Source organism: Hydractinia symbiolongicarpus, chromosome 12 (assembly GCF_029227915.1).
Source record: "Hydractinia symbiolongicarpus strain clone_291-10 chromosome 12, HSymV2.1, whole genome shotgun sequence".
NCBI lineage: Eukaryota > Metazoa > Cnidaria > Hydrozoa > Anthoathecata > Hydractiniidae > Hydractinia > Hydractinia symbiolongicarpus.
Window position 1 is genome coordinate 17,727,666 of NC_079886.1, and position 59,745 is coordinate 17,787,410.

General features: G+C 34.5%; 5 protein-coding genes across 6 annotated transcripts; 3 read left to right on the forward strand and 2 right to left on the reverse strand.

Moving 5' to 3' along the window:
* The first annotated feature begins 13,460 nt into the window (after positions 1–13,460).
* On the forward strand, positions 13,461–15,933 carry LOC130621335 (papilin-like). Its single transcript, XM_057436630.1, has 5 exons — positions 13,461–13,617; positions 13,714–13,963; positions 14,267–14,370; positions 15,106–15,156; positions 15,236–15,933. The coding sequence occupies exons 1-5, from the start codon at positions 13,461–13,463 to the stop codon at positions 15,931–15,933; spliced, it is 1,260 nt and encodes a 419-aa protein (XP_057292613.1).
* A 5,649-nt stretch (positions 15,934–21,582) lies between these two features.
* On the reverse strand, positions 21,583–28,833 carry LOC130622588 (major facilitator superfamily domain-containing protein 12-like). The gene is made up of 10 exons (XM_057438062.1): positions 28,703–28,833; positions 27,883–28,396; positions 27,304–27,412; positions 26,620–26,710; positions 26,360–26,442; positions 25,384–25,476; positions 24,889–24,981; positions 23,700–23,873; positions 23,194–23,297; positions 21,583–22,153 (listed from the first exon to the last, which is right to left on the reverse strand). Exons 1-10 carry the CDS (start codon positions 28,755–28,757, stop codon positions 22,024–22,026), a joined length of 1,446 nt encoding a protein of 481 aa, XP_057294045.1. The 5' UTR covers positions 28,758–28,833; the 3' UTR covers positions 21,583–22,023.
* Positions 28,834–30,960: 2,127 nt separating this feature from the next.
* LOC130622584 (uncharacterized) lies at positions 30,961–45,070 on the forward strand. The gene is made up of 11 exons (XM_057438059.1): positions 30,961–31,364; positions 35,047–35,083; positions 35,346–35,438; positions 35,992–36,024; positions 36,230–36,340; positions 36,451–36,491; positions 36,845–37,038; positions 37,881–38,101; positions 38,764–39,561; positions 40,006–42,654; positions 43,990–45,070. Exons 2-11 carry the CDS (start codon positions 35,060–35,062, stop codon positions 44,014–44,016), a joined length of 4,191 nt encoding a protein of 1,396 aa, XP_057294042.1. The 5' UTR covers positions 30,961–31,364; positions 35,047–35,059; the 3' UTR covers positions 44,017–45,070.
* A 1,449-nt stretch (positions 45,071–46,519) lies between these two features.
* On the reverse strand, positions 46,520–58,674 carry LOC130622589 (carbonic anhydrase 2-like). Of its 2 annotated transcripts, none has more exons than XM_057438063.1 (7): positions 58,183–58,674; positions 54,947–55,149; positions 54,347–54,487; positions 48,852–48,941; positions 48,296–48,362; positions 47,881–48,038; positions 46,520–46,776 (listed from the first exon to the last, which is right to left on the reverse strand). In XM_057438063.1, exons 1-7 carry the CDS (start codon positions 58,322–58,324, stop codon positions 46,654–46,656), a joined length of 924 nt encoding a protein of 307 aa, XP_057294046.1. In that variant the 5' UTR covers positions 58,325–58,674; the 3' UTR covers positions 46,520–46,653. The 2 variants fall into 2 exon arrangements, with proteins under 2 accessions (XP_057294046.1, XP_057294047.1); XM_057438064.1 differs by having other exon boundaries at positions 56,042–58,322.
* Positions 50,413–53,045, forward strand: LOC130622587 (uncharacterized). The gene is made up of 2 exons (XM_057438061.1): positions 50,413–50,891; positions 51,027–53,045. Exons 1-2 carry the CDS (start codon positions 50,732–50,734, stop codon positions 53,024–53,026), a joined length of 2,160 nt encoding a protein of 719 aa, XP_057294044.1. The 5' UTR covers positions 50,413–50,731; the 3' UTR covers positions 53,027–53,045.
* Positions 58,675–59,745: the final 1,071 nt, after the last annotated feature.

The window sequence follows — 59,745 nt, forward strand, 5'->3', positions numbered from 1 at the left end:
TCGTCAAAAGCGCACAGTCCTTTCTATGCACTTCTTGATTTTTGTTTCCAGCTACAGGTTCATTTACTTTTGACGAACGGTTAGAAACATACTAGAGTTTAAAGGTTTTATGATGACGTCAACAACCCGGCTGTTTTAAAATGAGTTGATTAAATCCATATCTAGAGAATTGGTACAGGTGGTCTCAAGTTACCTGTGCAATTAAAAAAAACTGATGTCACCACCTCGTTTTCAAGTTATTTGGCTTTAATACTAGGGCTTTTACTAATCTTATTAAACACACTGACGTCAGTCTAAAATGTATTGGCGTCCTGTTGTAACTTCACAGAAGTGAGCAAATGAGACACCAAATTTAAGGCTACGTCAAAGAAAAATTAATATGCCCACTATGCCTGTCACAGTCGCACCAAAACAGTTTTCTTAAATTTATTGTGCATATCACAAAACGGTTTGTTCTTAATTTTATTACATAGAATGTAAATAAAAAAATAATAAATAAAAAAGGCCTATTTTAGGCATATGTGATGTCATTTTTTATCCTAAAGATGTTATCAAATTAATTTTTTACTTGTTTGATTTAAGGCTACCTACAATGTGCCAATATTTATCAGTTAGGCAAAGTTTATTTTAGCTTTATTGTCTTGGGGCACCTTACCACCTCCTCCTGGTGCTACACCAAACCAAAAAGGCTGGTGTTAGTATGGTGAATTGCCCATGACTTTCTTCGTACATTAATTAGTAACAAGGTTTGCCTGCTGTTTTAAAACTTGTTATGGGAAAACTTTTAAGTAATGAAATTCTTTTCTTTTATCGCACGATTTGATCCAGCTGAAAGTATAAACAAAAAAATACAAAACATAGTTTTTGACACATGACAGACACGTCCGTCCGTCCGTCCGTCCGCATGATTCAAGACATAAAACTACAGAATTGCTTTCGTTTTGTTTGTGACGGACGGACGTTTTGCATAATTTTACAACTGTCATCAATTGTTGTATAAGTTACATCAAGTTACATTTTGCTTGTACATAATTATCATCTGCGGTACTAAGCGCATGATTCAAGACTAAATACTACAGAATTGCTTTCGTTTTGTTTGTGAAATTCAAAATTAAACAAAAAATCACATTTCAAAACAAACAAGAAAATTTTTTAACAAAAGGCTCACTTGTTCACCATTGAAAATAAATCCAAAAAGAAGAAGTACTCTTCCATTTTAGGGGACATACCTTCTGGCGTGTGTCTTGCTGTATCTACTGCGTCGCCATTTATATTCAAAAAACCTTGCACGAACAAGTACCCTTATATCTGTGAATATGATCCGGCACAAATAGGTTTGTTATAATTTCTTTTATTGCAGTTCTTACCTTCGTGACGTATTCTTATTTGAGCCTCCTGTTAAATATTTATTTTGAAGTTTAATAAGTAAATGATAATAATAATTTAAATATTAATGATGCACATTCCAATCTATTTTAAATTTCACATGTCCAAAGAGCATTTTTAAGCCTCACTAATGTATGTTGCTATTTCTGAGCCATAATGTCAGGCTTTAAATATGCCTAAAATATGCAACCCTGAGGCTAACGATGCTTACAAAAGTTTTACGTTTATAAACATATACTGTGTTTACCTTTTTATAGTTCTATTTGATTATATATTGCTGACTATATTGCTGATAAATAGAAGCAAAACACCAACAAGAGAATTGTGACAAAGCCTTTTATCTTTCAGTTCAAAATTATACTGAATGGACGAGTTGGTCAGAATGTGTTAATTCGACACAAAACCGAACACAAGCATGTACATCCACTGTTTCTGGTAGTTGTACAAATACAGAAACACAAGCTTGCAATGAAACAACCAACACCAGTACTCTATCTACCACTCCCTATAACATTATCAATTCCTTGCAGACCACAGGTAGACATACTACTGCTACTGACAGCAGTTTAGATACTTCGATGATGAATGCTTCCACTACCAGTCGTACTACTACTGATGGCCACAGTTTAGATACTTCGACAATGCATGCTTCCACTACACGTCATACTACCATTGATGGCTACAGTTCATATGCTTCAACCGTACATTCTTCCATGACCACTCATACTGTTGCCCATAGCAAAATTGCTAAAAGTAAAAGTGTAGACGTGCACAACAGCAACACACCAAATAGGATAGCAATCAAAGGTAATTTCAAATTGTTCTTATTTGCAGACTTAGCTTGCTTTATTAAAATGCCCCTGGCATACGCATCATTTTTTACAAGGATACTTGTTTTGGTGGATAAATAATTGATTTTTGCCAATTTGAAATGTAGTTGATGTTTCAGGAAAAGACATAGATGGATAATTTTTTATAATGTAGGGTAGCTTAACTTGTCCTCTTTCTAAAACATAGAGGGTAGCTAATTTTCTTAACAACTAGCCCTTAGCAGTTATAGTTTCAAACAGTGTGGCTTAATTTTTGTATTCTGATAGATTGTATACAATGTGAAACGATTCAACTTTGTAACATTTTTGCAAAAGATGTTGATAAAATTGAAGGGAGACATTCTAGTGTACAACATGTCAAGATTATGGACATTTTCTTTAAAAGTACGTCAAATTGACCAAGTGTTTTTAACTTCATTTCAGTCAATATTTTGGAAAGTTTTTTTCTTACCGAAAAGAGTCTCGACGAAAAAAGGGTATTTTAAAACCTGCTAAAAATTTAGCAGAATTTATAAAATATACCTTAGTCAGCGCTGATTAAAAATAAATTGATGATCGAGTCACATTACAGTGGTCGTTGAGGTGCTAATTGTGTTGGGCATTTCTTTAGTCGCTTGGCTAGAGACCCAAAAGCCAATTTAATAGTATTACTTTTCTCTTCATAGCCGTTACTCGAAATGACGCATTTGCAATGCTTTCGAAACGAGTTTCTTTTGGACGATACCCAGATCATTGTCCTATATATAAAGTGAAAAATGTTAATTTGAGCGAATGTTATGCCAAGTGTTTTCAAGAAGAGTGCAAGTCGTTCACATTTTCGGCTACTGGAGACTGTATCATCAATTGGTGTGTTTATGAAGAAAATTCAAATGGTCATCCTGGTGGAAAAGAAAGAATTGTATATTTTGAGCGCGTCTAAAAAGCTGTGAACTGTTTGTTTTATTTGACAAAAATAAAGAGAGTGGACTTGAAAGGGTTTTATTGCTTATTAAAACGTTAGAAACATGAACGAAAGCTAGTTGAGTTGTAACAACGTTGTCCATAGACTTTCATTTATTTTATTATTGTTATTATTATCATTCCGAATATTTATACAACACAACCTTTTTAGTGTTGAAAACACTGTTATCAATGTGGGTCCTGTGTTCTCAATGTATACAACAGGTATTTAGTGGCGCGTGGCCTTGTGGTAATGGAGTTCGTTTCGCAATCGCAAGGTCTGTGGTTCGGTCCACAGCGTGGCTATGTTTAGCAAGTGCCTTTACCACAGCTACGGGTCAACCCATGCCATGTGAGGGAAATTGGGTAGGTATCACCGGTGTATACTTAATGTATACATTCAGAACACAGGACCCACATTGATAATAGTGTTTCCAACACCGAAGTGGCTATATCCTGTATAAATATTCGGAATGATAATAATAATAACGCTGCATTGCCTACACAATGTCCCTTTCCCTTACAGGGCCTTTTACCCAACTTGTGATGCAATGCATGTAAAAAGACTCTCCAAATGACCCACATTCTAGCTCCACGTTTACATACTCCCTTAATCGAGGTAGAATGAAAACGTTTTTTATTAATTTTTAAAAATGTACTTGTCTAAAACCAATGCGCGTGTTAAAACAGTGCTGAGTTTTTGAGATAAATTCAAGTTCAAGTGGGATATGGTTTCATTATATAGAATTTAAACTCAAAATTATTAACACCAAGAAACACATGAATCGAAACGAATAAAATCTTTTGCAGATACCAGTTATTCTGAACCAGTACTGGGGGAGGTCATATTTGAATAAACTTTTCTTCTAAACAATTTAAAAGTTTTATCTTAATAGAAATGTTCCAGTTATCTGCAACCATTCTCTCGATGGTGGTTTTTACAGCATTTCAATGATATATAATATAGCTCTTTCAGATACCCAAAATTACAATTTCAAAGAGCGAAAATCTCATTATACTAGTTCCAATGATATAGTTACTTAGTGTGATATGCGGTTCAATAAGTCCTACAATGTATTTGAACGATTCGTAGTTCTTATCATTTCCTAGTAAGTCATTGTTTGTTCAACCAACATCTCTTGGACGTCGCAATGCGGTATAAAAAGGACGGGCGAACCCGTGGATTTTCCACGGGCTAACGACTAGTACTTAATATTATACCTATAATAAGATACTAGTTGGGTCCACCTGTCCTTTATTAACCGCATTTCGTGCATCTCGCTACTGTGGTATCATTTTGCGTGACAGACAGACGTATACAGGTATTATAATATAGATTCAATGATCACATATAATATTGCACACAAAAAGTTAAACTTTTTTTCCAATCAGCTTTGGTTTATAAAATTGTGTGTTTAAATCTGACTGGTTGATAAATTTCCAATCGCCGTGGTAGTTGAGCTTATTCCAACTGCTGCGACGAATTTTGGCGATTTAGAGAAAATTATGTACTATGCTAAAATAATGCGCATGTGTAGATGCATGGTCGCTTATTCGTGCAGCCACTGCGAAACTATATGCACATATTAAAAATTTATACACCTTAAAATTTATACACCTTAAACATTTTAAAACCATGAAGAGCATTTATTTATTTCGAATTAAGAATTTGTCACGAGGTTTTAAAAAGAACAGTTAAATATAAATATGAACCTCGATTCAGTTTTTCATGTCAATAAAAACTGCTAATACTTTCAACTTAGTGAATTTCACATTCAAATTACTTTTTAAACTAGAATTAAGAGAAGTAAAAATTTTTTTCTCCCAGTTATTGTCAAACACGGTGAAAATAATTCTAAAGCAGTCGTATATTAAATAAAATATATTAAAGTTCTGATATACCTTATGTTTCTGTTCATGTGGCTAGAGTTACGAATAATAAATTGATAGATCAAAGTTTCCTTCGGTTGTGGAGTAGTAAGTATCATTTGACAATCTATTTATTTATTTATTTATTTATTTACTCAATGGCATCCTTCTATATCCACGTAATAATGTGTCTCAATTTTCAAGGGTTGTTGAAATAACAAAAAGATTTTGCCCATAAGGTCGCCTTAAAACAATGATGACTTAATTTAGGTAATATATTACCATTTTGCAATTTTTCAATTTAAATCCAATGTTAGTTACAATTAATTCATTTAACAAAAGAACGCGCATTTAATCGATTCTAACACACGCCATTTTTAATATCCATATTTTGGTTATTCCGAAGCGAGGCGTTTAATATTTTATTCACCTGTTTAAACCTGCTTTTACTGTTTTAAGGCTTAAGCTTCGCCGTTTTTACTAACGAGGCTAGTGAAGCAAAAAAGGGTACCAGCTAGTGTAGCGGTACGTAAATTATAATATTATAAGTGTTGATAACAGAACTACCCAGTTGAATGATACGAAAGTTACAAAGATAAAGTATTTTTACAAATAACTCATTTTGCATTATTATTTAATGTTCAGTTGGTTTCGTCAGTGCCAAGTTACAACAGTTGTTTCTTATCTTTTTTGTGATCTGTAATTTTGTAAACCTAGATTTTTATTCGCTCACAAGGGGTTTCAACAGGCTAAAATTCTTTTAAAAAAATAAATAAATCAAAAATAGTTGCGTTTATTGATTTTTACGTTCCATTAAGGTTTCATAAATAAAGTATTTACAAACTTAAACTCATTTTTCTACTTTTATATTTCGTTTTTGTCTTTTCTTTTGTCAATAAAAAATAACTAATTCTCAATAACGTAAGCACTTTTTCCGCGCAATTGGAGAACTAAAGCAAATACGTCGTAGAACTTCCTGCCGGCTGGTTTATTGGTAATAGTTTCTTGATAACAAATTGTACTTTGCAAGACAACTTTTCTCCAAAAGTTAGTAATGGCGACAAAACTTGAAACATAAACTTTGAAATAAGTAACAATTTTTGCAAGTGATTCAAATATGTAAAACTGCTTGAATACCGCATGAATAAATATGAGATCGGAACATTATAATGAGCATAATTATGATTGCCCTTAAGGGCTAACACTATGTGCGCTACTTATTTAGTGCACATTGCTCGGTGTACTTATAAATTTCGCGCTATTCACCAATAGCGTCAAGAGCGTGCACTCAACCCTGCACACCACACAGGATGGAGGTAACATCGAACGAATCCACCGACAGTATTAACATCGAAGAAGTTATAGACAATCTTGAAAAGAATCCAATGGACTTCACTGAACAAAGTATGTCACCCACTTTAGTTAATACAGCAAATTTCATCAGCTCGACTGACAAAGTAATTAACAAAAAGTTGTTGGAATCAGAAAAACGAGAACTGAAGCTTGAAATTTACCATAAACGGAAGGAATGAAGTTCTTATTGATCAGCTATTGAAGGAAATTCAATTTCTGAGGGAGCAGTTGAGTTCTAAGGACGAAATCCTGCGTTTGTTCTTAAAAGATACTGATGAAAATTATATCACAAAAAATGCACAGACGCCTTCACAGAATAATATTACTATGGCAACGGAGTCGAATTCAAATGATCAATTAACTCGAAAGAAAAATCAAAAAAATGTTAACGACGTCAAAAAAAGTACACACGACGAACACAAAAACCTTGATTTGATTGATTTATTCATTTAATTTATTTACCGTCGGTTATCATACACAACTAGTCGTTAACCTGTGGAACAATCCTACAAAACAAAACAGTCCTTTATATATCGAATTTCGTGTTTTCGTAACAGGACGCGCCTTTCGCGGACACACAGACAGACGGCGGCTATTATTAAAGAGATAGTCGTTAACCCGTAGAAAAATCCACGGGGTCGCCCGTCCTTTATATACCCCATTTCGTATGTCTCGCTACTTGAGGTGCCATCTTGCGCAGAGACAGACAGATACAGCTATTATTATAGAGATAGCTGGAAAAACCCGGCGTCGAATCGCTGGGGTAAGCCACAAGTCAAGGTGTGACACGGCGTTAAATACTCTGTGGAGCGCTTAATAAGAGCCGTAAACTGTGTCACACGATTAGGTAGAGCGCTTTAGTAAAGGTATACATTATGTCGTAAATCACGTGAAGCGCATACACCATTATAGCGTTGCGATTGTAACATATTTTTCAAATAACTTTTCCGCAACGATAGCTAAAATAAAAACAGAGTTTACAAACCATTCTTACCCAATCATAGCAAAAACAATCGGTCACTATTATTTTATTTTGCGGAATCAGATTTTGTGAAAGTTAAAAAATTAATCGTGACACCAGGCTTAGCGCTTAGTGCAATTAAACGGTGTCATAGAGGCCATAGGGATAATACCCTTTTAAAAAACACTTCATTGCAGCGTCTGTTTAAATAAAAACACAAGAAACAGTCCATTGTTAACACATGGCTGATCGGTTAGTACAGTTAAACAGACTTGAACGGGCATATAGGCATAATACCCTTTTCCAAAAACAAATTATCGCAGCTGCGGTTGAAATAAAAACACAGCAAAGAATTTGTCGTTATCCCGTCTAGTTAAAATATCACTCAAGCATTTAATTTGGCAGAATAAGTTTTCATGACAGTAATAAAAGGTGTAGCTACCTAACTGCATTTAGCATAAGAATTTTGTTGTAGCTAGCTAAAAACTTCATTTGGCTACTTTCACTCTTTAGCCAGAGATAGCTATGAAGAGTTAGCCACAACCAAAACATAAAAATAAATATTGATATCCCAAACTGAATAAAAACATCAAAAGAATGGGAATAAATAAGGCTAGCTACCTATAGCTCCCTAGCAGAATGCTGCCTTGAAATCTACGCTCGTAGCTAGAGTCTGAAAATTGGTTTGTTTAAGATTTATACTTGCTAGAGAACGTGACAATCTCAACATGTGAAAACATCAAAATAAATATTCCTATAGATACAAAGTATTTGAAAGAGAAAAAGGTCAAAAGGAGATTTACAAGCCAGACAACATCATTTTCAAAACAAAATGGCCTTCGAGCATGTTTCCGTTGTTTATCCGGTTCTGGCGTAATTCCGAAATTATTCCGAAATTAAGCTGCGTCCAACCGAAAAACGGAGGTCCGTAAATATCGGGCTCCGCGATAATTTTCCGAAAAAAGCTGCGCGCAACCATTTTGAGCTCACAGAATACGGCTATTATTATAGAGATAATTTTTTAAAAAAATGAAATTTTGCAAAAAACTAATCAAAACCGACCAAATATTTTTATATATTTACAATTTAGATGAAAACTATAATAAATAAATAATGAATAAATAATAAATAAAAAGATAAACATTCCCCCTCTCCCATTTTCGTATTGATTAACAAGTTATGGAATCAATTGCGGACACTCTGTGCATGAGCAGTGAGAGCCATTCCATTTTTTGATAATTTGATTAAATTTAACTAGATCTTCACAACTTTTCGCTTGAAAAGGAAGTTTATTCCAAACTTTTGGGGCTAAACATCGCAAACTGTATAGACCAAAGGTGCTTATTCTTACACTGATGGTTTTTAGGTTGTTCATGTTTTGACTTCTTACTGGCCTATCAGTTTCCTCAAAAAGGAAAATATCTTTCATGAAGGAAGGACTGATGTTTCTCAGAATTTTAAATATTTCTATACATAAATGTCTGTGACTTTGTAATTCCATATAATGTTTATGTGGGAAGCAATCAACTGGTCTTGGGTGATCATGAATAAAACTTAAAGCCCTATTGTAGAGTTTTTCAATTTTCAAAAGAGATTTCGAAGCTTTGTGCTGAACGAGATCTTATTTGCAAAGACAATACATTTTTAAATCTAAATAATGCATTCAACTGGGCTGAGGCTTTTCGACAAAGATTACTAATATGCAAGTTGAAATTTAATTTATCATCAATTGTTACTCCTAAAAGTTTTACGGACCTTTCTGATTGTATGACTCTATCGCCAATGTTTATTTCAAGCTTCGAGTTATCAATTTTGGCTCTTGATAAAAGGATTGAATGAAATTTGTTTGGATTTGCTATCATTTTGCCACTATTTAAACAAAAAAGGGCTATTTCGGATTCCCTTTCTTAATGAGATTTTTAATAGTGTTTAAATAAGTTGATATCGTAATGCCGTCTCCTTATTTATGTAGGTCACTATTTACAATAAAATCAAATAAATCATTCATAAATATACTAAAAATAATTGGGCCCAACACAGAACCCTAAGGCAAACCTGAAAAAATTATTTCAAGTACACTATACTTCGCATTTACTCGTGTGGGTTGTTCTCTGTTTGTAAGATACGATAGAATATACTCAAAAGATTTTACAAAACCGTAAGCATGAACTTTGGCTATAAATAGATCGTGGGGAAAACAGTCAAAAGCTTTTGATAAGTCCATTAATATTGAACCAACCACATAATTCAGATTCAGTTTTTTTTCCAATCCTTTAATAGGCGTATCAATACGTGATTGGTGCTGTAGTTTTTCCTGTAAGCAGATAAGTACACAGAAAGATTTTTTTCATGAAAGACATTATTTGCTCTTTGATTATTACTTCATAAAACTTAGAGAAAAAATTTAGTACACTAATAGGTATAAAATTATTGGGACTGTACTTTTCCTTGCTTCCCTTGTCAATTGGTGTATCAACCGCACGCTTAGCTTTAGTTGGGAAAAAACTGGCACGGATGCTACTATTTAAGGCAGTTTTGAGGGGCAATATTAAGTGCTCATTAGCTAGTTTTGCAAGTTTTGGCGGTATCTTATCTTCGCCAGCAGACGCTTTAGTGTTTATTTCTTTAAATACTTTTTTGATTTCTTCATCAGCTATTTCCTTAAATTGAAAATTTTCAGACACATTTTCAATATTTTCTTTTATCTTTAGGATACTTGGATGATTTTTATAGGTTTTTAAAATTTTCTCAATCAACTTTTTCTTATCTGCAAATGATTTAAAATCAATAGCGGTAGGTAGAGGTAGGGGTAGTAGAGGTAGGTTTAATACCACTGCTATTTTCAACAATATTTATGAAGTGGCTATACGCCACTTCATTTTCATCTGTAATTAAATTATTGTTTTGGATTATCGTAATATTTGCATTACTTAAGGAATTTTTATTGGTTACAAAATGTTTCATAACTTTAAAAAAATCTTTTATTTTCAACCGCTCCGGCCTGTGTTATTTTTTTAAAACATTTCTTAACCGCTATATTTCGAAGTTTTACGCATTTGTTTCCTTGTCTTTTATAATTGGCATTGTTTTCCTCAGTTTTGTCATTGTTATATTTATTTTTAAACCTTGACCTAGCGTATATAGCCTTTATTCTTTATTCATGAAGGGAGCATCGTTTCCACGCAATGTTTTCTGCTTCAAAGGGGCATGTTTATCTACTATATTTCTAAAAATTACTTGAAGATTTTCTTAGTTCAAATCAGGATCGGCAGTGTGACAACAAAAGTCAGCACAGCTTTCACATCAGCCAAAAACGTCTTTCATCGAAATTTTTATAGTTTCTATAGAATATTTTCTTTGGCTGTAAACGGGCTAGATGCATTTTAAAAAATGTAGTTATCATTAAATGATGGTCACTTAACCCTGTTTCAAACGCTGAACTATTTTGAAAAGACCTATATCTGTTTGTCAATAAGACATCAATTGAACAGCTTTCTGCTCCTGCAAAGCATGTTTTATCTTTAATCAGGTTTTTGAGATTGAAAATATCAATAAGTGACTGCATCTGCTCATAGCCACTATCAATTGGATTATAAAAATCTATTTTAATATCACCCAGAACAATAACATTGTCACATTTAGAAAGAGCATTGTTTAGAATTTTTTTCCAATTCATAGAAAAATTGTCTTATGTTCAAATATGTTAAAACATCAAACGAAAGGAAAAATATTATTGTGGTAGGTGATTCAATCGTAAAACATATACGACCATACGGAGTATCAAAGACAGACTCTGTTAGAATTTGTTGTCAGCCTCGTGCTGCAACTGAAGATACTGTCGATCATGTTAAGCCATACTCACGAAAACTTCCGGCTGCAAACATTATTCACTCCGGAACTAATAACATTACGAACGGATTTAGCACAGTAAGAAAGCTGAGAAATGTTATCCACACAATTCGCGAAATCGATAAAAATAAGAAAATAGAAATCCTTATTTCTGGAATCGTAAATAGATATGATGGCAACTATAATAAACAAATTAGTGACACAAATCAAAGAATTGAAAGTCTATGTCAATCGAAAAACTTAGTATTTATTGATAACAGCAATATGAAACAAGACTGTCTCAACCAAGGTAAACTTCACTTGAATAGTAAGGGTTTGGCCCGTTTGGCTTTAAATTTTGTTGATGGTCTAAACAGAATCTGATTTTTACCCTCGTTAAACATTTCAAATGAAATTGAAAAAGAAGTTTTTGAAAATGGGGATGAAAATCAAATTACAAAATTTTTACACAATGATCAGAGTAACGATAGTGATGTATCCTCACGGTGTTCTGATATTTGCGAACAAAGTCATAACAACTCTAAGCCAGCACAGTGTTTTGCAAGTTCTGATTCTATTCCCTGCGAGTTAAACGCTCATACGAGATTAAAAACTTGCGCATTAAAAACCTTCATAAAGTAGCTATTGGACATATAAATATCAACTCAATAAGAAAAAAAATTGAGATGCTTTCTGCTACTGTAGATGGTAATCATGACATCTTGATGGTCTTAGAGTCTAAAATCGACAACTCCTTTCCCACAGCGCATTTTTTTATCAATGGCTATACCAAACCATACAGGCTAGACCGAGACTGTTTCGGTGACGGTATTCTGCTGTATGTACGGCAAGATATTCTATCTCGAACCACTACCTGTAAATTTCAAAATCATGCAGAATACTTATTAGTGGAACTAAATCTGCGGAAACTAAAGTTGCTCCTCTGTTGCGTATATAACCCTCATAAACAAAATTTAAAAAAAATTTTGCAATATATTGAAGAGGAACTTCCTGAACAATCTGCTACTTATGACAATCTTCTTGTCATCGGTGATTTCAATGCTGATTTTGCAAAAATGTATGGTTTGCCTAACATTGAGCCTACTTGTTTTAAAAGCCAATGCAACCCAACTTGCATCGACTTGATCCTTACTAACAAATCATCAAGCTTTCAACACACTAATGTTGTGGAAACAGGCTTATCTGACTTCCACAAGATGACTAAATTTAAAAAAGGGTAAACCGAACATACAACAATATAGGGACTACAAAAAATTTGACCATGAAACTTTCCGGGGTGACCTTTTTAAATCGTTAAATGAAACAGATTTCTTAGGTATTGATCTTGAAGGATCTTTAAACAAAGTCATGAACACTCTTAATATACATGCTCCAAAGAAAACGAAATATTTGAGAACCAACCAAGCACCTTTTATGAATAAAGAGTTAAATAAGGCAATCATGGCTAGATCGAGATTAAGAAATAAATAATTAAAAAACAAAAGCGATGAAAATGAAACTGCTTTTAAAAAACAAAGAAATAAATGTGTCAAACTATTACGAAAAAGTAAAGAAATCTACTATAACAATTTAGAGATTAAAAGTGTTACAGATAATAAAAAAATCCGGAACACAGTTAAGCCTTGCTTTCATGAGAAAGTCAAAAACAAAGAGCTGATAAAATTAGTTAAAAATGAAAAAACTATCACTGATGATCTTGAAATAGCATCGATTTTCAATGATTATTTTTGCAACCGTGTTCCCAATCTTAGAATCGAGCTAAATGAACATCCACAAAATGATAATATTTTTAATGATAAATCTATTGAGACCTTGTTAACGAAATTTGCTAATCATCCAGGTGTTGTCAAAATCAAACAGTTCTATGACGAGTATGATAAAAAGCTTTCTTTTAGACGAGTCAGCCTATCTGATGTTACAAAAAAAATTAAAGATTTGGATAGCTAAAAATAAAACTACACAGCAGTCTGACATTCCAACGAAAATAATGCAGGGAAATTCTGACATTTTTGGAAATGTTTTGTGCAATAGCATAAGTTATAACATCGACCAATCCAAATTTTCCAAAAAATCTTAAAATCGCAGACATCATTGCAGTATTCAAAAAGGAGGACCGTACGGACAAGTGTAGCTACCACCGGATACTGCCTAACATCTCTAAGATATTCGAAAAATGCTTATACGAACAAATTGAAGCTTTTTTTCAACCTATTTTTAACAAGCAGCAGTGGGGTTTTCGGAGAGGTTTTAGTACGCAGTAATGTCATATAGCAATGATCGAAAGGTGTGAAAAAAGCATAGATGATAAAGGATCTTACGCAGCGTTATTGACAGACTTGTCTAAAGCTTTTGCCTGGATAAATTACGATTTAGTTATTGCTAAATTGCACGCTTATGGGTTTGACAAGGATGCTTTGAGATTAATACATAGCTAATTAACTGACCGGAAACAAAGAGTTAAAATAAAGAACTCATTTTGTACGTTACTGGACATCTTATTTGGTGTGCCACACGGGTCTATTTTAGGCCCACTGCTCTTCAAAGTTTTCCTGATAGATTTATTTCTGATAACGATTGAAACTGATATAGCTAGCTACGCAGATGACAACACCCCATATACGTATAGGTCTGATAAAAATCAAGTGGTAGAAGACCTTAAAAAAATAGCAAAAAGAATGTTTATATGGTTTGCTGAAAACGATATGAAAGGCAATAAAGCAAAGAGCCATCTTCTTTTTAGCTTACCACTTGATACAAAAGCTGTCGTTGGAGACACGTACATTGAAAACAGTGACCAACAAAAACTGTTAGGGATAAAAATTGATCGGAAATTAAAATTTGATTTCCATATAACGGACTTATGTCAAAGAACCAACTAAAAACTACATGCGTTAGCGCGTGTTGCACCTTACATGGATACTCAAAGAAGAAGAGTTATTATGAAGGCTTTTGTTACCTCTCAATTCAGTTACTGTCCTTTGATATGGATGTTCCACAATAGAACATTAAATAACAGAATTAATAATCTGCATGAAGAGCACTTCGAATAACCTATTGTGACCATACATCAACATTTAAGGAACTGTTACACAGAGAAATCAAAAACGATACACGAAAAAAATATTGTAACACTAGCTATAGAAATATATAAAGCTAAAAATAAACTCTCGCTTGATATAATAGGTGATAATTTTCTGTTCCGTAGTAGCACTTATAATTTGAGAAATGAAAGAGAACTTTGCTATCGCACAGCAAAAACGTCTACTTATGACGCTGAAACTGTCTCAAATTTCGCGCCAAAATTGTGGCAGATGATACCATCAAATATAAAAACATCTGAAACATTACAAGAGTTTAAGTCAAAAATTAAGAAATGAAATCCAGAAAGTTGCCCTTGTATGTTATGCAAACCATATATTAATGGATTGAGTTTCATTTCACAGGCAGACTAGCATTTTGCTGTTTGTTTTTGTTGTTTTTTCCCGAATTTTCTGGCGTACCACTTCCTTGCCATATATACGACCTTAAAAATACAAGCTATAGTCACCCTTTATTTCAGGATGATGGTATGCAAGCAAAGAAGTCAAATTAACTAAATTAATTGCCTTCTTCAATGACTTCAATCAGCGACTTTTTTCCGAGAAGCTAGAATATTTTTTACACGTCAATGTAAAACAAATTGTTATTAATAATAATAAGAAGAAGAACATCTCTCCTTTTCTGTCAACACGGACCACAGTGAAAGTGAAAACGAAAACGATACTGAATTGATTGCTCAGCCTTAAGGACGTCCTTAAAATATTTTTAAAAACTGGGTAATAAAGTACAGGCAGAGAGATAAAAATTGTTATTGGTTGAAGTAAAATGTTTGTTAATAAAAATACGTAATTAACAAGTTAGTTCAAGTTCTTTTTTTAGAATTAGCGCAAAATCAGAATGAGGAAGATAATTTTATTCTTGTGTGTGGTGGTTTGTCAAGGCAAGCAGCCAAACAGTTTTGAAAGTGCTTTCTATTTAGCTAAAAAGTATAAAAATACACTCTGTTTAGGTACTTCAACCACACCCGCTTTCACTACCAGTCATATTGCTACTGATGACAACGGTTTAGATGCCTCAACTGCACATCTCTCCACTACCGGTACTACTGATGGCAACAGCTTAGATTTCTCAACCAGGCATGTTTCAACTACCGGTACTACTGATGGCAACAGTTTAGATGCCTCAACCACACATGCTTCCAATACCGGTACTACTGATGGTAACAGTTTAGATTCTTCAACCATACACGCTTCCACTACCAGTACTACTGATGGCAGCAGTTTAGATTCCTCAACCACACACGCTTCCGCCACCAGTACTACTGATGGCAGCAGTTTAAATACCTCAACCACACATGCTTCCACTACCAGTACTACTGATGGCAGCAGTTTAAATGCCTTAACCACACATGCTTCCACTATTGGTACTACTCATGGCAACAGTTTAGATACCTCAACCACACATGTTTCCACTACCAGTACTACTGATGGCAACAGTTTAGATGCCTCAACCACACATGTTTCCACTATCGGTACTACTGATGGTAACAGTTTAGATTCCTCAACCACACATGCTTCCATTACCATTACTACTGATGGCAACAGTTTAGATGCTTCAACTATTCATTTTTTCATCACCACTCGTACTGTTACTCATGGGATAACTCAAAGTAAAAGTGTAGACGTTCTAAAGGTAATTTCAAGTTGATTTTCTTTTTGCACTTGGTTTGTTTCAGTAAATAGCCCTTAACCTAGCATCATTTCTTAAAAGGATATTTGTTTTGGTCAACAAATAATTGGCTTTCGCCAATTTGAGATGTAATTGGCGGTTTTAAAAAATACCTGGATGTATAATGTTTGGTACAATTGGGTAGCTTAACTTTTCCTCTTTCTAAGATATAGAGGGTAGCTAATTTTCTTAACAATTAATCCTTAGCAGTTATGGTTGTCGAATAGTGTAGCGATTTTAGCTGAAAATAATAAAACGGAATTCAGTCTTTCAATCTTAATAATTTCTACTCAGTCATATTCGACATTTATTATTGCCGTTATATTTAGTGTATAACCCTGTTCTGTACATGCGTATTAAAAAAAAATATTTCCTCCATAATAACCTTCTCTTGTTCGTAATAGGCTCCAGTCCTTTAGATTTATATTTTCGTACTTGTTGGATGGTGATTGTTTTAAAAGTGAAGAGTAGAGTGAGCCTGATTTTACAAAATGTAAGTACTTTTCTACACCTGGTTGTTTAAACTTATTTTAACATTAAAAACAAAATATATGCTGCTACTTGCAGACGATGTAATTTTAAAGTAAAATGAATGTATATAACAAGTATTGGTAGCGCTTGATCAAGTTAAAAAAAATGTATAAATTTACCTATTTACTTGATTCTTTTTGTATCTATATGAATAAAATTTAATACAAAATCTGTTTCCATAAGCTCACCAGCTTTCTATACAAAAACAAAACAAAAAATCTGTTTAGTTCAAAAGTTTAAATGAATTTGCAGAGAAACATGTAGATTTTATATTTTTCCACTTCGTTGTTTGACTGCTTTTTTAGAAATGATAAGCGAACAAAAATGCTAAAAAATGTTTAAATAATTAACACAAAAATGGTGTCCATGTTACCAATTGCGAAGAAGAAATGATGTGTTGACGTAAAAACAAACTTATATGATATTATTATGATGAATAATTTATTGAAGGTTAAAATAAGAGATCAATTGCTCTGCACTTTGTAAATATAGTACGTATGAAGGTAATTGTATGAACTGTATGTTGAATTGTATGTACGTATGAAGGTAATTGAAGGTAAACCACCTTAACAGACGTCGAATTGACGACGAGCCTGAGTCGAAATCAAACCATCGAGCTATTGCGGCTGAAAAATAACATAATTACTCGATGGAAATGCAACAATATTACACAATGCATCACATTGTAATACAGATACACGGTTTCTACAAAAGAAGGATAGAAATAGAGAAGGAGACGCATCTTATTTCGCAGCTATTGAGATCTATTCAAATTCTAGTTTTTTTTAATAACAATGAAATCATACTATCGTCTCGCTCGTCTGAGTCTCTTTTGCTGCAAAAATGATTGAAGTCACTTTCTCCTAACAAAAAGAGCGCGAAAAAAGCTAATAATTGGATGTCACATTGGCTTTTATTGTGCTTATTGTAGCCAATAAAGTTGTAAATAACTTGTATCTTAGTGCATCAGCAAATTAGGCGAGAAACATTCGTAGGGAAAACTTGACAATCGCTGTTTTGAAGTTTGTCGATGGTTGAAAGTGTGAAATAAAATGAAATGAAATGTATTTCCAGCCTAAAACAAAAATGAAAATACAAAATCTACCTTTAAATAAGAAAGCAAATAAATGTTATTGTACAGCTGATGATACTACGAAGAAAACCCATACTGGGCTATCGAGTCCAAGCAACCTAACGAGGGAAAGGGAGACTGCAATCAAATGGGAGAGTAAAGCACTTTAGAAATGATTAGTTGGTTAGTGTAGTGGAGAAAATTTTCTTCTTTTAATTTACTTGTTAATTCACTTGTTGTATAATGATTACCGAAATGGAAACAAACTAGAACCAGCTACAAACGGGGCAGTACGAGTGATTGAGTAGCGTTTCGTGCATCTCTTTGTAAAGTTTTATGCTTTGAGCTTCATTTGTAGCAATAAAAAATCAAACCTTTTTGAATAATTAACAAAAATGAAATTTAAAAGGACATAACAGCGTCTTATCACGACAATGCTTATATAAATATGTTCACAGAAGCAATTCTGAGAAAAACCTAGCCATGTAAATTATTCAGAAGTGTGTTTGGTTTTCAAGATATTGAAAACACGTCTCAGCGTATGTCCCCACATATACAGGAACCTATGTTATGATAGATAGCTAGCTAGCCACCGAAGCATTGTGTGAAAGACGGTGTACAAAAGTTGATAAACAAACGAAAAATGTGATCTACATAATTTATCAGATTTTCTCTACTAAAAGATAAAACTGGGTAGTCATTCATGCATTCAAAGTTTGTGGGTAAAATGACGCACAGAAATTCTCAAGAGTTGTTTAACACGAGCAAGTCGAAAGGAGTTTTTACCAACGTTTATGGAATATTGGCTGTGTTTTGGCATGTATTTTTAATATAGTGTTTCGGCATCTATTAGCGTTTTTATGCAAGTTTTAACACGAGTCCAATCTTTATCTTAGCCCTGGAGTGTCGCAGCTTGTGGTTATAACTCTTGGACTTTGTGCGGGAGACCGGGGTTCGGTTTCCATTGGCAGCGATTCAATATGGGCGAGTGAATGTAACCATAGCCCCGGGTAAAATCCAAGGGATGTGAGGGAAATTAGGGAGATGGCGCGCTGTATATCTCGATATTTGCAAGTCTAGCCATGTAAAATATGAACATCTATCGACTTTCTTTCTTTTGTACTAATTTTAGTTCTACACCAGCTGAATAGTATCCGGGGATTTGTAGATTTATGCACAACCATCGTAAAATTATCACTTTTCACTTTTCTTGGCCACGCATAAATTTAGTTGGATGCGGATTATTAATTATGCGCGACTGCTTGTTTGTCGCCTATTCTGCGTGTTTTGCCAATATTAAAACCCAAGGTAAAAAGGGGAAAATTGAACCTTATATTTTAGTTAATAGGCACAGGTAATAATTCATTTTTCACTTTGTCATTTTCTGCATCACGTTAAGTATGGACATAATATTTTGCTGGAAAATGACATGCGTTAATTTGACTCCACCAACAGAAATCAGAAAATCTTTTTGACATTAAGTATTTTGCATTGAAAATATCGTGAAAGTAATTTGCAGCTCGCTGGTCATGATCAGAGGTCTGATCGGAGTGAAGCATTCTCTGTTAAGAATGAAATACGGATGTGCTATGATAAATTTTTACCTATGTATACATACCAACCGGATAAGCTATCTGGGTTCATCACTAACATATTGCCGCACGTAGTCTGCGGCTCCCAGTTCTGGGGACCGCGGGTCGAATCCCGCTTACTGCCAAGCAGTATGTTAGTGATGAACAAACTAGTTCTTCTTCAATATAAAATACAACGAATTCGTCATAGCTTTACGGGTTTGATTTGTATCTCAAGAAAACTGAAACTATGGGATTGTGCAATCATGGAGGATCGCCATTTTGAAAGTCCTACTTTTTATAAAGACAAGCCTTTGTTTGAATAATATAAATATTATCATGTCATGAAAAAGCCAGTTTATTCTATTCTGTCATCGACGGGCAATGATTGTAATCATCTTTGGCTATTTATTATTTGAAGAGATAATTAGAGGATCAAAATTAACCAATCAGATCACAGCAATTAAAGTAATTAACTTTTTCACGGACCCAGATGGAAGCAATAGATTGATTAAAATCTTTCCTTTTCTAGAAGTTCACTTTATGTTACATTTCTTTTTCTAAAAGTTCGCTTTTTGTTACGTTTGTCCCGAACCATTTTTTGCACTTTTTCATAAATGTTCGCTTTCCGAAGTGCGGGTAACCATATTTCTGGAAGTTAATAGGAAATACTATTGATATGAGTATTTCTGTCTATATTATTTATGGTTTCTTTTACTTTTCTTGTCGTCCAACCAGACTCTCGGTCTATGACCTTTTTATTGTCCCAGTCTATAACATGATCATTCTTCCAGCTATGGTCCGCAATCTCATTTTTGTCTGTATCTGCGTTGCGTACGGCTCTTTTGTGCTCTTGCACACGTTGTTTAAACATTCGTTTTCGTTTCACCGACATAAACAGCATCACAATCCTTACACGGGATTTCGTAGACAATATTACATTGACTTATTTTGTCTTTCGGATGCCACAGTATACTACGTAGCGTGTTTTTAGATTGAAACACTGGCTTTATTTTATGATCTTTCAATACCCGACGAAGTATGTTACTTGTCCCTGGTATATATGGCATACACACTGTAGGTACTGGTTCATTTTCCGCATCTTCCCTGTCACTGCTCTTATCAGTCCTGCTCCTGATTTTCCTCTCAGCCTTTTTAATGGTCTGTCTCGAGTACCCATTTGCAAGTAAGGCGTTGTTTATATGAGATAACTCTTTCTTTCAGTCTTTCTCTCCACAGTAATGAGGACACTACACTTTCTTTGCAGGACATTTGGTGATTAGATGTGTATTGGAGATATTGATCAGTATGAGTTGATTTGCAGTATACTAATACTGATAAGTTACCACCGTTGCGAGTTCAATTGTAATTTGAATCTTCGGGTGCAAATTATTGATATGTTCATGAAATGCATCTAGATGTGCTCTTCTTATTATTAAAAAGACGTCATCCGCAAATCTTTTCCAAACTCTCGGAGCGTGATCTGCAGTTGTTAAAGCTGTAGTCTCATGAGCCTGGATATATATTTCAGCTACGAGGATGTTGGGCCACCCATGCCCACACCGTCCGTTTGCGTAAAGAAGTTACCGTCAAATGAACACCATGTTTTTGTTAGCACAACTTGGACCAAGGACATTAGTTTGTCAATAGGGATGCTTGTTTTGTTCTCATACTCATCATTATTTAGCAGTAATTGCCTGATGATATATAATGGGTCCCGGTACATTTGTGTACAGTGAAGTAGAGTCAAATGATACCATATACTTGTCGTTCCTATCCGTATTTTTCTAATAAAATTACAAGGCTTTCTGATAAAAGAAGCGAATTATGAGACAAAAAACTTGGCAGTTTAACACTTGTACTGATTTTTTTTAGCCCTGGAAGCAAGATTTTTTGATAACAAACGAGCAGTGGCAATCAAACTTTTAATTTCAGCCTTAAAGGTAAAAAAGTTAAGCGTTATTTGAAATTAGTCAGATTTTTCTTTGACATTTGGTATATTGGAGATTGTTTATCGGCATTAATTTAATCTTATCAATCACTAGAAAAAAGAATATTTCGTTCTTTTCAGCAACTTTTTTTGTAACTTGCTTAACTTTCTTAATTTGAAGCTTGCCCAGTTGATCAGCAGTTGCTTTGATTTTGATCTACATCTTAGCCTCAAATAAAGAAAGGGAAACGGTACTGATGAAGAAAAACATTCATTGTTTTGTTATTGATAAATCCGAAATCTCAAAGCCTGTAAAGGCTTTTCATTCTATTTGTGAAGCAAAAGAGCTAAGCAACAAGATATTATATTACAAAAATTCGGTCGAGATAAGGACATTAAAAGCTTTTGTGCAACTACGGGCCGAATTCCTGAGGTGCTTTCAAGGAGTCAAAAATACGGGTCGTTGTTCTCGCCGTGCAAATTGGATTTGTATTAAAGAAAATTTGTTAATAAAATCAAAGAAATACTTTTATAATAAGTCGTTCTTTCATATCTAAAAAGATTTCCAGGCTGAAAAAGTTAAAGAAGATCCTAAATCCTTCTTAAAATTTTAAATATAGGCTATAAAAGATACAAAGACAACTAACTATTCTTCAATCAATAAGGTAATCTCTCTTTTTCCACCCATTAACTGCAAATATTATTCCATATCTTTGTGATATGGTGTTATGGCATCGATTTACCGCCAAATGAGTGTAACGGAATCCTAGGGTAATCAAGTCTTATTTTGACTGTTTCAGCGAAGATAATGATGATAATGATGCTTTTAGGCTGTTGTTAAAATTTATTCTTCCACAACTTTTACTTCGTTGATGTTTAACGTATGGTATGGGTAATCTACGATGTCCTTAAAGATCACGGAAAGACTTGTATTGCTGCTGCCATGGTATAAATTCAAAAATCGTTTATTGACCAGAGTTAATCCATTGAAATTCAGAAGGAAACAACACGATAATAGAAATGAAACCAACCAGAGCAGACGCTCCCGGTACACAAGTTTGCACGATACTTAAAAACACTTCACAACATGCGCGCCTGAAAATAGTTGAGTTTTGTTTTTAAATACAAATATATATCATTGGTTTAGTATTCTTTTTTATTTATCCTCGACAATAAAAATTTTTTTGCTCCACGTTATTCAAATACAGGTTGTTCTTTTTTTAATTGTTTTTTAACCCTATTCGTGCTGGTGTGGGGGAGGGGGGTGGGTGGGGCTGATTTAGTTCCCCCTCCTAAACTTTTTTTAATGACTTTTTATTTGTGACTTTTCCTAACTTTTATTTACCTTTATTTTCAAAAAAAAATTTGGGGGGGAATTATGCCGAAGTGTTGCCATGACAACACTTTTTTATGTTAAAAAAAATTTAAAAAAATTTTTTTTACATGTTTTCAAAAACTTTATGTCACTTCTTAGTTTATAATGTTATATTATTTTGTGTTTCAATTATTATTGTTACTAAATTCATCGCAATTATACAACAATTAACAAAATTCAAAGTTAGAGCGTTTTTCTCTGTTTCACTAAATTTGATGACATCATCACCGAAAATGCTGACGTCATCAATTTTTTTTATCAAATTGTTTATTAATACCTGAACAACACTTGTGGTAAGTTTCAGGTCCAACGGACAACGATTTTAGAAATTACACAGGGGTGTCGAATCACCCCCCCCCCCCCCCCAGCATTGAGGAGCACCTAAAAGGCCCAGCAGGACTAGGGTTAAAGAAACATACGTTATAAGGTCATCTTTATAAGATATTTATAAGATAAGTATTTCACTAGTGACAACCTAAAAACTTAGGAAACTTTTTGAAATTGAAAAAAAGAACCCTGTTTTATGCCTTTAAAAGGCATTTCAGCAACAGAATTAACAATCCATCAAAATACTTTTTCAATTTTCTCAATAGTTTGCGAGTTAGCATTTAAAAGTGCCTATAATGTCAACCTTAAGTTAATCATTGTGTGTCTTATAAAGAAAAAGGCATGTGGTTTTTACACCAGGAAAATCTAATTTGAGGAAAAACGCTTTTACAAACATTTAGAACCTCATTTATTAAGAAAATATCGCACGTACCCAGGTGTAGCATTTGGTTTTAAACTTTGTATGATGTAGATGACTACACCAGTGGACAACTTGTCAGTAAAACTCATCGCAGAATATACAAATCCACTTGATATCTATAAGAATATAAAAATAATATGAAAATAACAAATAACAACAACAATAACAAACAACAACAACAACAGCAAACAACAACAACAAACAACAATAAACGACAACAACAAACAACAACAAACAACAACAACAACAAACAACAACACACAACAACAAACAACAACAACAATAACAAACAACATTAACAAAAAAACACAACAACAAAACAACAACAAAACCTGGCAGGAACAACAAACACCAAAAGAAAAAACGAACAATATACAACAACAAAAAACAACAACAAAAAAACATCAAACCAAAGACAACAAACAAGCAACCATTGTTGCAAAAGAAAGGTACTAAAGACAGAAACAAACAACAACAAAAAGAAAACTACGACAATAAAAACACCATAAGTAACTTACCTTGTCAGTGTCAATAAGTTCAGCCGTTTTAGCAAGTGATGTCACCAGAATAATTGATCCACCACTGCCAATCAACCAGGTAGCACCAAAAACTTGCTCTTTGTTATGTGCACTGATTGAGAATAACCACAAACTTGCACAGATAATCATGGACGAACCAAACATGTAAGATAACTAAGGAAAGTTTTTGATTACTTTAATATTGGGTTGGTTTAAATTGGATAATTTTGTTTTCGAATCTCAAAAATACCTATTCAACGAAATATTTCACATTGCGCCAAAGAACTGTCAACTTGACGAGATGTCCACGTTTATATTATTTACTCCTAAAGCAATCCGACAAACTACGGTGACGTATACACGTTTTAATTGTAAGAAACCGGTTTATGACTTATAAACCGGTTTCTTACAATATAGCTTACGCTATACAACCAAAAACCTAAAAATATTTTGAAATTGAAAAGAAAAGATAATTTTGGCATAAGTAACTGCTTTAATTTTTGCTGTAATTAAGAAACCTAATGGATATTAAGTTTTCCATTTTAAAGATTATAAAATAAGATAAGAACACGTCAATTTTAATTTAATTTCAAATACACGACTTGCACAAAAAATTATTTAACCTTATTTTACTTGCGTTCAGAAAAAAGAGAACTTTTAGAGAGATCCACTGTCAGATATCTTCTAAAATAAGAACGTGTGTATTCATCTGCAAATCTGCAGGTTACAAAAAAGCAGTTTAAAGAGCTACACTGTACAAGCTTACTATACCGTAAAAAATTTTGCAGCAATGAAATTTCGCGGTTTCATGAATTTTTTTTTTACGATTGTTTTTTGTTGTTGTTTGCAAACCAAGAAAATAAATTCCGCAAAATTTTAACACTTTTAAAGCGCGAAATTTATTTATGCTGCGAAAATGTAAAAAGTTTCAACCGTGAAATTAAAATCCGCGATATTCTTCAGTTTTTGTTTATCTGATCATGCTTATCTTAATTTCTTTTCACTTTCGGCCAAATTTAATTGTTGACAATCCGAGAAAAATAATTTCCGCGAAATCCATTTAACTTGGTCATCATCTAAAATAAATTACACGATAATGCAAAAAATTCGCGGTGTTGTTAAATCACGAAGTTTTTCTCGCAAAAACGTCTGACATTAAAGTTTGCAATGAAATAACTTAGCGTCTCACCTGCATTCCTATTCTTCTTGTAAGTCTGTTCAGTAATAAACAAGTACCTGCTCCAGACATCAATACAATCAAAGGAAAGTAAGCAATTGATGTCTACAAAGTAAAATAAGAGGCGTCAGTTATGCAATCGAATCTGCACCTTAATAGCAACTTTTATATTCCTGGTTATATCAATGCAGACAAGGTGGCAAATTTTGAAGTTCGTCCCAACAAGTAGTAATATAGGATGTTTCTATAAAGTGTTCACGGAACCCTAAGAGTAAGAATTTGTATCAGAAGCATTATTTCAAATTTCTAACAGGACCAATTACCTACGTTTGCTTGATAAATAGTATTGTAAACAAGTCGTTAGCCCTTGAAAACATTCACGGGTTCAACCGTTGTTTACATATCGATTCTCAGACTACTATGTTCTGCCGCTGTTTCGCTACTGTGGTAACATTATGCGCAGAGACAGTCAAAATACGGGTATTATTATATTAAAGAAAAAAATACCTTATCTAGATGTAGAGAATCTGTAAGATACATAGGAGAGAATGACTGGCTGACGTTAATGGAAAGTCTCGCACATAAGTAGATAACTCCAGTCTAAAAAGGTCAAGGACATTTTTCAAAGTTTATAAAAAGCATTAACTAGCTAATACCCTGAACTGCTAGTTTTAAGGATGTATATGGTAGGTGACTGCAGATTTTTGTTTGAAAATGGACATTTTTGATCATGTATAGGCGATAAATACTAATATAACATCTCATTGTTGGTTTGGGCAAGGAGGTTTTAACTTCCTTTGTTTGAGTAATCAAAAAAAGGTTTTAATTTTTATTATTGCTACGGGCAAGCCTTCTTTCTCCTTTCCCTAATTGCTATAGGCCTGAGTTCACTTGTCAGTGTTAAAAAACGGACTTAGGTTATTTGGTTAGATCCAAAACCTTACACCATACAAATTTTCGCTGATGTCAACACGACCCTTTTGTCCCGTTGTTTCGGACGTCATGGATTGTTGCGTTGACTGTTCCAGAATGCGGAGATTGCAGAAATGAAAAACGGAAAATGAAGAATATTAAATGTCGTCACCTTTTAACTACGTTATTAATTATTACTGATAAAAAATTTTGCCGACTAATAATCATATTTTTCAAAAGCAAATATATTTGAACGAGATTTTTTTACCGGTTAAAAATTTAACGCACTATTCTGTTTTAAGTTGATAGTTGAGTAGATTTAAGTAATTTCACACTGAAACCTGTTTTCTCGAATTATTGCAACGTAATTGCTCTTATTTGAGTGATAAGAAACTTGACCAAACATAAAAATAAAAAACGAAAAAAAAATCATTTAAAATTGTTGAAGAAAATCTTCGTCATTAGCAAGGCGAATGAATGACGAATGTTTTAAAAATACAATCATAAACTTTTACCGACTTAAATGTTGTCTAGTAAGTACATTTTTAACAGTTAAAGGTAACGTCCTGACCTTATAGAGCCTGCCATCGCGTAGCCACATGTTCCATGTTCTACCATGTTGTATTGTTTCTTTCGTTTGTTTATTCTGATTGACTATAAATTTAAAACAATATTTTTTTAATAAGTGGACAAAAACAATACTTCTGAATTGATTAGACAAAAACACTGAAATCGTAAATCTTAATGATCGTTGAAAGGTATTTAAAAAACTGAAGAAGCTAAAGCGCATTTTGTAACAGTATTTATACTTTACTCAATCATGGTACTAACCAGTATAGTCATTACACCTCGGTTCAGTGGTACCAACATGAAATATCAGTGAAAACGTGCTTCCGACGACCAAGATTACAACTGTTAAAGTCTAAAAAAAATATTGAGTCACATGCATCAAACTAGTATGGATTTTTTAAACAAGAAACTGTAAAATCCACGGTAAGATTACCACAAATATTTTTTCCATTTTTTTCTTTTTCAAAGGAAAAAAAAATATGCAGAACGAGGCATAATATGCTGTGTTTAAGAATAAGATTTCATTTGTATCCCGTCAAAATGACGTAAACAGAACCTCTTTTAATAAGATATCTTTAAAGCGGACACTTCTACAAGCCGTCTCTTTAATAATAGCCGTATTCTGTTTATAGGAGTTGCGGCACAGTTTTATTTCGGAAAATTCCCGCAAAACCCTGTTTTTAAAAATTTTATTTAGGTTGGACATAACTTAATTTCAGAATCAGGATAAAACTCGAAAAAATCGAAAACATGCTACGAAGGCTATTTTGATCTGAAAGTGATGGTGTCAGCTTGGTAGGTAACCTTTTTCTCATCTTCTGTCATGAAAACGTATTCCCTAAAGTAAAATTGCTGAATACGTTAGACAGGGTATCGTCCACTTTAGAGGCTCCATTGTGTTACTCCTACCAACAGATTTTGATTAAACCACAAAAATCAACTTACCATAAATTGTTTTGACACTGTTTGATCAATTTGACCCGTGCTTGTTTTTCCAAGTAGTAACCAAATCACCCCATATACAAATATACCAGAAAGAAACGTAAAACCAGACCTAAATTAATGCAGACCTCTCACAAGAACAGTGATAAGATGTTTTAGTTTTTAGGAAACTTTTTTAATCATTATTCTTATTATCATTGTCGTTATTGTGCTATTTTTCGCGTGTAGTCACAAATATTCGCGCATTCGTTCAAAATTATTTGTTAATCCGCTAAAATTATCCTATATTAAGAAAGGGGGAGATTTAAAGCGAAAATGAATACGCGTAAACATTACAAAGAATAAGGTATGCTTCACATTTGTCATGTAATTTTTAGAGAGGTTTCATTAAGTTAAAGATAGCTTTAAACATAACCCTAAAATTACACGTTCTAAACTGGGTGTTTATTTGAGGAGGAAGGGCGAAGGGGGGTGGAGTTTTTGCAAGAAAGGGTGCACATTAAGTAATAGGGAGAAAGTACAATGCTTTGCGCTGTAAGACAATATTTGATATCTCCCAAAACGAAAATGTGGTAAACTTACCTAATGGAATTAAGTTCCACTCGTTGTCCTTCTTTACTGGTAATTTCTGGAATCAATGCAAGATGCGATATCTGTGTTGCAGCCCATCCAAATTGAAAAATAATGGCGAAAAAGGAATAATAACAAAGCTTGAAGACTTCTGACATTTCATTACATGCATAACATAAATTAAAAACGAATGGAAAACTTAATAACACGCAACATGTTCCAATTCCATGCCAGAACTTTCGCTTGCCATACCAGCTAATTTTTGTTTGATCTGAACTGTAGCCAATGACTAAAGTAAACAAAGCGTCCGCCAATTGACCAACCAATAAAATAAGACCAGCGTTAGATTCAGATAGTCCAGCTACCTTAGTCATGTATATTAAAACATAACTGAACCAGCAGTTTGCACATAGGTCATTCAATATGTGACCAACTCCGTAACTGAACTTTTGCGTTGCCTGCGACGAAATGTTCAAATGATGTTTTAAGCTTAAAATCACTGGGATCTTCATTTTCAATTTCAATCCTAAAAAAGGAAATTTCATTTTGACGTAATATAGTATCTATGCAAATTGTAATTTAGAATAACGATAGGAAATAACCAAAGCAGCACAAGCCTGCTTATTTTATCGAAACATGTTCGAGATTTTTAAAAGCATTACGCTAAGGCTAAAAATATCCAAATTGCGTATTTATTCTTCGTCCTGTCACCGTAACCTTTTGGAGTTTTTGTTAATGTAACCAAAGTAGGTCGTAAATGTAATGAGTACTAATTATTCCGTTGGAATACCTTGTTTCCACTATAAATGAAAATTTTAAATGGCATATATACCTTTGTTTTGGAGGTATTGTTCCTTCACCTTTCTAGGTTTTTTCGCTTCTTGCATATCCTTTCCCAACCATTCTAAGCAAACTCCATCAACTTCTGTCCACAATATTCTTAAATATATGGTTCATATACAGTCTATCAACTAAACGAATATTTTTTCATACCGAAAGTTATATTGCACGCAGAAAAACGCACTGATGTTATATCACTTTCAGCATATTCCAAAATGCTAAAAAAATTCGGACAATGGAATTAAACATGCCTTGTCAGAAATATGAAGACCGCTCGTTCAACAAATTAGTGCTTTTCTCAAAAGGCTGCAATGTCTGGAACAACCAATGGAAACGTAACTACAACATCAACCGTACTTGAAAAAATTTATAGATAGTTTTTTTCACTGAATATGATAATGGAAGCACTATAAAAGAACTTGCTTTTTGAGTGCACTTTGTATATAGGGATATTTTTACGAAAAGATAATTAATGAGCTGTAGAAGAAAAACAATGGGCATGCGCACGCACGCAAGCACGCACAGGGGCAATGTAATTTTACACAGTAGACACCGTTGTCAAGAAAATCCAGTAAACAAAGAAACTTACACTGAACTTACAGAATTTCGTAAACATTAAAAACTTGATACACATTTTACGACGATAAGATATGGACATTTTGTTAACAGATGTATTACCATCTTGATTCGTTGTAGCGATGGAATTTTAACAGGAAAAAGGCTTAGCTAGCGATTTATTTACTTTCTATCAAAAAATATTCGAGGGCATAGCGGTAAACAGGTTTAGTTGTTTCAAAAAGATCAACTCGTGAACGCATGATTTGTGTATACGCACTGTGTGTAATTTACTACGAGCATGGCATTGTCGTTAATGCCTAGTGACATATGGACACGCCTAAGGATTTGCTGAAACTCACTTGTGATAGTTTGTTTATCCTCCAGTTTTAAATCAGAAAGCCAAAATCCACTCCATACTCATGTGCTATGTTTGCAACTTTTTCTTCTAGTCAACCTCGTCCCCAGGGTCTTGTGGCCCCTGAGTCGTTATTACGGAGTGGCCATGAAGTTCACTGCTATGAAATTCATTAAAAAAGGCCCCTGGAACGAGGTTGTTTTCTAGAGTCACGGCTGAATGCTACGCTGATTACGCTGTAAATTGCGCGTACGTAGATTTTTCCAGGAGCTGTTCTAACAACCCAAGACATTTCGCTTGTGTGGTGAAAATGACAACTCTAGGCAAGAGATACAGAGAGCCACGATAGAGCTATGGAGCTAATATTAATCACATTTCTGTTTGTTGTTGTAGAACGTGTGTGTCCGTCTTTCGGCTACAAAAGAACTAGTGCCAAGTGTTGGATTACAAAAAAACTTCTTCACGAGATATTAGGTCTTGTAGGGTTTTTGATATTAGAATGTCATCCTTCATATCAATTAGGAGGATGGCATCGAAGATATAATGTAGTAATGATAAATGTATTTTACATAAAATAACCAACCTGGAATCCGTAACACAAGACAACCTCACTTTCAAGGTGTGCCCTGATGCAATCCCTAACAAAATATTTTAACAATGACATTTTTTCGACCATTTTACAAAGTTGGGAAAAAGCATTACCCCGGCTGCGCAAGTACTACTTCTTCGGATGCGTGGGATAGGTAAACAGCGTTTGAATTTAGTCAAACCTTTTCAAAAACGTCTGCTTTTCAGGTCCCGAAATTTAAGTAAAATGGCCACGTTGGTACAATTAGCACATTTTAGGAGTTGGGGATATAACCGGATATAAGCTAAGATCCCAGTTTTAAGTCTGCTGTTAACATTGACAAGTAAACCTTTAACATGTTTTTATTATTATTAATATTATTATATATATTTAGCCAGTATAAAAGTATGCATATATATAAATTACAATGCTAGTTGGCATATAATAACGGCAGGAGCAAGTAGCAGACACAAGGTGCCTACGTGTACCTAATTTAGAAATGACCTGAATAATTATTGTCGGGGCGAACTTCGAAATTTGTTACTTTGTCTCGATATATTGTGTGGATAAATCTCAAAAAGAACTGTCTTTTCAACCTCCGATCCAGAGTACCCGTTGTCTCTTTTTGTATATCTAACGGCGAGACATGTTAACATAGTTAATAGATGATGCCAATAAGCGCAGCGGGGGTGGTAAGAGACAAAAAATTCTGGGGACAAGGTTGCTTTCTTTCGCGAGAATATTTTGTCATCGCAAAGAGACCAGTTTATACGAAACCGAATGTATCCGATATGCTAAACGGAATCACTGCAAGGTCGTGTGAATAAAGAAAAGACACGAACAAAGTTTTTATATATGTTTGACTATTTTAAGTCAAAAATTTCTATCTTTCCTGTGTGCATATTTATATTTTGAAATAGTTTTTCTTTGTGCCAGTGACCATGTTGTGAAACTTTCCCGGGGAAAATCGGATTTACAAAAGAAGTGTGTTTTCATCCAATCAAAATCACGGAACCTTTCGGCCTCGAAAATTTAAATTTTTTACCTATGTAGTCAACATGGCGGATTGTTTATAACGGACAGATAATAAGATCTGCTTAATAATAGCCTTTCCCTCTTTTAGCAGTTCTTTCAGGTTCGGTTGGGTCATGAAAAGAATTGTGAAATTAGAACGTAAGCGTTTATTGGAATTTTATATTAACTTTTATGTTGTTATTTCAAGCATCAAAGTAGTATTTATGTTAGTCATGGTTGGATAGAGCATTGACACTTTTTTTACCTATCTTGACATTACTCTAGATTTTGACATATAGCTAGCTAGTTAGCTATAATCTGATTCTAAATAGATAGCCCTCTTACAGAAAACAAAAATGCTTAATTATTATAAATATAGCTGAATATGCAAAAGCTGCAACATAGACAAGTGAAGTGAGACAGAATGTACTTTGCAGTATTCGTGATTTGGTTTGATTTCATAACAATTTATATGGGGGTGAAAGGTTTCCTTATTTTAGGTGAAGAGAGTGCAGAGCTAGATTCATTTTCGGTTCTTAGAACAATGTTACAAGGTTTGAGCAACAATAATTTTTTGAAGCAAAATCTAGATAGCTAAGCATCATTTTCCGGACAGTATTTTATTGTGACTACCTTTCGTTAGCTAATTATTTTTACATTTTTAGCATTCTTTCCCCTACAAACTAGGTTTGTTTTTACCCAGCGAAATTTAAAAAATAGCGGATGTAGCACAAACACGATTGGCCAATAGCTAATTGTCCATCATCACGACGGCAACAAAGCTGAACCGAATCACTGAATTTCAAATTTCTTTGGTTTGCAATCAAATTTTGCGAGTAAGCTTGTATAAGCCCTATATTTTCACTCACAAAATTTGATTGCAAACCGACATGCAGATCCCAAGTTATGAGTTTGTCAGCAAAAAATTAAGAGGGCTGGGACGAGCAAGTGTGTGTCATTTTAGCAAAAAAATTTATGTTTATCAATTAGCCTTTATAATATCTATGCATTGATAAAGTTTGAATGCACACCCCTTAACAGCTCTAAATTTACTGATAAAAGAAAATGTCCAAATTTGCTATTACTGAATTATGACATCATAATTCATGCAGCATAATTAAATCTGAAATTCTTTAAATGTGAATATCTTGAGAACAAAAAGAGCTTTTTAAAAAATTTAAAAAGACTTTTTAAGCTCTATAATATAAGCCCAACATCATTTTATACCTTGGGTTCCCTTTAACGTATCATAACATCTGGTAACCAATTTCTCATAAGTGTCTGTTGATTAGAGGAAGATATGACTGTTTTCTCACTTTATTTGTTTAAAGCTATTACAAATATATATATAAAATCCAAGTGATTCTCTTGCTTCACTTCACTGATTTTCCGTAAGAAAGTTTGTTGTAGCCATTTCCTTTGACAGACTTCAATGTATATGTACAGTATCTTTGAAGTGAAAGAATTTACCTCCTTTCTCTTTTGCGTCAGATTGGCAATAAGCATACACTTATCGAGTTGTGGCTCATTTCTACTAACAGAAATATTAAATTTATCGTTTAATTTGAGTAGAAATATCGAAAATATCTCTATAATAATACGCTAATTCCGTGTGTCTGTCTGTCACTTTTGCAAAGTGGATTACATTCTTCAAAATTTTCTTTAACAAATTCTATAAAACATCGCCTATAAAATTGTTCTGTAATTTACCAAACTTTACCGATGAAATAGTATTGACGCCAAAGGAAAGTTAATTAAGATTAGTGAAGCCATTACAATGCACTTAAAACTTTGAGGCCAAATAACTTGGAAACGAGGTGGTGACGTCAATGTTTTTTCACCGCGTGGGTAACTAGGGACAACCTGGGACCAATTTGGGTAAGTTTTTCAAACCTGGGTCCCCGAATCCGTTTCGGAATGGACGGTTTGATGACGTCATCAAAAAACCTTTAAACCTTGATATCTCTGCAACCGTTTGTCAAAGATACATGATCATATACATTTTCTTGATCAGCATTTCAAGATCTATATGGTGAAGGCAACAGGTATACATATTTCTGAAATTTTTTTTTTGAGTTTTCACAGGTCTCTGCTGATGTCTGCAAAATTTAAATGATGGTTGTTTTTCTCTGTTATCCTGCCTAAGTGGATTTTTCCACAGGCCTTATCGACTAGTAATCAAAATAATCCTGTAAAAAAGGTATTCTGCAACGCTTGTCCCATTACTTTCCATATTTATTTTTTTATTTATTTTTTTAATATGAAAGCTTGTTTCCATGTGACGGCTATTTCAACATAGCTTTGTAAATGCTTTGTGTATACTTTGATATTGCTGCACCTTCAAAATTATCTCTTTTTCTATTAACTATGATATAACAATATGCTTATTTTTTCCTGGAAAAAATCATTTTGTCTTTTTTTAAAGGCAAATATCCCACCTTTGTTTAAGAATATATGTAGTGAGTTTTTTCATTCAAAATTATTTTACGAATATACCTGTTAATTTAGTTTTCTGAAGGTTTCACAAGTTATTTTTTAAAAGTCTCAGCTGAAAAATCTGTAAAAGGGAACCCCAGGCATAAAATGATGTTGGACTTCTATAAAATTTTCTGTGCAAGCTTGTATATGCCCTATATGTTTACTGACAAAATGTGTTTGCAAACCAACACGCAGATCCCAAGTTATGGGTTCGTCAGCAAAAAATTAAGAGGCCTGGGTCTAGCTAACAAGTGTCATTTTAGCAAAACAAATATGTTAATCAATTCACCCTTGTAATATCTATGCATTCATAAAATTTAAATACACATCCCTTAACAGGTCCAGAATTACTGATAACAGAAAATGTCAAAATTTGCTATTGCTGAAATGTGACATCATAATTTATGCAGCATAATTAAATCTGAAATTCTTTCAATGTGAATATCTTGAGAACAAAGAGAGATTTTAAAAAAAAATTAAAAAGACTTGTTAACCAACTATTAAGCTCTATAATATAAGCCCACAACATCATTTTATACCTTGGATTCCCTTTACGATGAAAAAATTTATTCAATATTGTACCAAAATATTATGATTCGTGGACAATATTAAGACTTTTTCTAACTTGAACCCTTACAGGTTGACATTTCATAATAATTGTTAGAATTAACTTTGCATAACTTCCTTCAAATCTACGTAACTGAAGTATCCATACTTCTTAATAACAGAGAGTAAAAGTTTATTATCACTTGTTTTTTGTTGCTAGAAAGCAATTTGAATATTCACCCAAAGATGAAATCTCATCAGTCCAAAGATACCATTTACCCCCAGTATTGTAATAACTTCTCATACCTTGCATTGTAAACAAACTAGTAGCTGTTACAATGCTATAAGAAAATCACCAGAACAATTAAGATAAAGTGATAATTTGATATCTAGTAAAACCTTTAAGCAGTTAAAATTGAAATGTAGTAAAAAAGGCCTTTGTTATTATAATTAGTACACACAGTTAAATTTAATGAGCAGATACACTTTAGTTTACACATTTCTTTGTGTTAATTATCAACCATGGGTTTGCTTTGTGATTTAACTATTGTCTCTTCAATTCATTTTTTCACAACACTCTAATTTTACTTCATTCATATCAAATTTTGTATGGGTTTAACATAGTTATGCTTGTGTTTTGATGTGGCAATATTATAAATATGTTTGCTAGAACTTTATATAAATATGTGTAAAAATGTGCCTTTATTTATCTTAATTTTACCAGTGAGGGTAGAAAAAGTTGTTGTCCAGGACTGTGTACTAGGATTATATACGTCCTATTATGTTTTCTCTCCATTATATTTATGTTTACGTTTAGGTAAAAAATCGAAATGCCTGCACTTTATAACGACATGGTAAGATCTTTGTGTTTTCTTTGATACATGTTAACACTGTTTTTACATATACTATCTGTTTGTATTTAAAATTTATAAATATGTCAAGTTTTATCACTTGAGCATAATTTTTTTGGTCCTTGGGTACTTTGTGCCACACTGGACCAAAAAAGTCTGGTGGTAATAGAGTTAAACTGGAAATATATACAGACATATTACATCTGGGGCTTAATTTGGCTGGATTTTGTTGCAATATGTTATTTTTGTATCATTTGGATTGTAGAACAAAGAAAACATTGTCAAAGGACTTCGAAAAGCAAAACCTGCACCCGACTTCTCGAAAATTCACAAACAATGGAATAATAAACTACAAAAGGTATGAATTTGAAGAGTTAGAATTTTTTATCCTCATAACATAAGATGTGTAATTGTCACGAAATAACAAAATTATAATTTTTATTGCTAATATTAATTCTGAAAATTTCTGTATATATACTAAAGTTTTTTGATAAACAGGAAAGCTTTTATTAAAAAATAGTGAGTAAAATAAAGAGTTGATACATTGTGATATTGAATTTTAAATAGAATTTTAAATAGAAAGACCTATAAAAACCATATGCACCACACATGTGGCATGTGGCCTTGTGGTTATGGCGTTCGCTTCGTAATCACAAGGTCCATGGTGTGGTCCACAGCGCGTGAATGTTTAGCCAGTGTCTTTACTACAGCTACGGGTCAACCCATGCCATGTAAGGGAAATTTGGTAGGCTGCCGGTGTACACCTAATGTATACATTCAGAACACAGGACCCACAATGATAACAGTGTTTCCTACACTGAAGTGGCTATACCCTGTATAAATATTCGGAAAAATAATAATAACTCGCATACTTGAAAGTTCTGGTCTTTACTTTTTCTTACTTTTTTTAGGGAAAAGCCATTTCGAAGAAACCTCTTACTGATGTAAGTTTATTATCTACACAATGTCGTGTAAAAGTTGAAATATTCTCCAGAATGATATCTCACACAAAAAAAAATTCTGAAGAATGCCATTAGTGATTTCTTTTTGCTACAATTATAATATTTGTATTGCGAATCCACAAAAATAAATCCCACTGCTAAAATTTATTTCTTTAGATATCTGTTTAAATGTTACGTTTATTTTTAGGCAAACCCATTTCAATTTTCTCATCCTAATATTCCAAAAAGTGGAAAAGATGATTTTTTTATTGACGCTGATGCCAAAAAAAGCATTTTAAACTGTGAAGGAATATCAAAGGTATAGATAGTGAATAATTTTAATTCAATAGTGCATTGATGATAAGCCTATGTTTCTATATAGTTCTCATTTTTTCTTCTCGAAATTTTCCAACCATTTTTTTCTTTTAGGATAATCCAAAACATCGGGTAACTATAGCAGACACGCGCAGGTAAATACGTCAAGTTTACTTCTACTGGTAGCCCAGTGGTAGAGCGTTTGCTTCCAGTGCAGAACATCTCGGGTTCAAACCTCGGCAGAGTCATGCCAGAGACTATAAAAGTGTAAATCTTTTCTTTCTGCTTAGTGTTCATGAGAATAGGATTGATATCTTAGGCGGTTCTCTAGATGAGCGATTGCTGTGCATGCACGACTATCGTAGTTCAAATGGGAGCTTTAAATGCACTAGGACCCCCCCCCCCCCCTCCCCCTCGCAGGCTTCTCGTTGATAGCAGTATTAATAGGAATTGCAGAGGCCATTCTGAGTAAACAAATTTGAATAACAATAATCAATACTTCTTTTAGAAATTCATTGAAGACGCAGATTCCTAGAGCATCGTTTTTAACAAAAGAAAGATCATCTTTGTATTCGAAACCTCTGAACAAGTCAGTTTTATCAAAGCCAAGCATCCAGCCATCGCCACTCGCAAGGAAAGTTAATGTTCCCAAACCAACTTCAATAGCTAAATCTCCAGCAAGGGTAAAGCAACAATCTCAAGGTATACATTTAAATTTTACACATACACATTCAAGTTTTAAAAACACTCATGAAAAATATCACGAGTGCTTTTAAAACTTACTGTGCCCTCTTTCCAATTTTAAATAAGACGATCCATATTTCAAAATTCGTTCATCGTCATTATATAGCTTCGTACAAAAACGGGTCACGGTAGATATTTTCCAAAAAAAAATACTTTCTCACCTATCTCGTTATTGTTCGAGAAAGTATTGCATCATGTTTTTTTTTTATATTTTTGCATATAATAGTTTTCCTCGTAATAAACACGGATTTTAAATTATGTTACACGCATACAATAAACAAAACGAAATTTGGTTAATTTCAGGGACACCTTCCGTTTATCTTCATTCGGTGTTGCATTGCGAGTCAATGGAATAATTTTTTTTTTTTTTTTTTTTTTTTTTTTTTTTGAAAGAGAATTTTACCAAAAAAAAACCGTAAATGTCTGGCGAAATCTTAAATTCGGTGTTTGATAAATAAACTTTCAAATATAGGTTGCTTAATGTTTGTTTGTTTGCTTGTTTGTTTTTTTGTTCTGATAATTTTCCAAAACAAATTACTTTTGGCTCTATGTAAAATATTAGCAGCGATCTTTTGATTTTTTTTAGTTTTTAATCGAGAATTTGCTCAAATTTAGTCGCATTTAGGATATAGATTTTTTTCCCTTTTCATTCAAGCTTCTTACCTATACTGGTTATAAAACATTTATTTCTGTAGAATTAATTTGAATTGCTTTAACAAATTTAAATTGTATCCAATAGTATGGTAACGATGTTTTAAAACGTACCAAGACTTCAAATTATTACCCATTCTCTTACGTAGGTTTTGAATTTAAAGATTTTACGGTGGATGATGATGCGTTGGAGAGCATCTTAAATTGTAAAGGTATACCTCTTGCTGCGGAAACACTAAAATTAAGCAGTCAATATGGTCCTTGTAAGTCCAACCGAGTAAAAGGAAGGATCGTTCCGTACCAAGGTAGTGTCGCTAGGTTGTCACAGAATGGAAGAAGAACGCAATTTGATTCAACTTCGAATTCACTGGTGAGATTTACATGTTCATTTATTTTATCAACTGTGGTTGGAGTGCATGCTCAAAGAGCCTGCTTTCAAACCCTCTATATCTCCAACAGCGTATGTTTTAACTCAATAATTCTATTTATTTTAGACGTGGGCTTTTTAGCCCGTTTAAACCTAAATGGGTGGGAGGGAGGGAGGGGGGTCATAAATCCCTGTGGCTAATTAGTTGTGATTTTTCCCCTTTAAAAAATCATTAAGACATCATCAAAGTTCTGTTGTTATTGTTTTTTCCCGCGCACGTTACTTCTTATCTGTAATCGCAAATTTGACATGCTTCTATCTTAGCAATGGATAATCACAATGAAGAGTATGTGGGAAAGACATACCCATCTCGGTTTTGTGTTCATCCTCACCCCAGGGCATTCATATAAAGGGTCCTAGAAAGGAAAAAAGGTTTATCAAGTGTACTATAAACTAACTTGATAATAATATAAATTCACGAAAACCATGCTTCACAGCCATTCCGTTTAGCGTTATAGTTTTTGCCAACAGTCATACACGCCTCGGTATATTTAGCCTCGTTCAGAGTCTCCCCAGAGTCCTAGTTAAATTGTTTTTATTGTACAGTTAACTAAAAAGCGTTAATAGAATGCATGCTAGACAGCTATTCGCTTTCAACTTTTCAGGCGGCAAAGAAGCAACGCTGGTCCATTTATTCGCGCGACAGTTTCTCTGCTAAACCAGATTTAATGACGTGGCTGAAAGAGCTTAACGGACAACCGGCACCGAAAAGAAATTCTCTTTATACGAAACCAAACGCTGGAAACACAACCTTGCGTACGAATTCAACAAGTGATTTTACCATACCGACGGTTACTCAGCCTAGAAATTCCTTCTATAGTCAGGCAAAAAATAACACAGCTAGAAAAAATCTTCCAGATATTGAACAAAGTGGTCCATCGGAGGGAAATAATTTTAGTCTTAAATTTGACAAAACGTTAGTCGGTTATCAAGGAGATAGTTCTGATATAAAATTTGCATCAAGCAACTCAGATGTGGATGATCATCAACTTTTCACTACGCCAATGAAAAATAGACTTACTGTTCAAACTAATGAATCCACTGTCAAATCGATTCTCAAGAAAAAAGTGGACGTAAAATCAGTACAAAAGGAAGTCGACAAAACGTGTTTATCGTTACAAACTAAGGCAGGCGCTAATACGCCCTTAAGAACGCCCCTGCGATTTTCAGCTTATGCTAGAAATCAAAGATTGTTAGGATTACCTCTACCAAAAGAAAATCGTTATGAAACTTTGGGTGAACATATCACAGCTCCGCAACCTTTGACTACCGATGAAGTGTTGACACCTTCGAAACTCCTCTCTTATCAGTCTCCTACCGGTGGAGTTACAGCCGAAGAAATGTTGTCTACTGTCAAACGTGTGCGATGGGCAGACACTTTAAAAGAACAAGTAGAAGAAATTGTAAGTTACGTTTTAGTTGTGGAGACTTGAGCATTAAAAGGGTGGGCGTTTTAGGTACAAGAAAGGGTACAAGCAGGGCGGTGAGGTTGTTTGGGACAGAAGATGGACGTATAATGGAGGGAGGGAAAGGCAGACGAATAAGGGTGGGGAGGGGATGTGAGGTTGTTTAAGAGATCGGAAGAACGTATAAGGAAGGGAGGAAAAGATGGACCGATAGAGTGTGGAAAGGGTGTTGGGAAAGAAAAAACTTTTGCGGTTGGCCTAGATGTTAGTTATTTTTTGTTAAAGGAACATAATTTTGGATCTATTTAAAGAGTTGGTTAACAATTTTGAATGAAGAAAAAGCGTAATCATTTGATGTAATAAACTTCCACGATATTACTTTTTAAAATGTTTTTCAAGGCCCAACTTGTCGTGTCATGTATTTATTTCTATGTATTTTAGGAATCCACGTGTACCATAACACTACCTCCAGCCGAAAAACCAACGACATCAATGACTGACGAGGTACCTGTGACGACAAGTCAATGTACTGACGTGACGGCTACTTCAAATGACGTTTCTAATTCACACGATATGAAGAAAAATACTCATACTGTCTCGCCAAAGCCCATAGAAAATCTAAGTTGGGGGTCAATTTTAAGTGCCGACAAAGACAAGCCATCAGCTTTGCGCAATTTGAGTGGCCAGTTTAATAATACCGTCTCTGCCGTCGAAACTTCGTTAATTGAGATTGTCGACGTCACTAAACAGACGTTAAAACCGCCCAACCCAACCAGTAAGACTTTGAAAACTTCTCGTAAAAACAAAAACCGAAACAGCATTTTGGAACGTATTTATGGTGACGGCATAGCATTCGCTCCGGACGATACTTTGGACGAAACTAAAATGAACACCATCACCAACTCTGCTATAAAATCTCGACCCACTCCGGCCTTGGATAAAAAATTAGTCGACGAGTTAACGAGCTCTAAAAATGACAGTGAGGAGGAGGGCGAAGATTACTTTGATTTTTATTCTAGCAACACTAGTTTACAACCATTTCAAAGCACTATGCTGGCCACGCCCTCCACCGTCGAAGTGGAATATAAAGAGCCTCTTTTGATGGACTTTACTCCTTTAAATGAGAGTTCTGTTTCCATTCCAAATGCACCGTGTAGAAGCGCAAAAGCCAAAGCAAGAACCCCGTATAAACAAGCAATGCTGGATTATTTGGATAAAATGCTTGGATTGCCCAAAACTAACGATATGCATGACTGTACAATTGTGGCTCAAGAGACAGTAGATTCTGGCGTGAGCGAAAAAGTTGATAATGATTCTCAAAATGATCATCTATCGTCTGTTCAACACAAGCATTCTTCATATGAACATGCGTTTGCTGCAATCGAGTCGCTTGCGCCTATTAATTCAGCACAAACGCTTGTTACCTCACAACAAGCGCCCGTTACGTCACCACAAGCGTTCGTTACATCACCACAAGCGTTCGTTACATCACCACAAGCGTTCGTTACATCACCACAAGCGTTCGTTACATCACCACAAGCGGTCGTTACATCACCACAAGCGGTCGTTACGTCACCACAAGCGTTCGTTACATCACCACAAGCGTTCGTTACATCACCACAAGCGGTCGTTACATCACCACAAGCGGTCGTTACATCACCACAAGCGGTCGTTACATCACCACAAGCGGTCGTTATATCACCACAAGCGGTCGTTACATCACCACAAGCGCCCGTTACATCACCACAAGCGCCCGTTACGTCACAGTTCGACACTGTGGCTGACAACCGTCATCAAACAAATGAAGTAAAATTAACGCAGAATGTATCACAAGAAGTTAGCCGCTCTTCGACGATTTCTCATTCTCCGCCTAGCCATGCGATATCATTTTATTCTCCATCAAGCCGTACGACGAGTTGTGATTCCCCAGCGAATCGTATTTCAACCGCATGGGATTTTCCAGCAAGACAAACGGATGCAGTATGTTGTACGACAACGTGCCAGTCTCCCGCAGAAATGTCGCTTGTGACGTCACCTTCCGGTCTTGTTAATATTCTTTCGCCGAGTATGAGAAAATTTCCGGATTATCCTTTCTCTAATCCAACTTTCACGGGAGATTTCAGCAAAATGTTTCTCGACGCAGATAAGAAATCTCGCCGCCGAAGCGATTTTACGAGCGTTGATGGTGTTAGCGTTTTAAAGCCAGCCAGTTTTCAGTTAAACTCATTACATTTGAATGAAGAAAAAAAGAAAACGAATGATACTACATCGCATAAAAAATCTGAAATTTTGTCAACACAATCTTCTGCAAGATCTATTGGTGATATGTTGAAACCTAGTATTTTAAGTGCAAGTTTGAACAATTCGTCTGCAACTTTAACCCGAGGAAATAATAGAGAATCAATTTCTTGTGTGACGTCAGCTAGTTCCCACCCCCTATTTGGTGCTAAAGCGTTCTTTGCGAATGATTTTCAAGTTGGTACTGACGTCACTTATAACGACAGCAGTATTTACGAAGATGTTACTGATATGTGCGTTGTGTTTTCAAAACCTTTCAATGAACACAAGCCGGGAGATACTTCTCAAAAAATTGAAAACATGAAGCAGGAACAGAAAAAAACTGATATTTTGAGTCATTTGCCGAACATTGAAACTGCAGACACAGTTGAATTAATGGAAAAATCATCAAAGCGTTTAAATAGTTCAAATCAAAATTTATCTGATAGTTCCGTTTTTATCGGACCCTTGCCCGTTGATAATCGGACAGTATGTCGTAGTACTCCTCTCAAAAACAATGTCAAAATCGGATTAAATAGCGCTTTTCGAAGAGTGCCTCCGACGTGTAATATATTCCCTCGTGTGCATACGTCTTTACCAAGAATGGAAACATCCACTGAAATGTTGACATTACGTCATCTCGCGGCGGCTATTGAAAAGTACCAACGACAACGTTCGTCCATGTTGGACGCTGAAATTTCTCTGTATAGTAAATTCGGTGAGATTTCTGAAAGATTTGGTAAAAGGAAAACAACACTGCGTGACGGCGCGACGTGTGCGTTGGCGACACTACTGACGCACGGCGATGACATGGTAAGCAAATTAGATTTTTTGTTTTTATTTTAACGAAAAATGTGGTTTCGCTACGCTATATGAATCGTTTTCATGCTCTGCTAAACACCACTGGGCAACTAAGTCAGCCAAAAATCCACATAAATTGATAAAAAAAAATCCATTGGCAGTTTTAGGTCCCAAACATACCATAGTTTGGAAATGCAAAATGAATTTTTCTAAATCAACGATTTCTCTAGACTTATTGGATAATTTTTTAAAAAAATACAAAATTTTGTATTTTTATATTAAATTCATATCCAACAGCATTAAATCACAGCCAACAGCATTAAATCACAGCCTGTAAATTAGTATATTCGAAATCGGAAAAAAGCACTGTTGTAATGGCATCAGTCATCATCATCATCATCATTCTCGGCTTAACGTCCGTTTTCCATGCTAGCATGGGTTGGACGGGGTATATTAATGACCTCTTCCAATCTGATCTAGACTGTGTTAGATCTAAACTCAACTTCCTCTGTATAAAGTCTGTCCTTATAACCTACTGCCAAGTCTTTCTCGGTCTGCCTCTGGGCTTTGCCCCAGAAACTATCAAGTCTCTACACTTTCTTACCCAATTATCCTCCTCCATTCTATCCAAGTGCCCCAGCCAATTCAATCTTCTTATCTGGATAACATCTTTAATTCTACGGATACTTAGCCTGCTTCTTAGCCCATCTGGACTCTTTCTGTCTCTCAGACTGGCGTTACACATCCACCTAACCATTCTCATATCATTCCTTTCTAAACGGTCAAGATCTTCCTGCTTCACTGCCCATGTGTCACTACCGTCCAACATAACACTTCTTACACAGGCCTCATACAACTTACCTTTTGCCTCAATTGACAGGACTCTGCTAGTCAACAAAGGAAGTAACTCTCTGAACTTTTTCCAAGCAGAACCTATCCTGCAAGTAACAATTCTTCCAACACCCTCTTCACTGCCCAATCAGTGTTGGTAAATATTCAGGTATTAATTTTTACCTTTTGCGACCTCTTGACATTCTATCGGCTGGATAGAGGTCAAAAGTTATGATACGATTATACGATAACATCATGCGTCACATTTACTTTTTGCATTACAATTCGGCATTTTTATGTTGATACCTGCATTTTCATCTATTTATATAATGAATACAATTATTTAAAAGACAGAGATGGTATGGCTTTCTAAAAATTCGTAAATATTGGAACCTTAAACTGTCAGTGGAATTTTATCTAGTGCATGGCGGTAGCAGTGAATATCCGCTTAAAATAATTATGGGACGGATATTTTTTGTGTTTAATTTTTAATGATCTTATCCGCAAACACTTTAGCACTTCGTGCCTGTGGACGCGTCATAACCGTGGCCAAACATGCGTAACTTATTGGAAGCGTGACGTTTGGATGAGGCGATAATTGGGAGAGGGTAAAAGCCATCGCGGTAATATGTATGTATAGTAATTTATAAACATCATGTAATTTTCATATGTATAAAAGTATTTGTGATTTCATGTTACAGTCAAACGAATTTTCAGTCCACGGGTCTTATCTGCTGAAATTGTGAAAGAATAAACAACCAGCTGATCGGGGGTGAGGCTAATGTTTATAAAATATCTCTTGGTTGTTATAAATTAAGTAAATTAAAAAAAAAAGCAAGTAATTAACAGGCCCATAATCAATGCCATCAAAAATTAATGCGAATTTAGAATTTGGATTTCAAAGTGTGTAGTAATTAGCGCAAATCAACGAATTTCAAACTTTCTGAAGGTATTTAATTAACGCGAATTCTCAACAAGGTACACACCTTTTTACAGGTTTGTTCTCTTTCTCTTTCTATTATTGGTCAAAACTATTTTGAAGACGTTTAAAAATTATACGGGTTTTTTTTATCGTCACACATTAACGGAGAGAAATTTACACGATAAATAAATTAACGGAATCTTAATTAACGCGAAAATTTGTGTTATTTACTTTCTTCGTTGTTTTCGTGCAATAAGGTATTTTTTTCAGCTTTGTTTTTGGTGGCCGCCCTGACTCAGCAACACTTTGTAAATTAAAACCATTGTTAAGGTAAACCTATACCCCAATATGAATTTAAAGGCAAAATGCCAACCAGTGCTTTAAAAAATTATTCGGAAAAAGTGTGTAAATAATAATAATAATAATAGTAATAATAATAATGAGCTTTTAGGCAGCTGGTAGATTCTTTCCACTGGAGTCACTGAATGTGTTAATGCTGTTTATTACAACTGTCAAAGGATATTTTGAGATCATATTTATTTTTCTTAAAAGTATCTTTTCTTTTCATGTAATAATTTGATGTATATAATGAAAATGTGTAGCGAATTCTTCTTCTCTTTCTTTCTTTTTTTTTTGTATGTATCGTAAATGTTGTTTTAATAAATCAAATATGGATGCTTGGCGTTATTCTTTTAAGTCCAGAAACTTTCGCGAACTTTTCAAGGCTGACTTTCGGTCATTCGCGAAAGTTAAACGAGGCAAAATTTTTAAAAATGTTTAATGCTGTTCTTTCGCGAAAGTTGCAATGCAAATAATCCAATTTCCCAAGGCTTAAAACATTTTGTCCGCAAAAGATTAAGCACGAGTATATTTACCTTTAACACTTCAAAGGTATCCTGAAATACAACATAAAAATATTCCTCTTTCAAAGTAATCATATTTTTAAATTTCAAAATAATTTTTTTAAATATCGTGTTCTATAATCAAAACGAAACAAATTTTATAGCTCGTCTGCGCTTCCATTTTGTTATTCTAAAGGGGAGTAAATATACGCCAAAAAATGCATAATTAGGCGACGTCACAAAATATTCCGCATATTGAATTCTATACCAGTCTCCTATACCAGAAACTGTAAGACGTAATTGCGTTGTTCTGTTGGTGTGAAAATAATGGTTGGCATTTTTTTGTGTTTTTTTGCCTTGGTTTACCAACAATTTTGTTGCGAATAAACTTGACGGCAGCAAAAAGTCCAAATGCCGTCTTAGGTCAAAAGAGACGTCGGGAGCAAAAGTGAAACAAATATATTCTATTCTCTGATGACTTTGACAAAGTTCATGACATTGCGTAGAAAACGACTTCTTATGAAATATGCCGGTTAGCTTTTTCGATCATCTGCAAATATTATTTCCCGCGAAATTAACTTCTGTTCATTGCTGAAAATTTTTTAGCATTAAATTTTAAACAGGCTGCTTGAACGATTGTGAAAAGATATCGCAGGTGTAACTGAGACTTGTGATTTTAAAAGAAGTTGGAAATGTATTGTGGCTGAATGGCAGGAAATACCCGCACAAATCCACAGTCACAGAACCAACCTCAGCCCTGGGTTTTTAACAAAAAGAGAGAAAAATCCTGGGATCAAGGTTGTCACTGAACCATGAATTAGTACTTAATACTAAGGGGTCCGGCCATTATGGATTTTTGGATTTTTTAAATTTTTTTCTCTAATGAAACAAATCAACATTCATTTGTATTTTATCCAAAAAAAGCTCAGCTTGTTATAAATCCAACTGAACTTTTGTATAGTACTAATGATGGCGTAATTCGAAAAGCTTTTTCTTTAAAAACATAAATTGATTTTAAAATAAAAAATGGCGAAGAGACTTAATTATTATTTTATTTTTCTACAGTATTTTAGGATATACTTTAGATGCAACCTCATTCCCAGCGCCTGTCTCTTTTTCTATAACCGGGACGGCGAGCCTGATGTCAGAAAAGAAACAACAGGCCTTGAAGACGAGGTTGCTTCAGATGTATTTCAATTTCAGTTCCAGGATCCCTTCAAAACGGTAGGAGTAAGGACAAAGCCCTTCAATTTTTTGTGCGTTTGAATCAAGCAACATTGCAAACACACAATCAGTTCATATATTTGTTCGAATGAAATAAAATTACCTTCCTCCGGTTAATAAAGTTTAAACAAATGAATAATATTATATACAAAAATAAATATGTATGTAGCTCTCCTCGGATATTTTTTTTGATCAGAGAGTTAAAATATTTGTTTTGATTTTTCGATGATGCAATTTCTGTAGTGGTCTGTAGTTATTATGAAGCAATTGACTCGTGTTGTTGTCTCCACTATATAACAACCTGAAATTGTCCATCTATAACAAAAAAAGTTTAATGACGATTTTGAAACTTTCTCTGATAAAGAAAGTCATAGTTTAAAACAGAGTGACAACACCTTAAATCTCCTAAAATTATTGATGCGGACGCACTTTCAACCCCTGAGGTCTTTGAGATAAACTTTCGAGGTTTTGTTCTCAAAGAGCTCTGGGGACGAGAATGAATGCGAATGCATTTTTTCCAAACTGGTAACTTATTGTGATTAAGTTTTAAGTGACAAAAATTTGAGCATATATTTATCTTGCAACAAAACTTACAAATTATGTTTAAAAATTTCTCCAAATTTAAAATAGAAAAGGCCTAATAATTAACAAAACAAAAATTTAGCGAAATCTGCAATAAGGCTTTTTGATGGCGTCATCAACCCGTCTGTTCTAAAACGAGTGAGTTGACTCAGCTTTAGGATATTGGTCTCATATTTGACACAGGAGATAACGCCAGTTACTTCCACGCGTCTTTAAAGTTATTTAGCCCTAAACATAAATTGCAATGCAATGGCTACACTTTCTTCTTTGAATGTATTCGCCAATCTGTCCTATTTACGTGAATACGTAATGGTAACCGTTGCTTGACATATGCGATGAAATAACATCCTCTTTGTCAAAATCACACACACACACACACACAAGGAGAAAGGGTTTTATTACATAAGACAAGAATTCATATTAGGAGATTATTCCGGTACGGGCGTTGATTTGTAAGGGGCGGTTATTTCTATTCTTTTTTGCTAAAACAACAGATTTTTTTCATCAGTTGCCAGCTCATCTTAAGGATTTCTGCTATCGCTTCTCTTCAGAATGTTATCAGATGAATTTAGAAACGTTAATCAGAGTTAGTTTACCTTTTTTAACTAACGACCATGAACGTTTATTTATTTGAACACTCCAACACTTAGGGGTTATTCATCTATATACGAAGATTTTTCCCTTAAACGTCAAATATGGCATACCATGGTCAAACACAAGAAATAAAAATAGGAGTTGACACCCTTGTATAAAGGAATTTTTCCTTTCTTGATACGTAAGAGACAGTACATAACAACGGCAAAAACCTTGAGAACAAGGGTGTAACAGTTGACTTACTTGTTCTTGTGACATGTTTATTGTGTCAGATAGTACAATCCACGTGACACACTCATTGCAAGGTGGGGTGGTCAAACTTCCCACATATTGATAATATTTGCTTATATTATTCGGTAATATAGTACGTAAGGGAAAGTTATCGATTTTAACTTCTTCACCTGTAAATATAGCAAGAAGAAAGTGTATAAATTGTGAAGAAAATCAGTTTTTTCCCGTGTGATATAGCTAAAGAAATCGTTTGAAGTTCCACATTGATTCGCTTCCCCAGGTATTTTAACTCCCCCCTGTACTGTGACATAGCTTTAGAACAATCAGCAGTTAAACATAATATTGTTTGACTGCATTCTTCAATACTTGTCAAACAAATACATAATAGTCAATTATCGAAATATTATTTTGTCAAGTTTAAACATACCCTTATATTTAATTTTCTTCAGATTATCTGTAATTTGCGATAAGTTTATGTTTTCTTCATCAGAAATCTAAAATAAACTTGCAATTATATTATTTTTTTTAATGTCGACTACAGTAAATTTGGTAATAACACCAAGCTCCCTGATTACAAAGTTTGTTAAATATACTGCAAATTTTCCAACTACACCAAGTTTGTAAACCGCACCAAGTTTGTAAAACCGCACCAAGTTTGTAAACCGCACCAAGTTTGTCGACTCACTTAGTTTGTCAACCGCACCAAGTTTGTGGATTGCACTAAGTTCGTCAACTGCACAAGTATGACGACTACACCAAGTTTGTCAACCGCACCAATTTTATCAACCACACCAGATTTGCTGACTACTAAACTGTACTGGATAGAACAAACACAACTTCAAAATTTAAAAAAATCACAACTTGCGACAGCTGCTTCCTTGCAAATAACTTAACTCACACACCAGTGTCTTTCTCGGTGGTGTTTCCCATTTGATGGGAAAGAGAAAGGCAGATGTTATTAGCATGCAACTAAGCAAGATTACCTCAACAAAATAGGCCAACATAAGCAAGCCATCTTTCTTGTCGAACATTTCATCTTCGGTATATTTGGTGTTCTTATGAATCAATTGTATCTAAAAACAAAACACATTTTCACGTGTTTGAATTAATGTTCAGATCCAACAAGGAACGCCGGATAAATTAAAACGCGGGACCAACATGTCAAAGGATGGGCCTTGCCTTCGCAGTTAGAAACGCCCATCTATTGACACGCCAAGTCCAAAATTATACAAATCAAACTAAATTTTGTAAATTTTGGTCTCAAGACATTGCGCATCCAATTATTGGCACGACTTTTGTGTTTTTTGAAAACTTTTACAAGATGGACCAAGTCTATCGACACATGACTTTTAAACTTTTTGAAGACAGTCATAGGACTGACCAGGACGAACAATTCCCTGTCACTTGAACGTTTTAGAGACCACCATGATATAATTCAAGTCCGATTATACACGCATGACCTGTTTTAGAACTTGTCATGTGGATCAAGCCAAACTATTGACACGAGATCTCGGGATTAATTGAGACTGCCCCAAAATGAGTTAAGCACAGGACTACAGTTAAAACGTTTAGAAATAGGCTAGGCCAACAATTAAAAGCCGATTTCCATTAAATCGTTCACGGACGCAGCTCCCGCCGTTTAAGCGCAGCAGCCAAGACGCACTATTTCTATTAAAAAATGTGAAAGCGCGGGAAAGTTTTGTAAACAAACCTGGCAGACCTAATCAGGAGGCAAAAGGCAAACAAAGCGTAATTTGAGAAATCTCATTGGTTTCCCGCGTTGGTGTTTATTTGAGTGCGTGATGGAAGAAATTATTACGCAACAAGCATCTAATAGGCTTGCGCAAACCTACGCGCTGCGAGCTGCGCACGAAAACGCTTTAATGGAAATCGTCCTTAACGCACGAAGTTCGGGATTTAAAAAACTTGTTTAAAGGTGGTTCAGGGTCTTATGGAGAGAAATAAGGACGTTAACTGTTTCTTTTAAATTGAACATTACACAGGTGAAAAATAAAACAGCAGGTCAACCTCAAAGTCCACCTGACAAAGATACTTGATTTGAAGTAACTGTTTAAATAGATTTTTATTTTTAAAACTTTGTAAACTCTATGCATACAGACACAAATCTAAATGTTAATCTTCGTATCTCTAATCTCCATCCTTCTAGCCTTAAAAATACGGGTTGTGCTTAAAGTTGAATCAGAATATTAATTAATACACGATGCTAAAACCAACTTTATGCTCCCAAGAAAAACTCCCTGAAATGCTATCTGAAATTGAAATATTTTCACAAGATAAAGTTTATCTTTATAACGAATGCCCTACAGAAGATAGACATTCTAACCCTTTGGTCATAAATATGCAATACGACAGCTTCTTTGTTGTTCTTGCGATAATATATATAGGTTTCAAAAACACATTTTTTAAAAAATTAGTGGATGAAAGCTTTCGTGAATCGAAGAAGTTTCGCAAGACAAAGTTCCGTGAAAACCACTATATTCGCGAACTCTGGTTAAAGGTTCTCCGATTAAAGTAGTTTTCTTCATTTCTAAACTTTCCATCACGGCCTCTAATTGCCTACCTATCAGTAAAGAAAGTTGGAAAAAAAGTAAGCAAAATAGTTGGTAATATTTAATAAAGTATCTCAACATTTGTTATTTGGGTCCTATGGAATTCTTTTAACCTTATTGTTCAACCGGCATAGGTGATTGCGTGTTCTGCTTTACTTATGGAAAATAAAGCAAATTTTTAAAAAGACCCTGTGGGGGAGACCAATTATTTTAATTTGATCGTGTGTGTGTTTATGCATGAAATGTACACAATAACAAAAACAAATTTACCAACATAAAGTACATCAGTGAACATGGCGCATGAAGCAGTGTTAGATGAGATTACAGGATATAACACTTTTTATCTTTCACTATTTCTTAAACATTGCTTTCAAATGGACAATTATTTATTAAAACACTCAACAAAGTTAAGAAAACGTATAGAAAAGGAAGTATTATGGAGTGCAGCATTAGGTAACAGCCGATATTCACATATATTTATTTTTATTATTAACTGAAACAAAACATTAACATACTTATCGCTAGGTTTACATATAAAATTACTTCTCAGACTTTTTTCTCCCTCATTTTATTGTACTTTTTGTTTAGCTGGCCAACAAACTACTGTATTAACAGGCAGCTCCGCTGAGGGACTGTGTCTACCGCTAGATAAAACGGGCTACATTTTAATGAAATCTGATCTAGACCACATGATAGTTTTAGACTACATAAAAGTTCACGCATTACCGAACGAATGTGTAGCCAGTGAATCGTGTTTCTACCCATACACTACAGCTGATGTCTACCCTGGGTATTGCTTAGTACAACAATGTAATCCAATCAGATTATTAAGTAGCAGTGAAATTCGAAAACAAATGATAGAGCGGGCTTCACAAATTCATCCTGACGCCACTGCTAGTGAGACGAGTACGGCAATTACATTTTCACAGTCCCTATCACCCAAATTTAACTATGCGATCCCTATGTATGCAGACATCATCTATTCGTTGAAACATGAAACTTGGCCGGATCACGCGAAAGAATGGATAACGCGGGAGCGAAAAAGTAACTGGCCTTCACAGAAACAGATAAAAAAGATTGTCAAATCGGGATGTCATTTAGTGCCGAAATCGCACCCTTTGTCTCGCACAGATAGCACCGAATGGCGATATTCTTTCTCCATCACAGCTGAGCTACCATTATCTTTAACTTACAGTAAAATACAACGGTTTTGTTATTTGATTGTTAAACTGCTAATTAAGCACGCAGAAAGTCTTTACCCAGAGTTCCTTGTTAGTACCTACTATATTAAAACCTGTATGTTTTGGATAAGCGAGGAAACCCCACAACCTGAATGGAATGAGCGTTTAGTTGGGAAAAACGTGTTTCGGTTACTTGATAAGCTGATTGATTTTATTTCAAAGAGGAATCTCCCAAATTACTTCATTCCTGAGAATAACATGATTCTACACTGGAATGAAAAATCAGATGAGTATAAGAAAAGTTTGCTATTGTTGAAACACATTCGTAAATATCCTGTACACACCATTATGAAATGCAAGACTTATCAGTTTTATTCTGAAAATGTAATGTTGGATTTGTTTCCGAGCATATTGGACGCCCTGTGTTCCTCTTCGGTTGATTACAACAGGATACTATTAGCCTTGATGCGAGTAGCAACACGCCATAATCAAAACGCGGAATTTGGCCTTGCAATACCAGCTTGTGAGGACATTCTATATTTTTACAAAAAAAAGATGGGCTGCTTAGACACAGGCGTGCTATGCTGGATTGTATTATTGGCGAACTGTTATAGTCGAGTCGGCAACTTGGCGAAATATATCACGACAAACTGGAAAATTTTAGAATTACTTGAAAATAATCCAGACAGTGAGTTAGCCGACATTGGAAGCATGGTACTTAATCAGGCTCAAGCGATCTTTACCAAAGCTTTAAGTTCCAATCCGACTGCGTATGGTTCTTTAGACGATGTACGAGAATTGTTTCTAATATCTGAGACGTTTTTTAACCTCTCAGACCAAAGACGACATGCAGTGTGGTGTGTACATTATGCTAATTTCTGTGTGCGCATGTGCGATTTCACAACAGCGCGCACTTTACTGGAAAAACACTTAAATTTCTTAGTTTCAACCAAGTGTATCGAGGATGATGTTTTGCTTGCACCGTGTGAGTCTGTCACAATAGATTCAATGATGCAAAATATATTTGAAGTCAAAAAAGAACTAGCAAATACGTTACGTTTTGATTACGACCGTTACCCGGACTGCTTTAGTTTACCAACCATAATATGGGCATTGTATTTACTAATTGAAGTTTGCGTGGAGCTTAACGATTTCGAGAATGTTAGATTACACTTGAGTACGTTTCGAAATTTCGTGGAAACTCACATGCCAGCAAAAGGGATGAAACCAACGGATTGGTATAGTTTGTTAGGTCACTCTTATATCCGCATTGATGACCTCAATAACGCTAAATATTTCTTCAAGTTACGATATCCCGGACCAAATTTGGATAAACCAATGAATGCCTATCATGACGTCACTTTAGAATTTCACAGGTTGGCGTTAATGTACCAATGTTTTAAGTGATAGAATTATTTGTTTTCTACCCAGGCTGAAAAAATAAGGGCGGTAGAAAGAAGGGTGGTGTGTTATAGTGCCAACCCAAGGAGTTACTATAGTTAATCCAGGGGAACAGAAAATGTAGTTATATGAACTGTCTTAGGTAATCTAAAAACGATGAAATATATGTATTACTAGTCGTTAGCTCGCAGAAAATTTCACAGGGATCGCCGTCGCACATACTCCTATATCGCTATTTCGTGCATCCCTACTGCCTGTTACCATGAAGAAATGAGATTTACATGGACGGGGGTTTTACTATGATTACAGATGTAATTATAATGGCGTTTTCGATGACAAAACCCCCGGTTTTTAAATACCAAAAAAGCAAGATCTATCCTTATGTTTATCTTTAGATAATCCCAGGATCACGGGTCATGTAAATACATTCACGATCATGCAAATCTTTTCACGTTTGCATTCAAACCATTAAAGTATGAGTCAGTTCACATTGAAACTTAGTACAGAAATTGCGCGTATTAAACTTCGTGAGATAATTGCAAAGTATAGTTTAAAAGTAATTGAAAGAGATTAAATACATCTCTATAACAACAGTCGTCCACTCTTCGGAAAATGCTAAGTAGCGAGACACGCGTAACGCGGTATGTAAAGGACAGGAGAACCTGTGGATTTATCCATTCCGTCCGTCTGTGTGTCTGCGAAAGCCGCGTCCTGTTACGGAAACACGAAATGTGATATATAAAGGACGGGCGACCCCGTGGATTTTTCCACAGGCTAACGACTAGTCTCTTTAATAATAGCCGCATTGCGTCTGCCTGTGTGTCCGCGAATGCGGCGTCCTGTTACAGAAACAAGAATTGCGATATATAAAGGACGGGCGACGCCGTGGATTTTTCTAGTCTCTTTAATAATAGCCGTATTTTCTCTGCGCGGAACCCTAACTGAGATAGGAGACGTGCTGCGGAAACACGAATATCAAATGCGATATATTTTTTAGCCACTTTGTTGCGACGGGTAAATTTAAAGGTCGGGCGAAACCGTGGATTTTTCAAGTCTCTTTAATAATAGTTGTTGTTTGTCTGTTGGTTCGTAAAAATTGTACCCCAAATAGCGAGACACACAAAATGCGGCAAGTAAAGGACGGGCGACCCTGTGGATTTATCAGCGACTCACCGACTAGTATTATAACGCTTTTCCTACGTCTGTCTTTTTGTCTTTCTGTGAGCCAAAATGGTAGCTGTGAGTAGCGACAGGCATATTCCCAGGGGTTGATTACAGTTACATAAATACACTTGCTGCCATAACAAAAGATTAATGAATGTATACCTCCATCGGATAGGACTTTCCATCGACACAATGTTCTGATCCCCTACTGTTATCTGTACTCCAGTGAAAACACACAAACAGAGCTTCGTATGTGTTTGTAAAATCAGCGCGCGAAGCTCTCACACCATTTTCCAGTTTTAACTAAAAATTAATATTATCGGAATATAGATAGCTTATAAAAATTTAAATAAATACCTTTTTATTCCATGCTATTTGGTCGAATAATTTATTTTTCGGGTGAACTTGATTGGCCTAACAACCGTACCGGCGTTTTGTTTCAACTTGAGCAATCTTTAAAGGCATGTGTTGTTTTCTTGCAGCGACACTGAGTTAAACATCAGACAATAACAACTAGGTGAAATGGCAAATAAAAATCGAAAAGAAAATGTCCACGGTTTAACATTTTTTGTCAGTTGTAATTTGATTTCCATGACACATTAGGGACAAGGAAGCAATATCTATATGGTAATTCAGAGGACTTTTCTTACGAAAGTATGATGAGAGAACTTACACTATGATTACAATGTAAGCAAGTTTTCAGGGAGCAGTTAAAAAACAGCAAAAACCCTCTGTTAGCATTTTGGTGTTGTATATGTTTACCTTTATGGTGCAGCCATTATTACAGAGTTTTAATTTCTTATCCATCTGAATATCTTCATATCCGGTTAAGATTAATTCCGTTAGTGATTCGTTATATTCGACTTCTGAAAGTTCAATATTGACCGGACTTTGATAGGTGGACGCCGCTACCGGAAAGTTCCTGTGCCAATAATCCGGACCGTTCACACCTTGGTATGTCCAATCTATAAAAACATATTCAAAGTTATTAAATTTTGTTCCAGCTCGTGAATAATTCTCACTTCCGCAAAAAATTTAAAGTAGTTGTAGATATTTTAAGGGAAGAAAGGAATACGGAGGAGAAGATTTGCAAAAGAAGAAATGTTTGCGATTTACTTCGTGTTCGCCAACTTTAATACTTTTTCCTTTTTTTATAAAAAATTAAGGACATTCGTAACATATCTTCTCGCATTCATCGTTATTCCTGGCTCCTAGGAAATAGGTATACAAGGTTATTATTTCGCAAATTTTTTTTTTTTGCAAACAAGTTCTTCTCTTAACGTAACATATTTTATGAATTTCGCAAATAAAACTAATTTTTGCTTAATTGACAAAAACTCGCGAAAACTTTTCCGCAAAATTAATTCTTAATTTATATTTTGCGCATTACTTTTTTTATTTCACAAGACTCTTGTGAGTGCCCATGTAATTTTAATAGCAACCTCGTTATCATGGTATTTTGTCTTTGTGATGAATTTCATAGCGAATTTGATATTGGCTGCTCCTTAATAACGGCACAGGGGTCAAGAGACCCCTAGATACAAGGATGTCTAAAGAAGGTAAATTGCATCGAAACTTTACCAAAAAATGTTTTTTCCAGTGGCAATGTCAATAATGTCATCAAAGGGAAGATCAAACATGGCAGATAATATCAAATTTTTATATTAGTTTGAAAAGGGAAATATAAAAAGCTTTAAGAATACTTCTTAGGAAAAAATAGCTTCCAAATCATTGCGTTATGCAAAGGATGCACGAAAAATGTACCACGTGGGTGAATATTTTCACGGAAAAAGATTTGTATAATAAGAAAATATCGCAAGGAACAATAAAAGGTGAATTGTTTATCCAAAATATTACCGCGCGTTGTCTCTTTATACGGCTTGTGATGTATCTTCCAAGTTGGTAAGCAACACAAATATTTTTTCAGCTTCACAGATTTCTTCACCATCTTTGCTACAACTTTTACCGTAACATTCCGCTCAAATTGTGAACGTTATTTTTTCAATATGGAAAAAATTGAAAACTTTAACTTCCATATTTTAACTTGATGATAATTTTTGTCATATAGATAATTTGCCTGATTGCGTTTCCTGATAGCTCGATTCTCTCAACACAGATATATTTATTGATTTGCTCAACAACGTCAATTAGAAAGATTAGCACTAATTATGCAGAAATATTGGTGCTAATTATGTTAATATGCAGAGATGATTAAACCCTCAAGTTATGAAATAAAACAGAATGCTCTAACGACTTATTATCTTGTCAGATAAAATGTCGGACATAATTTTGGTCAGGCAAAAATATTCAACACTTAAATTTTTCCGTTTTTTAAATTTCTTGTTACTGCTTTTTTAGCCAAGTTTTTTATTTAAAGACAGTTAAAAAACACTTGTGCTGATTGACACCTCAGGGAGGCCGTGACTAATTGGTAATTACAGTATAGAAAATAAACAAGTTTGGGATGGCCTTAAAAATACGTGTGTAGTCCACCTATCCTGGTTTAAAAAAGAAAAAAAATATTTTGTAAAAAAACTTTGGAAAGGTTTCCTTAGCTAGTTCGAAGATCATTTTTTTAGAGTGGTGTCTTCTTATAAGGCGTTATTTCTAGAGGACATCTTCTAGAAAGGGTGGTTAGAGTGGCATCTACTTGAAAGGGGCGTTTTTTCTGGTGGGCGTCTACGCAAGATAAATTATTTCACAGGGGTGTTGATAAAATACGAATAACTTTTAAAGAGTGTTAGTTGTGACGAGTGGCTGGGGGACATTTATACATTTTCGAGTATGACATTTGTTTGAGAATGGGTGCCAAAAGTTACTTTATAGTGGCCGCCACATGAAATGAAAGATGCAAATTAATTAGCTATTAGATAAGCATGGAATTAATTAAACACGCATGGGTGGTTATTTAATATGATGGTAATTACGTTAACACGAAATCTTTTCCGCGTGGTAGTTACGTAAGGTTTTACAATAACTACATGAGCTAGTTCCAGGTCACATTAAGACAGATAGCGCGTCTCTGACATATGGCTACAAGCGCAATATTAACTCGTCTCCAGGGACGTTATATAAATAGCATAAAACCTTTAGGCTTTTCCTAGGCAGAATTTACGGAGATTTTAGGCAACTTTTTATTAGGGAATTTTGTCTTTATGATAAATTCAAAAGCGCCGTGATATCAACTTCAGACAAGAGACTGGAAACGAGGATGCATGCAAGATATATGATCTATTTGAAAAACTACGTTGATTCCTTAGTAGACTCCTTGAACATTACAAAAGGAACTCAACTACTATATATTTATGCTTGACCAGCACAAAAATTCCTCCTCAACCTTTAGAATTGGTAGAACCTGTTTAAAATAAAAACACGCTTATCATCAATACAGGATCAAATTATCGAAATTATACATAAATCAAACTAAAGCTTCAAGTATCATTTTTATAAGAAACCAAGCAAGGGCGTGTAGGCTTCTTATTTATTTCATGATTTTACCATTAAAAGTTTCTTGCGTGTTTTTTAGGAATGATCGTGTAATCTATATTATAATGCCCGTATACGTCTGTCTGTCTGTCTATCACGCAAAATGGTAGCTTAGCTGCGCAATAGCGAGAAGCACGCAATGCGGTATAAAAAGGACGGGCGAACCCGCGGATTTTCCGCGGGCTAACGACTAGTTAATAAAATATTATTATTGAGTTTGCAAATATCAACTTTTTTAGTCAAAAAATATATGCGTATCTGACAAAGTAGTAATGAGTGACTGCCATTTGCAGCAAAGTTAACCCTTTTTCAAAATTGTGTAGATAAAAATGACGTTATTTAAGTGGTGGAGGGGTGAGGAGGGGTGGAGGGGTGAGGAGGGGGGGAGAGGTGCATAAGCTACACTTGTAAAAGTTTCTTAAAATTTAAGATAACCTAGTAGTCTGTTGCTTCTAAATAGGCTTCTTTTATATAAAACAAAAATACGTAAAATAACATAACAAAGAACTAACCGTTAAATTCTCCATCTTTATCAACAATTCTTTTGATTTCATCCGTGGTCAACTTACGATGTGATAATGTTGTTATTGGTTTAAATACAGGAATTTCTCGTTTAGTGATCTTGATTTTTCTGGGTTTCAAAATGGTGGTCATTTTTCATGAACGATTTCCACTCGATGTGTAAAATCCTTCACATTTGCATCAAGCAAAAATAAAACCGGAAAATTAATACTTATATTTCTTATTATCTAATTAAGGATATCCGATAGCCAATTAAACATGCATTTATTACGTGTAGTTAATTATTTAAAAATAAATATTTGTTTTTAACTTTTCTTTCATTGTGTTTTTACTTGAAGTCTTCTAAAGCTTATCTCCCGCAAAAAATTAAGTTAATTTTATGTGAAAGGTTGTGTAGGGATTTGTATATTTTTATTTTGCAAAATCCTTATTGATTCTTAAGATTTCGGACTAAGAAGTTCCACTAATTATGCATCATCAACTAGCTCAGTTTTAGGAAGACATATAGGGTCAAAATGTTTTTTTGGTCATTCAGTTTGCCGTTACATAAATTTCAATATTCACTTGCAATAATTATGCTCAATAACAGAAATCACTAGTTTAAAAGCTAATTTATGACGTCATAATTTCGCATAATTAGCGAAACTTTTGAATACATGTAATATGGACAATCAATTACGATTTTTCAAAAAAAAAAAAAGGTTCCTAGATAACTCTTAAGTATTTTTGCTTAACTTGTCATTTCGCAGGAGTTAAGCTTTAAGGGACACAGTTGAGTTCCTGATATCTCAATTCATTTAATTTTTAATTGCATAAAAGACACGAGAATGAAGTCAAGCACCCATCATAAAATAACTATGTAAGCCTTATTTTATGCTTCGTAATGTGATTAAGTGCTGTCGTCAGCAACAATTAGAACAACGTAACAATATTTAACTTTGCATAGAACCTATCAAGAGGTAGTTTTCATAAGACTAGCTAAAACAAAGCATAAGTTAAAAGAATCAATTTTCCATTGTTACAACAGCTTTAACAAGATTGTAGAGATGTCCTCTGTTCAACACATTTAAAAATGTAACATCAACAACAACAACAACAACAAACAAAAACGACAACAACAACAACAACGACGACAACAGCAACAACAACAACATCGACAGCAAATGAAATGTACATACCACACTTGCAGATGTCTTTTAACACATTCAACATATCGCTTCCTCATTAGGACGAAATGATATTTCCCTAACCACAGGATATAACAATCGGAACTTGTCGTTGTATAACCTTTCGTAACATGCTTCTTTTATAAACAATTGATATCATCCCACGTGCTAATAGCTAATTGCACACTTGCTAACTTGAATAAACACGTGGTCTGCTGTATATCTCACTCAACAAAGTTTAAACTCCTTTTACTAGCCTGGAAACCGTCCTTTGGCTGTCAGAATACTGAAGTTGTACCAATTAACTAAGATTTCAGACTTTACAGACTGTGGTATGCAATTCCTTTACGTGCGGTAAAAGTCAATTGCGTACCATTTTTACTGTAA

Bases quoted from the DNA above. Each gene is read 5' to 3' on its own strand.
- LOC130621335 (XM_057436630.1), top strand. From the start codon at position 13,461: ATGATCGAAAGGTGTGAAAAAAGCATAGATGATAAAGGATCTTACGCA. The intron at 13,618-13,713 runs GCTAATTAACTG...GGTCTATTTTAG, and splicing joins TGCTTTGAGATTAATACATA to GCCCACTGCTCTTCAAAGTT. The intron at 14,371-15,105 runs GTGATAATTTTC...TTCTTTTTTTAG, and splicing joins ACTCTCGCTTGATATAATAG to AATTAGCGCAAAATCAGAAT.
- LOC130622588 (XM_057438062.1), bottom strand. From the start codon at position 28,757: ATGCAAGAAGCGAAAAAACCTAGAAAGGTGAAGGAACAATACCTCCAA. The intron at 25,477-26,359 runs GTCAGGACGTTA...TGACCTTTTTAG, and splicing joins GCGATGGCAGGCTCTATAAG to ACTGGAGTTATCTACTTATG. The intron at 23,874-24,888 runs GTGAGACGCTAA...AACTTTCCTTAG, and splicing joins CAAGAAGAATAGGAATGCAG to TTATCTTACATGTTTGGTTC.
- LOC130622584 (XM_057438059.1), top strand. From the start codon at position 35,060: ATGCCTGCACTTTATAACGACATG. The intron at 36,025-36,229 runs GTAAGTTTATTA...GTTTATTTTTAG, and splicing joins CGAAGAAACCTCTTACTGAT to GCAAACCCATTTCAATTTTC. The intron at 42,655-43,989 runs GTAAGCAAATTA...CAAACACTTTAG, and splicing joins TGACGCACGGCGATGACATG to CACTTCGTGCCTGTGGACGC.
- LOC130622587 (XM_057438061.1), top strand. From the start codon at position 50,732: ATGGCGCATGAAGCAGTGTTAGATGAGATTACAGGATATAACACTTTT. The intron at 50,892-51,026 runs GTAACAGCCGAT...CTTTTTGTTTAG, and splicing joins ATTATGGAGTGCAGCATTAG to CTGGCCAACAAACTACTGTA.
- LOC130622589 (XM_057438063.1), bottom strand. From the start codon at position 58,324: ATGACCACCATTTTGAAACCCAGAAAAATCAAGATCACTAAACGAGAA. The intron at 48,363-48,851 runs GTAATCTTGCTT...AGTTTATTTTAG, and splicing joins TGTTGGCCTATTTTGTTGAG to ATTTCTGATGAAGAAAACAT. The intron at 46,777-47,880 runs GTAAGTCAACTG...TTTTTGTTATAG, and splicing joins TAAACATGTCACAAGAACAA to ATGGACAATTTCAGGTTGTT.